This window comes from Ursus americanus, chromosome 14 (genome assembly GCF_024610735.1).
Source record: "Ursus americanus isolate L20-20 chromosome 14, mUrsAme1.1.p, whole genome shotgun sequence".
Taxonomy (NCBI): domain Eukaryota; kingdom Metazoa; phylum Chordata; class Mammalia; order Carnivora; family Ursidae; genus Ursus; species Ursus americanus.
In genome coordinates, this window is record NC_142140.1 from 44,092,638 (window position 1) to 44,146,122 (window position 53,485).

At 58.2% G+C, this 53,485-nt stretch overlaps 3 protein-coding genes across 7 annotated transcripts in view; all 3 read right to left on the reverse strand.

The window, feature by feature from the left end:
• Nucleotides 1–1,538: 1,538 nt before the first annotated feature.
• ARRDC2 (arrestin domain containing 2) lies at nucleotides 1,539–8,547 on the reverse strand. Of its 2 annotated transcripts, XM_045778455.2 has the most exons (9): nucleotides 8,148–8,547; nucleotides 5,233–5,516; nucleotides 5,086–5,152; nucleotides 4,719–4,866; nucleotides 3,882–3,984; nucleotides 3,537–3,793; nucleotides 3,260–3,422; nucleotides 2,834–2,991; nucleotides 1,539–2,608 (listed from the first exon to the last, which is right to left on the reverse strand). In XM_045778455.2, exons 1-9 carry the CDS (start codon nucleotides 8,411–8,413, stop codon nucleotides 2,555–2,557), a joined length of 1,500 nt encoding a protein of 499 aa, XP_045634411.2. In that variant the 5' UTR covers nucleotides 8,414–8,547; the 3' UTR covers nucleotides 1,539–2,554. The 2 variants fall into 2 exon arrangements, with proteins under 2 accessions (XP_045634411.2, XP_045634412.1); XM_045778456.2 differs by lacking the exon at nucleotides 5,233–5,516 and having other exon boundaries at nucleotides 8,155–8,543.
• Nucleotides 8,548–10,132: 1,585 nt separating this feature from the next.
• KCNN1 (potassium calcium-activated channel subfamily N member 1) lies at nucleotides 10,133–42,137 on the reverse strand. Of its 4 annotated transcripts, XM_045778452.2 has the most exons (10): nucleotides 42,116–42,137; nucleotides 40,234–40,348; nucleotides 29,648–30,136; nucleotides 28,806–28,901; nucleotides 25,573–25,991; nucleotides 22,503–22,644; nucleotides 19,059–19,169; nucleotides 18,350–18,477; nucleotides 13,114–13,183; nucleotides 10,133–10,739 (listed from the first exon to the last, which is right to left on the reverse strand). In XM_045778452.2, the coding sequence occupies exons 3-10, from the start codon at nucleotides 30,053–30,055 to the stop codon at nucleotides 10,485–10,487; spliced, it is 1,629 nt and encodes a 542-aa protein (XP_045634408.1). In that variant the 5' UTR covers nucleotides 30,056–30,136; nucleotides 40,234–40,348; nucleotides 42,116–42,137; the 3' UTR covers nucleotides 10,133–10,484. The 4 variants fall into 4 exon arrangements, 3 of the variants coding, with proteins under 3 accessions (XP_045634408.1, XP_087723290.1, XP_045634409.2); XM_087867164.1 differs by lacking the exons at nucleotides 40,234–40,348; nucleotides 42,116–42,137 and adding an exon at nucleotides 34,543–34,765; XM_045778453.2 differs by lacking the exons at nucleotides 40,234–40,348; nucleotides 42,116–42,137 and having other exon boundaries at nucleotides 29,648–31,172.
• Nucleotides 42,138–48,537: 6,400 nt separating this feature from the next.
• Nucleotides 48,538–53,485, reverse strand: part of CCDC124 (coiled-coil domain containing 124) — an 8,925-nt gene continuing 3,977 nt past the window's right edge. The window contains exons 2-5 of the mRNA XM_045778738.2: nucleotides 53,121–53,290; nucleotides 49,700–49,889; nucleotides 49,062–49,176; nucleotides 48,538–48,988 (exon numbers count right to left, since the gene is read on the reverse strand). Coding sequence (XP_045634694.1) covers nucleotides 48,781–48,988; nucleotides 49,062–49,176; nucleotides 49,700–49,889; nucleotides 53,121–53,279 — 672 coding nt within the window. The 5' untranslated portion in view covers nucleotides 53,280–53,290 and the 3' untranslated portion in view covers nucleotides 48,538–48,780. The remainder of the gene's footprint in view (nucleotides 48,989–49,061; nucleotides 49,177–49,699; nucleotides 49,890–53,120; nucleotides 53,291–53,485) is intronic.

The following is a 53,485-nucleotide window of genomic DNA, read 5'->3' on the forward strand; positions in this document are numbered from 1 at the left end:
CCTGCCGGGGGAAACCTTTTGTAAAACCGTACCCCCATCAGCTGTTGTGACAGACACCTTAGACTCTTCTCGGCTTGAGAACATGGATCCGGCAACTTACCCCTTCCTGAGGCTGCTATGTTGGGGGTCTGGGGTGACTGTGCTGTGTGGGTACATCTCCCCTCTGCTGGACCCAGAGGAACCCCCAATCTGACAGGCTCTGAACTTGATGCCAGGTCGGCTGCTCAGGGCAGATGCTGCTGGACAGGGAGGGCTAGGTAAACCCCAGGACCAGAAGCAAGTGGAAATCAGGACCCAAATTCAGACCAGGGATGGGAGGCAGTTGAGGCTGTGGCGGAGAGATGCCCCAGAGTCCCAGAGGAGGAAACTGGCGTAGAAGCAAGTGACTTGCCCTTGGTCACTCAGAGAGCTAAGCCTGAACCCAGACCTGCCAGTGTCCAACCCCGGGGCCCCCCATCCTCATCCCTGCCCCTTCGCCCTGCAAATGGTCATCCCAGACTGCCAGTTAATTTTCACTGCCTTGGGCAAACTGTGAGCCCAGCTAGAGCTATTAGATGGGGTTCTAACTTGGCCCCGCCCCAAGGAGGGTGGGGCCTCGAGTCTGGGGCGGGGCCTGAGTGCCGGCCCCGCAGGGAGGACCACCAGGGTCCATCAGTTTCACGCTTATCTGTGAAGCGTAGGGGTTCTGAGCGGCGACTCCGGACCCTGCACGGGTCACCTCACCCCGTTGGACTCACTTTCCCTACTTTCAACTCTGGAAGACACAATCTCCGTGCCGCCAGGGCTGCCTGAAAGCCCAGTGCGTACTCAACGATGCGTATCCTTGCATACCCATGTCCAGGGCAGCCCTATTCACAATCGCCAAAAGGTGGGAAAGACCCAAAAGTCTATCAAGGGGTGAAGGGACAATCAAAATGGGAGTCCATCCACACAACTGAATATTATTTGGCCATAAAAAGGAATGAAACATGACACAGGCTACCATGTGGATGAAACTTACCATGGAAATTTAAGCTGAGTCGGAAGCCAGACACAAACGAGGCCAAACAGAGTCTTATCCCATGTGTAGGAAACGTCTAGAACAGGCAAATCCACAGGTCAGTGGGTGCCAGGAGTGAGGGAGGGGGCGGGCAGTGACTTCTCCTGGGACCGGGCCTCCTCTGGGGTGATGGGGATGTCCTGGAGCTAGACGGACGTGACAGGTGCCCACACTGTCAATGCACTAAATGCCACCGAACTGAGCACTTTAAAACGGTTCATTTCACCAAATACGAACTGTGTCTTGAAAACAAAAGCCTTCTCCCATTCACGCTCTCAGCCTCCGCGACTATACTAGCGAAGGGGAAATGGGGTCCAGCTCCAACCTGAGCTCAGCCTCTCTATGTGTCCCTGGGCCTCAGTTTCTTCTTCTGGACAATGGGCCCCTCAACCCCTCCCCCCCTTGGCCTGGCACTCAATCCTGGAAATTCTGACCCAAGGTGGAGGTGAAAGCCACTGGGCTTCTTCAGCAGCTGTGGGAAATAAACCAATAAGCCCAGTCTCTTTCCCCATACTTTTATTTAAAAAAAACCCAAACAAACCAACAACTGTAAAAAAGAGAACAATTTAAAGCTTATCAGAAATGTTGAGTCCCAGGCGGGGGCCCTGCCCCAGCCGGGGCTGAGACTCTGCAAGCCGGGGGGCTGGTCCAGCTGCCCCCTCATACTTTGTCCCTCCCTCCCGGCAGGAGGTTTCCAGAGCTGCACTGGGCCTGCTGTTACCCCAGGCTGACCTCTGTCCCCAGGGCCTGGCTGAATATCCTGAACCCGGTTTCCAGGGTCATATAATACGCAGACAAGGTCTCATGTCTTGGAGTACTTGGAGGAGCCCCCAGGCAGTCCCAGCCTGGGCCAGCAATCTCTCTCTGGCTTTCAAAGGCTGGAGCACATGTCCCTGCTACCCACAGGTCCCACATAGCTTCAGTGACCCGCATCCTCAAATGCCCCATTCCTGGGCCCTCTTGCCTGCCAGACCTTGCCATGTGGCCTCAACGGAGGCACCTGCTCTCTGAGCCCCAGAGGGGGTGATCTCCAAACATCACTCAGCTCTGACCTTCTCCGACTTCTTCTTCCTCTTCGCTTGTCTGCCTCCTGAGCTGTCACTCGTATGCCAAGGCCTCAGCTAGAAGGCCCTTTGCTCCGGGAACCCTTCTCTGTTCCTGTTCAACTCTCCCAGCCGTGGGTCTCTTCCTCTGGGCCCACGAGACTGGAAGTATTTATGTCTGGCTATGTCTCCCAGACGAGAGGCTCCTACGCTTGTCCACGGGCCGGCATAGACCAACAGGATCCGACGATGGGCGTATGATGCCTTACGAGGACCGGTCCAGATAAATCAGATTCCATACTGGCTCTTCCTCTGTCCTGCGTGATGTCAGAAAGCCGGGCCCCACTCTGAGACTTGGGGTCCCCAGCTTCAATGCAGTCAGGTGGGTCGGCTCTTGACCCAGCTACTCCCCATATCCATGGCGGCCGGAAGCGTGTGTGCGACCTCATCCCTCGAGGTCTCCCCTAGCTGCTCAGCAGGTCATGCAGCGTGGCCTCATGGCCTCTGAGGGTGGGTTCGGATCCTCCTGAGAGAAAGAGTCCCATCCAGTCTCGGGGGGGCACCAGAGGCTCAGAAACACCCCTCCGCTGCCCTGCTTATCTCCAACTCCCACACTCAACTGGGGGGGGCAACGTGCGGAGCAGACTGGGGTACAAGGCGCGCTCAGGCCCCAAACTCATCTGAGTCCCACCCCCACCCGGGCTCCCAGGGTCTGGAGAGGCACTGGGGCTTCTCGGACCCCCAAGCTCACCTCAGAGTACAGGGGTGGTGGGCGGTAGCGGAATTCCTGGATATAGGCGAAGAAGGGCCCTTCGAGGCTCAGGTCAGTGTCTTGCAGTGGTGGGAAGGGGCTCTGCCCCACGGCTGCCACCTCCCCGTCTGCCACCACCTCTGAGTACTGGGGCGGGGCTGCAAGTGAGAGAGATGGGGTGGGTGAGGCTGACAGAGAAGGGGAGCCCCAGAATCGGGGACAATGGCCAGGAGCTGGCTTGCACCGATTCTGGGGTTGCCGGGCTGTGGGGCCTCAGGCTGAGATTCTGGGGGGAACCTGTGGCCGCCAGCATAATCACTACTGTGCCCTTTGACAGATGGGGGCACTGAGGCTGGGGGAGGGAGAGTCTGCCTAGCAGCTGCCTCTCTGCCCACCCAGCCCCCTTCAGCAGGATGGGGAGCTCACCCTCAGGCCGCTCTGGCAGGGCTCCCAGCCCCCAGTCCAGCAGGAAGCTGGTGTGGCTGCCCACGCTGGAGGAGCGGCTCCCGAAAGGGTGCAGGGGGATGGTGCCGATGACCAGCGGCAGCTCCAGGAGCAACTTGGATGTGCCAGGGATGTCCACGCAGACCTGGGGGAACGAGCCATGAGGGCGGGGGCCCAGGCAGCCTTGGGGGAACTCTAGTCTGGGGGACCGGCCAGATGCAGCCGCCCCTGCCCTCCTCGGACCAACGAGACACTCTACCTTGAGGGAGTAGTCCACGTGCAGCACCCGGCAGTGCAGGATAGAAGGACCCACAGGGGGGATCCGCAGCGCCCGGCCCTGCCACAGCGCCCGCCGCCCGGGGCCCACGGGCTCGCCCGCGAGACTGGCCACCACGGCTCGTTTCTGCTTGCGGGCACCTCGAGCCATGAAGGTCTGTGTCTGGACCACTGCTGCCCGAGGAAGCACGGGGCGCGTAGAGCCATTGTCAATCTCCGCGAAGACTGGGATGACCTCACCTGAGGTGGGGCATGGGGGGGCATCAGATTCCCCATCTGCAGCCCTGAGGCCAGCCCTCTTCCCCATCCGGCCCCGCCCGCCCGATACCTGGTGTGTAACCCTTTCGGTCGATTTTGGCGGAGAGGGAGACGAGACCACGGCTGCTGTACCAGGATCGGGCGACCTTCTCCAGAGCTCCGGCCTGAGGGGCCTGGTGGGATGGAGAAAAAGGATAGAAACGGGTCACTTTGTACGAACCACAGACCCCTGTGGAGCTTCCAGACCACCCCCAGCTGAGAGTGGGTTTGGGGCAGGGTTCCTGGTTTTTTTCTTTTTCTTTTTTTTAAGATTTTATTTATTTATGTGACAGAGAGACAGCCATCGAAAGAGGGACACAGCAGGGGAGTGAGAGAGGAAAAAGCAGGCTTCCGGTGGAGGAGCCCGATATGGGACTCGATCCCAGAACGCCGGGATCATGCCCTGAGCCGAAGGCAGACACTTAACGACTGCCGTACCCAGGCGCCCCAGGGGTCCTGGTTTTTTTCTTAACAACCAGGTAGTCTATAAAAACAAATCCACAGATGAAATCTATCTTATAAAAACGAAATGAACGAGCTAATTACTTAGCATGTAATTAGTCCTCAGAAACCCATTATTATCACAAGCCCTGGCTGTGCCCTGTTTCACAGATGAGGCCTTTGAGGCTCAGAGGGAGTGAGATACTCGCCCAGAGCCACATAGCAAATTGTGCAGGTGGGATCTGCACCCAGCTCCACTGGACTCCAAAAGCATTCCCATGCCTGCCTCCCTCCCTGCCAGGGCCCAGCTAGGATTCCCACTTTGTGCAGGAAGTGAAGGGGTGAGGAGCCAGTTGGGGTCACCCAGCAGCCAGGCCCCCACCAGCAAAGCTCTCTCAACCCACCTCCCCTGGGAGCTGCCACTCACCAGTAGGGCAGGCGTGTTGATGTCCACCGGCTCAATAACAGTAAATACCTTCCTTGCCCGGCGGGCAGGAACCCAGGGCCGGTGCAGGGTGGCCTTGATGCAGTACCGGACACTGCCATGCTTACCCTCGAATGAGGTCACCAGGGTCCTGCGGGGTGGAAGGAAGGTACTTCAAGGAGCAGAAAAACAGAGACACGCAGGTGGGGGGTGCTCCCAGAGACTTAGGAGAATGAGAGACAGAGACACGGAGGGAGCAGTCTTGGGGTCCAGAGGGCCCCCAGAAACTGAGCAATGGAGCCTTAAACCTGAAAGGAGATACAGGCTTAGGGACTCCCCTATAATCCCGCGCCCCAGATGCAGGACTTACGGAGGCAGCTGGAAGCTGAACGGGAACTCGTGGCGCCCCGGAGGCAGCGTCGTGGTCTCTCCCGTGTCTGCAGGTAGGAGCAAGAGGGGGAGGCTCAGCGGCCGCTCCGAGTTCCAGGAGCGCCGCGCTGGGGTAGCCGGCCCGTACCTGGCACGAGAAGAGTGGCACGGTGGCTCACGACCTCCACACGCTCGCTGTAGCTCTGCGTGTACGCGGTGCTCGAGCCCGCGCTGCGCGACTCGGTCCAGTGCACGTGGGCGCGGCCCCGCGCGCGCAGCTTCAGGGCGCCCACGCGCGCCGGGCCCGCCAGCTCCAGCTGCACCCGGCCGGCAACGGCCTGGCCGCCGCTGAAAACCGGCTCAACGCCCGCGCTTGCGCCATCCAGCTGCACCACGAACGCCTTCACCTTGTCGAACAGCATCGCGCCTGGGATGCGAACCCGCGACGCACAGACCCTGGCCTCGAACCCGCGACGCGGCGGCGCGAGGTGCGGAGGCTACAGCCTCAGAACGCGAACCTGCCCGGGGCGCGCAGGCGCACTTGCGGACCGGGTCAGAAATTCCTGTGCGCCCTGCGCCGGCGCTGCCTTTATACGGCGGGCGGGGCGGGGCGAAACGCGGGCCCCACCCCCAGAAAAGAATACGCCAATGGCGAGGCGAGGGCGTGGCTCCGCCCAGGCGTGGAACAAAATAACAAACTCTGCACCTGTCCTCTACTCTCGTGGACCCCAGCGTGCAACAAGCATCGCGGTCCACAGCCTGTCTCTCGCGGACCCCGGGGGTAAAGGGAGGGAAGCTTAGGGCCGGAGTTGGGCCCCGGGCTTGAGGTCACCCAGCAAGAACACTCTGCCACTAGGTTTACTCATCAACTGGCCACCACTTGCAGATCTGACTCGAGGCATGTCCAGCCCCGAGCGGGAAGGCTGTGGAATGGCCTGGCCACAATCGGGGCCTTGACAGCCTGGGACTAGACTGGCTGTCAGCTGCCCGCTCTGAGCGATGGGGGAAGGAGGAGGAAGTGGGTAGGGCCTCGCTCTGCTTGGGCACCTGCTGCCCGCCTCTTGCGATTCGAATCCCGCTGAGCTGGATGACCCCGGGCTAGAGATCACCTCTTGAGCCTAAGTTTCCACGTTCGTCGTTTGCAGAGCCAGAAGAAAACCGGCCCCGACCTCTGAGTATTGTGTGCATGAATCACGGTGTAGCCCATGCTCGGACACCCTCCCCCTCCAGAGAGCCTCGCTCCCAGGTCATCAACCCACTCCCCACATGTCGCCACTCGGTCACGCCTCAGCGCTTTGCCCAAGCTGTTCCCACCACCCGATGTTCCTGTCGCAACTTGATGTCCACCGGCTCAATAACAGTAAATACCTTCCCCAGCAAACTCCTACAAGCCTCCGAGGCGTAGCCCTTGGCCCGCTCCTGGCACCAGCAAACTCCTACAAGCCTCCGAGGCGTAGCCCTTGGCCCGCTCCTGGCACCCCTCCAGCCCCAGTTCCCTCACAGATAGAGCCAAGCGGAGGGGACGTCCTAGGAACCCCAGGGGCCAGGGCTGCGGTGTACCCTCTAAAAGGTATGACTCCTCTCTGGTCCTCAGTTTACTCAAAGAACCTCAAAGAGCGTTTCTGAGGGAAGGCATTCCTGGTCGCGGTCTGTAGGGCGCCGGCGCCCTCTGGTGGCAGAAACATGCGTAGCTGCTCGAACCCACTCCTGGAGGCCGCCTTTGAGGTGCCTTCAGATGGCCCTGGGAACCTCCTGAGGCCTCGGAACCCCCGGGGGGGGGTCATAACAGGGCATGGTCCCCTGCAGTCAGAGTGGCCACAGAAGCAGTGGGTCAGAGCAGCACCGAAGGGAGGAGCAGAGGCTGTAGACACAGCGATCAGCTTGGAAGGCTGCATGGAGGAGGGGACTCTGGGATTGAAATGAAAGGCTAGTACCTTCTCCCAGGGCCAAGTGGAGCCCTGCAGGCTGTAAGCCCAGGTGGGGGTGGAGGATGTGGTAAGTCCTTTTCACAGATGGGTCCCCAGAGGCCCAAAGGGCCTCACCTGAGGTTACACAGCAGTTCTGCAAGCTTCACCCCAGTGTCTTAATAAAGCAGCTGGTAGAGTGGGACCAGGGGTGTGACCAATTTCCCTTAAGTCTCAGGGGAAAGGAAGTGCCTCTGGGGCCTCTTCCTGTCCCGCCCTAGGGCCCTCTAGGCCTGGGTTTCCACAGCTAGTAAGGGGAGAGTCCCCACATCTGGGGCTGTTGGGCTAAGGCTGAAAGGCTGCGGGCAAAGGAGCTACTGTGTACGGCCCTGCCTCTGCCCGTTTTACAGAAGAGTATACTGAGGTCTGGCTTAGCGGAGGGGGTGGTAAGGCCACCCGGGGAGCCGACATCATCCACAGCAAACATAGCTCAGTGCTGAGGCACAGACTCACCCCTGGCCTGCTCCTGACCGGCTGTGGGGCCTGAGTGTGAGGGACTGAAGTTCAGAGCTGGGAGACCCCTGGGAGACAGCTGGGAGTCCTCTCTGCCTGATCTGACCCCACCCCAAGTCTCCTCCCTCTCGGGGATGCATACCTACCTGCAAATACCACCAGAACTCCCCACCCACGTTTGAATTCATTCCTGTGAGAGCTAGTGGTAAACTGAGGGGGGAGGCACTGGTAGAACGTGAGATGGGGGTCTTCTCTGGGAAATCAGGGACCCCAGGTCTGGAGTTAAAGGGGGATCCTTGGGTCCAGACAGGAGGATGTCCTGACTGTACCCAGGGGTTCTCCAGACTGGGGGGGGGGGGGGGAGAAATCACCGCCACAAAGCCTTTACGTGGAGGGCTTCCCGGCTCTGGAAAGGGGGGCGCCCAGACCCCAAGAGGGGTTCCTGGGAAAGAGGGTTTGGTTGGGGGGGTAGGTGGGTGTGTGGCCTGGCAAGAGGGTCCAGACCCTGGGGAGGAGGTCTCCACTTCTAAAAAAGAGTCGCCCGACCACACAGCCTCTAAGTCGAAACTCTCCAGGCACTGGAGAGGGGCGCCCAGACCCGGGGAGAGGGCCCCGGGGGATCCTGGCTGGGGAGCGCCGAGGGAGCGGCTCACCTCGGAGCAGCAGCTGCCGCCGCCGCAGGTACGTCTCGGCAGCCGCGTAGTCGCTGGATACCGCGCTGACGCCCACGCTTCGGCCCTCGAGCCAGTGCGTCGCCGCCCCGCCGCGTGCCGCCACCTCGAGCGCTCTCACCCGCAGCGGCGCCACCGCCTCCAGCAGCACCCGGCCGCACAGCCGCTCCCCGCCGCGGTACGCGCCGCCGGGGCCCCGGGCCAGCTCCAGCGCGAAGCTGCGCACGCTCCCGTAGCGCATGGCGCAGGCCGGGGCGCAGAGCTGGGAGGGCGCACCGCGGGGAGCCCGGCCCCGACCCCGGCCCGCCGCCAGCGGGCGCCCGGTGGGGCGTGTCTGCGGCCCTCCCGCGGCTCGGCGCCCTTCCTCGCGGCCCCGGGCGCCCCCGAGCGTCCTCCGGCCTCCGCCAACTCGGGCAGGCGCCCGGGGCTCCCGGCCGGCGCGTCGGCCGCCAACTTCCTGGTCCTCGGCGTCCGCCCCCGTGACGCGCCCGGGCCGCCGGGGACGTGCGGCCCGCGTGCCCGCGCTGTTGACTTTGCCACCACCACCACCCCCGCCAGCGCGGGGCGGGCCCTGTTTTTGTAGGGTCGGCGCTGTTGAGTCAGAGGCGGATGTGGCTGGCCTCGAGCGGAGCAGCCACCCGGCTATCTGGTGGTTTCATGTGTCCCCCACCCGGCACCTTTGGCCCCGGCACCGCCCCAGCCAACCCCTCTGGTCTCCTGGCTGTTCTCCACGCACACCAAGCTCGGGGCTTGCCTCTAGGTCTTTGCGCTGACGGCTCCCCCGCTAGGAACGCCCTTCCCCACATGGGCTCTCCCATCTCCCCATCCCCACCCCCATGCCCAAATGTCACTTCCTCAGAGTCCCCTAATCGTACTCTGGTCTTATTTCTTTCTGGTTCTGGTCGCTGTGTTTGTGATTGCTACATGGTTTTTTGTGCCTCCTCCTCCATCAGAGCAGGTGTCCCCCAAAGGTGGGCACTGTGCCCTGTTCTCCTCACCAGATCTTACAGATGGGAAAACTGAGGCCCTCATAGGGGGCAGCCTCTGCCTAGAAGCACCCAGCGGTGGCAGTCAGGACTCCCAACGCAGGTCTGGAGCCCGCTGGCACCTCCCCACTCTTCTCGGTCTTGCGCCCAAGTTATCTCCTGAGCCAGGTGGTTGATGGCTTTATCGGAGGCTGCCAGGGCCTGAGACTCTCAGCTGGGTCCAGACTAGCCTCCCCAGGAGCCAGGCTTCTATCTCTCTGCTGTGCCGAGCCCAGAGGCTGCCAAGGGCCTGCCATCCCTGCCTCACCCCAGCACACTGAGCCCAAGGCCTGGAGGGACCTTTCTGATTCTACTCGTGTCCAGAACCTGCCCCTCTAGCCTGCTCTAAGGCCGCTCTAACCCCGGAATCACACTATACCCTCCCTCAAGTCCAGGTTCTTCACTTCGGCCTACGGGCCTGAGTTTGAATCCTGCCTCCCCCCCAACCCCCAGCCCGTTCTGGAGCCCGAGGCAGGTGGCTCCACTTCTCTGACCCTCAGTGTCCCCATCCTACCCTGGCCAGGTTCTGATAAAGAAGTGTGGTAATTTACATTCTGTCCCCTGTATAGGGCAAGTGTTCGACACACGTGCAGCAAAGATTGAATGGTCCTCCTCACTCATGTCACATTCCCCACTGGACTGTGACCCATGGTCACACTGGGTGCTCCAGCAAAGTCGGCTGCTAGAAGGGGAAGGATGTCTCCCCGATCTATGGCCTCTTGCAGGCCAGGGCTGTCAATGCCGATTGGGACTGATGCTGATGTCCTCAGAAGGTGTATTCAAACTGAGCTCAGGCTTGGAGGGCTACCAGGCTGGAACAGTGATAGGACGGACTCAGCAAGGCCCCCCACATCCATTCTGGGCCCTGGAGTCAGGTGGCCACCTCCCATGTTGTGCTTATGAGGGTCCCATAGCCATGCAAAACAGGCAGCAACTGGGTGGGTCCTGCTTTATTCAGAACTGGCAAGGACCCCTCTCCTGGTTGCTCCATGCCCACCAGGGGCCTGGGGAGAGTCGGGGGGCCAGGGGACCAAAGGGAGCTCCTGGCTCCCCCCAGCTCCAATCAGGGAGGAAGCTGGTGGGTGGCCCACCCCTGCCCTCGCCTGCGGTCCGGCCCTGTCTCCTGCCCAGACAGTCTGGGTGGGGGAGGGCCCTGGTCCACTCAGCCCAACTCAGCTTCGGCTCCTTGAACTCCAAGAGGCGCCACTGTACAGGGCTTCCTGGATGGCGTGGAGGTGGCGGCCACACGATGGCCAAGATTGAGGGGTCTGGTGGTGGGCAGGGTTGTCACCCGCAGTCTGAAGGGGCCACGGGTGGCCACTGGCATGGGGGGCTCCGGGCTGCCTGGTCCAGGGGTCCGGGGCCAGGCCGGGGAGGCAGGGGTGGTGGGGGCGGGCGTATGGCTTGGGCGATGAGGCCGGGCAGGGCCTGCAGGGAGGCGCCCAGTGCATCCAGGCGGCTTTCAAGGGCAGCCAGGCGGGCCTCAAGCTCCTCGTGCTGGGCGTGCAGCTCGGACATGAGGTCGTACAGGACATTCTGGGTCTGCCAGAGATGGAGTGGGAGAGAAAGGAGAGGCCAAGTGAGAGAGAGGGATGCACAGACACAGAGAGAGATGGGTGACCAACCCCAGTTGGGTGAGAGCCCACTGAGAGGGACCCAAGTGGGAGACAACTGCGAGGACACCCCAACCCTACAGGTCTCTTGCTGTAGCCCACGGAATGGTAGGACAAGAGGCAAGAGGAGAGACAGGTCTTGAATGTCAGGCTAGGGGCCAGCAGGCCTGGGGAAGGTTGGGGGAGGTCCTGGGGTGGATGTGGCCAGAGCTGCCCTGAGGGGATGAACTGGCCACCAGGCACATGAAGCCAAAGGGTGATCTTGGGTGCTGCCTTCACCCAGGGGAACCACACCCTGCAGAGCTGCGGGGGGGAGGGGAGCAGGGTGTGGGCAGCAGGGGGTGGGCTGTGACCACTCCAAGGATCTGACCCAATCACAGACCGAGGAGCACAGCAGCCACAATTATGGTTGCAGTAGGCAACGGGATACCCCTACCACCTCGACTGCTCGCCACAACCCGGCAAGGAGGAGCCGGTTCTGCCACTGTCCAGATGGGCCCAGGAAGGGAAGGTGGGCCACTCAGACAGACCTGGGTGCAGTGCCACTCTTGCCACCAGGTGGCGATAGAACATCGTTCCTCATCTCTAATCTTGGGTTGATCAGACCCCCAGGCAGACAGTGGGTCACCACCCCGTGGCCTGAGATGGGAGGACGGATGCTGACGTGGGGAAAGAGCCCCCACCCACTTGCTCTATGGGAGGGGGACAGGACGTGGCACCTACTACAGCACCTTGCTGCATTCCAACCCCAGCCTCTCCCAGCCTCCATGCCCGAGCCTCAGTGGTGACATTCACCACGTCTTGTTACAGGCCCACCCACCCCAGCCCCAGGGCGAACACACACCTTGGGGCCCCTCTTACCCACAGTCCCCAGGGCCAGAGGGTAACATCTGGAGGCATCCAGCCTCTGATGATTTTTTTCTGGCCTCTCTTGAGGTTTAAATTCTTCAAAACTTAAAATACACCTTGTACTTTTGTCGGAGATACACAAATTAAATCCGCAATCTTGGGTAGGACCGCATTAAAGTTTAATGCTGGAAAACACTTTACCCTTGTTAAATTTTAAAAATTAGGAACCCGTATAATCCCATCCAATTAAAGCCTTACTTCAAAGCAGGCTTTGTTAAACGTACTCTGAGAGGGGCATACTACCGTGATTGCAAGGTTTAAATAACTTTGAAAAATTCAAACTTCAATTATCTATACTAATGGAAGGAAGAGCGATATGGATAATTCAAATTATAATAACTAGTCCCTGAGTTTTTCAAAGGCATTTCATATGTATTTCTAGCTATAATCTCATAGGACATCAAATTAGTTTGGCAAGAGTTCTGTATGCTCTTAGGATTATGTTCTTTCTACTACCAACTGAGTGATTTCTTTAGGGGTCTACAATGTGTCCCCCACCCATAATGTTTCTTTCCAAATTAAATTTATGTAGGTTAATATTATACTGCATTCTCTTGATAATGATGAAGAGAATGAGTCCAAAACGCTCTGGGTATAAGAAGGAGAATAGGACTTAACATCTTCCAAAGATAATATGAAATGAACCTCGGACTAATGAACTGATGAGGGGACAGAGCCAGGGAGCGGAGTTCACGCGTGAACTACTCACGAAAGGTCTGCCGCTGCTCCGAAGGGAGCTCCGAACAGTGTGACGGGTATTCTAAGAGCTAGCCGGACTGAAGTTGGGTCAACTGTCCCATCTTCTAGCGGATGAATAAAAAGTGGGAAATGGGGTCCGGCTTGATAATAAAACCAACAGATTCGTTTGTAACATCACCTGGTCTTGGAGAGCTCTTGCCACTGACTTTAATTTCCTGAGAGATGTTTAACGGCTGCACAAGTCAGCTTTCTGCTGATACTATCATTTGAATCTATGGCCAGAGCAAACGAAATTCGTTTTTCTCTGCAATTTTAGAGCCTGTCGGTAGATATGCCTAAAACGAAAGGACACTTCACCAGTTTAGCCCGCTCATTAGATATTCTGATGAAAGCTATTTTATTAGATACTATTTTTTTAATAAAAGAGCCGCCAAAGGTAAAAAGTGGTCTATGTGCAGGTAGATTGCTAGCGCCCCTCTTATATTTGGAACCTCCAGACCCTTGCAGACAGGGCCTGTGTGCCCCCGCGGCTGGTCCCCGTCTGCCTCGCATCCCTGGCCTGCGTCAGCAGTCTGTCGTACAGGCTGCACCACTGCTCCTCTCCTGGCAGGAGGTGGGCCCCCTCTTCTCCTGTAGGGGCCCGAGCAGCCTCTGCGGGCCTGAAGAGCTGCCCCACCCCACCCCGCCCTGCTCACCTTGGCCAGGTCGGCGAGAGTGTTGGCCTGGTCATTCAGCTTCCCCTGCTCAATCTTCACACTCCGGAGCCTGGGGGACAGGTGGGTGGGTGGGGTTGGGTGGAGGCTACAGGGGGAGTTGGGTCCTTCATGCACCCACCCCACCTGGGGTCGCCTTGTGGGACATGCAGAGGGGGGGATGGGGCAGAGTGAGGGTCAGGCCCCATGCGGCCTGTTCCCTCCCAGGACACATCGGGTGGCAGGGCCTGGGGGGTGGCTAAGCCACCTCCCCCAGTGTCCCCCTCTGGCCATGTCCACACGGCCTGATTCAGGATGTCCCCAGGGAACTTGGACTCCCCCAACCCCCACCGGCCCAGGTGAAGACTGCACAGGCCTGCAGGGTGGCTCCAAGCCCCGGCCATGGCCTGAGGTCAGGGGTCGCGCTCCACAAGCCACGCTGGGTGTGTGCCCTGCCCCACGACCACCACGCACCCCTCACCCCCCAGGAAGAGACTTACTTCTGAGCTCTGGCAGGACCCGGCAGAGCAGAGAGAAATCACAAGGCAATTTTAACCTCAGTGCAGCTGGGTGGCACGTGCCCAACCTGGCCCGCCTCCCGCCCGCACAACCCCAGGACCAGGCCGGGGGCCCCGGGTGGCTGGGGGGCTGCCGCCCTTGCTCTGGAAAGGGGCCCAGCCTCTGCGGGGGCCATGCCAACCCCTCAGGGAATCTCTTCTCCTCCCCTCCCTCCAGCAGCACCCCCCAGCAAATGCAGCTGCTTTCAGCCTGTGGTCCCGCTGAATCCCAGTCTGTGCCGGGCACCTGGCCCCAGAGGTGGCATTTAGTCCAGAGAACTACGCCCATGCTGTTTCCCAAGCTGGGTAACGAGGCTCAGAGAGGCAAAGCCAGTGCCCACCGGCCCTCCAGCAGGATTTGAACCCGGACCTGCCACTCAGCCTCCACACCTTGGCCTCCCAACAGCTGCCCATGGGTGGGGGTGGGGTGAGGAGTTGGCCACAGAGTGTCCTTGACCCTCATCTCCATCCCTGGTGTAGTGAGACCAGCCCAGGGAAACTGTTCCAGGCAGGACTCCTCTTCCCTGGTCCAAACTCAATCCCTGCGTGCCCACATGTGATAGTTGCTCGGGGAGGCCCCTCAGGGCCCACCTATGCTGGGTACTAGGACCCCTGAGAGGACCCAGCCCTCGGTCTAGAGAAACGGAGTGGGTACAAACACCCCCAGCCCTGGAGGTCTGAGGCTGCCTTGAGTGGCAGTTGAGGCCTGCCGAGCTCCAGGGTGACTTTCCCGGGGAAGGCAGTCTTGACCTCTTTGCAACTTCCATGTTATTTGTTGAACAGTGTCCCCCCAGAAAGATATATTGAAGTCCTACCCCCCAGTACCTCAGGATGTGACCTTATTGAAACAGGGTCTTTCTAGAGCTAACCAAGTTAAAATGAGGTCTTGGGGTAGGCCCGAATGCAATAGGACTGGTGTCCTTATAAAAAGGGGGAAATTTGGATGCAGACATACACAGAGGGAGGATGATGTAAAGACACAGGGGGAAGCCATGTGAAGACGGGGGACTACAGCGATATATCGAGAAGCCAAGGACAGCTGAGGCTGCCAGAAGCTAGGAAAGAGGCCTGGAACAGAGCTTCCCTGGTGCCTTCAGAGGGAAAATGGCCTTGCCAACTCTTCGGTTTTGGACTTCTGGCCTCTGGAACAGTGACAGCATAAATTCTGCTGTTTTGGGGCGCCAGGGTGGCTCAGTCGGTTAAGTGTCTCCCCTCGGCTCAGGTCGTGGGATCGAGCCCCGCATCAGGCTCCCTGCTCGGTGGGGAGTCTGCTTCTCCCTCTGCCTCTGCCCCTCCCCCTGCTTGCGTGCGCTCTCTCTGTCAAATAAATAAAATCTTTTAAAAAATAATAATTAAAAAAAATAAATTCTGTTGTTTTAAATCACCCAGGTTTTCGGCACTCTGTTACAGCATCCCTAGCAAATCCATATATTCTCCAAACCCATGCTGTGCTCCTCAATCCATCCTGAAACCATTTCTTCCTTTTCACTGGCTGCTCATACAGCACTCCCGTCATGGAGACTCCCCAGCTCAAGAACATGCCTTGGCTCCCTCGTGCCTGGATATCAGACCTCCAGTCTCCCTGGCGCCATGCTCATTCCTACCTTCCCACCATTGCCCAGACTGTGGACAATCCTCGATATGCCTGGCTACCTTTTGGTTTCATAACCAAATCCCATACACATCTCAGGCCCTAGTTCAAACTTCTTTCATTTCATCAGCTTTACAAGACATCTTGGGTTTTTGTTTTTGTTTTTGTTTTTTTGGCTGGGAAGGGAGTAGGTATAGGGGGACCTAAAGACAAGTAAGGGGCACCTGGCTGGCTCAGTCGGGGGAGTGTGCAACTCTTAATCTTGGGGTTGTGAGTTCGAGCCCCATGTTGGGAGTAGAGATGACTTAAAAATAAAACCTTAAAATACATAAATAAATAGATGGATAGATAAATCAATAAATAAGAGTGGGACAGTCCCACCCCAGGACAAAGGGACACAGGTAACTCCCAGAGCAGGTGCCTCCTTCCACAGACCTGGCTCTCCTCAATTCCCATCCTCCCATTTCCCCCCAACAATGTTCTGGAACATTCCTTGGGGCAAAGTCCAGGGCAGGGCCGTGTCTGTGTCCCCTGTGCCTGGCATAGCAGCTGGCATAGGAAATGCTGGTACGATAACCAAATGAACATATCGAGGGCAGTAATGACAATGTTGCTAGTTTCCATGTTTAGAAAATACCGTATGGCAGGTAGGTATAGTTGAGCCCCCAACTGTGTTCGATCCATATGTCATCCCTGGAGGAAAGGCACATTAATTACCACCGTCTCCACTTTAGAGATAAGAAAACGAAGCTTGGAATAGCATAATCCCTTGCCCAGGCCCCACAGTTAAGTGGCAGACAGCAGACTGGGACCCAGTGATCGGGTCTCTGTCCTCAAGGGTCTTGGGGTCTTGTGAGGAGGTAGGACTAAGACCTGGACACAGTGAGGTTAAGGGTGGCACCAGCTCCTCTCCCTGCTTTTCATATGATGGTGGGAGCAGAGGCAGGAGCAGGGTTTGGGGGGCCGTGTGTTACCAGGGACCATGCCGGGCATTCCTGCCTATCATCCCATTTAGATCCCCCTGCAGTCTTGCGAAGCAGAGACTGTTATCATTCGAAACCAATCCAATTACAACAGTAAACACAATAAATGTAAATGAATTAAACTCTCTAGCTAAGAGACGGTTAAGAGCCCCAGGAAACTCTGGGGGCAATGGATCTGTTTTTTGTCTTGACTGTGGTAATCGTTTCACGGATATGTACATATGTTAACACTGACCAGACTGTCCACTTTAAATAGGTACAGCTGACTATATGTCAATTATACCTCAGTAAAGCTGTTTTTAGAAAAGAGGCAAAGATTATTAAACAGGATTAGAAAGTTGAAGTCCAGCCAGCTCAGCTTCCTCTCCTGTGGCCTGGTCTCCTGATGGTCACACTCCTTTACCTTCTGGCACCCCAGAAGCTGGGCTGCCCTGGCCACACCCTAAGCTCCCCTCCAGCCCAAATGCCCTATTCCACCACTCACACCAAGGTTCTCCATGCTGCCTCTTGTCTCTTCCCCACGGCTGAATCAGCTGCCTTCCTGCTGTACTAGTTCAGACTCTAACACTATTCACTTCACTTCGTGACTCACTGGTCCCTGTGTCTGGCCTGGGAGCTCTTGGGGCAGGGAGCCGTCTGATTCTCTTAGGGGAGCCCAGTTGTGAATAAGTTTTCCCATAAAGTGAGAGATGGGAATCCATGGACTCATTCTGAGAAGTGCCTAAATGTTTTTTTTACTATTTTAAGTCAGGTACCACATGACTCAATTGTAAATACAAACTGAGTGCCACTGCACTGGATTTGGAGTTGTTTAAATTCTAGACCGGGTGCTGTCCCATACCTCCTTTTTCTTTTTTTTTTTTTTAAGATTTTATTTATTTATTTATTTGACAGAGAGAGAGAGAGAGAGAGAGAGCAAGAGCACAAGCAAGGAGAGGGGAAGGCAGAGGGAGAGGGAGAAGCAGGCTCCCCATTGAGCAGGGAGCCCGATGTGGGACTCAGTCCCAGGACCCTGGGATCATGACCTGAGCCTAAGGCAGACGCTCAACCGACTGAGCCACCAGGTGCCCCACATGATATTTCTAGTGGACAGTGATTGGCATATTCGAGCCTGGCCCAGCCCAACTCTGGCCAGCTGCCTGTTTGGGAAAATAAAGTTTTGTTAGAGCATGGTCCCCCCATTCCTCTCTGCTGCATTCCTGCTGTAACAGCAGAATAGGGTAGTTGCGACAGACTATCTGGTCCACAAAGCCTCGAGTATTTACTCTCTGGCCCTTATAGGAAAAGTTTGCCAACTCCGGCTGCACACTGGACTCATCAGAGGAGCATAAACTTAAGCCTAGGGTGCATCCCGGACTCAACTATAACTGGTGTTGGGTGTGGCCTGTAGGATTTTTAAAGCCCTGTGGGTGTTTCCAGTGAGCAGCCAAGCACGAGAACTACTTGATTAAAAAATTCTCAGGACAAAGGAACAACAGAGAAAATCAAGTAATTTCTAATTACCCCACATGATCACATAGATCAGGACACAAAGTGAATTCTGAGCTTCCTGGCAGCCACAGCAAAAAACGGAAATTGGTTAATATCTAAAAGGTAAAATAATTTTGGCTATTCTGGAGAATAAAATATGCTTCTTGCCATTTACGTTGGGTGGGTTGTCTGACTTTTTTTTTTTTTTTTAAGATTTTATTTATTAATTTGAGAGACAGAGAGAGAACACAAGCGGGGGAAGGACAGAGGGACAAGCAGACTCCCCACTGAGCGGGGGCACAACGCGGGGCTCGATCCAAGACCCTGAGATCGTGACCTGAGCTGAAAGCAGACGCTTAACCAACTGAGCCAGCCAGGCGCCCCTGGGTTGCCTGACTTAACAAACGTGATTGCCCTTGACAAGTGTTGGGCCCATCACCTGCCTCCTTCTGACCATCCAACCATCCCACTCAGCACAGAGGCTGCAAGCCCCAGCCAACTGACCACCCGGAGTGTGAGGGGCCATGACGATGCCACACTGAGCTGTCTGGCCTGGCTCATAGCCTCCTCCCAAGGACCACAGCTGCCTCTGCACCAGGTGGACACAGAAACGTGAGTGGGAAAGGTGCTGGACTTACTGATGGATGGCTTGGAGGAACTTACGCTGGTGTTTCCGAACCCGGGCGTGGTCTGGCTTCTTCACCAGCCTGGTATGTTTGTAGATGAGCCACGTCTCCCTGAGAACGTTAGCAGCGGCATTTTTTACCTGGGGCCAGAAAAAGAACAATTCCTCAAGGTAGGCACAAAACTGTAGGTTTCTGGAAACTTCCAGAAACTGCCAGAAACTCTTAGAAACTCCTGGAAATGCCCCTCTGGGGTCCTGGACCTGTAAGGTGAGGTCATGTTTTTACATCCACATCTGTGCTCTATGGGGGGGGTGTACTTCATTTATATCATTCAGCATGGGCCAGAACGTTTCTATACACCTTGCAAATGTTAAATCAGTGAATCTGCACTTGCTGATCTCCCTCACTTTATACACGGGGAAACTGAGGCACAAAGAGGTCAGTCAGACAGCTTATAGATTGTGTCTGGCTGCCTAGCCCCAAAATGCCTGCCTCTTGTTGTGTGGCTCAGGGTGTGGTGATGACTGGGCACGTAGGTGGACACCCGGGGCCACCACCGTGTCTCCACGCGTGGCTCATGAACAATTTGCACGAACAGCAGAGCACGAGGCAGTGCAGTGACCTGTGGGCATGTGGACACGCCCGCTGTGTACAGAGGCAAGGTGGAGAGGGTCTGCCCTTGATGACTGGGAGAGGAAGTGGCTGTGACGAACGTCTTTACCCGCTTGGTGAGCTGAGTGTCCATCATGAAGTTGTGCACGTGTTTCTCTGCCTTGGTGAGCTCCAGCTTCCGGGCCACCACGGCCACCACGAGCGCTGTACAGCCGGCCCCCTGGATGCGGAGGATGGGCAACATATCAGTGTCCTGCCTCATGTAGGTCCCAGGCCACAGGCAGGACACCCTCCCTCCTCCAGGAAGCCTGCCCTGATTCCACCTTTGCCTTTACCCTCCAAGCCCACAGTGTTGGCAGATCCCCCGTTGAGCTCACTGACACCCAGCCCCACCTGCTTACTATCAGTTGAATGTCTTATTTGATCCCCAAGAGCCCTGGGGGGTAAGACCACTCATCCCTGCTGGGCAGAGGGGGAAACTGAGGCTCAGAGATAAGAAAGGGAGAAGAAAAGGAAGGATCTGCAGGTAAATTCCGTGCCGAAGACCATGGAGGAGGAAGAACTTGGAAGCATTTCCTTCAAGGCTTTGGGGTCTGAGTGCTGGGGACAGAGACCCAGCGGACATGTCTTTCTACACTCCCGGTCAGCAGGCAGGGTGAGAAGGCAGTGTGAGGAAAGGGTCAAGCTGGCTGCCTGCGGGGGGCATTTGCAGGTAGGAAGAAGCAAAGTGGAGGTTCCAGGAGGTGGGGAAGTGGAGAGGAGGATGCCTCCCCCATGCTGGCCTCCCTGCTTGATGCAACCACATTCCCCAGGATGCCCTAAACGGCAGCCAGACCTTCTGGCTACTGAAAGAGGTCAGAGAGGACTCGCTCGTCTACTGGGGAGCAGCCTAGGAGAGAGAGAAGGACAGTAATGAGGACCTGAGAGAGAGAAGAGGGTTGACAGGTAGGGTGGGGCAGGAAAAAGTAACACGGTGGGACGGGGAGGGTCTGCCACCAAGAAGCAGGGGCCAGGGAACCTGGAACACGCAAGAGGTGTCATCAGCCCCAGAAGTGCTCAAGGCAGGTGGCAGGAACGGGCAAGGCCAGGTGGTCCCCGCCTGCCCTGAAATCTGTTCCTGGTGCCTTCCCTGCCAGCTGCTTCCTCCTGAGGCTGCTACTTCTAAGAGGAAAGGAGGGAGAGGCTGGGCTCGGCCCTGCGGCTCGGGGGGGCGGGGGCCCGGGCTGTCGTTCAGTTTTTCTTAGGGATGGAAGGAAACACTTATGGGGAAGGGTGGGCAAGGGCCAGGGACACCATTGGACGGTCCTGGGCGGGTCCAGATGCCCACATGCCCCACCAGGGTGGGATGGGCACAAGGTCACCCTCTGAGAAAACCCTATCATGGGCTCCTGGGGTCCATTCTTTTTTTTTTTTTTTTTTTTAAGATTTTATTTATTTATTTGACAGAGAGAGACAGCCAGCGAGAGAGGGAACACAAGCAGAGGGAGTGGGAGAGGAAGAAGCAGGCTCCCAGCAGAGGAGCCTGATGTGGGGCTCGATCCCGGAACGCCAGGATCACGCCCTGAGCCAAAGGCAGACGCTTAACCGCTGTGCCACCCAGGCGCCCCCCTCTGGGGTCCATTCTTGGAAAAAGCCCTGTCCACTGGGGCAAAGCAACATGCTGGAAACCTCCACGTGGGAAAAGGACATCTGGTAGCTCCACACAACAGCACGGAAACCATGTCCAGCCAAAGACGCTGGACTCAGAGGGACCACACTGGGATGCCCTAAAGTTCACGTACAGGCAAATGCATGGTTGCTGAGATACTGGGAGGGGCAGTGACCAGGAGGGCACACAGTTGGGCAAGGATGGAAGAGGAGAGAGCTAAAGGAAGAGCTCAGGACCGAAGCACCTGGGTGGCTCTGTCGGTTAAGAAACTGACTCTCGATTTCACCTCAGGTCATGATCTCGCGGTCCTGGGATCAAGCCCCGGGTCGGGCTCTGCACTCAGTGCGGAGTCTGCTTGTCCTTCTCCCTCTGCTCCTCTCCCTGCTCGTGCTCTCTCTTTCTCTCAAAGAAAGAAAGAAGAGCTCGAGACCGACCCAAGCATGACGGCTCACGGGTGCGCCAGGAGTGAGGGCAGCAAGCAAGCTGCGGGCCACACACACAGAACTCATTTTCTGGAAGGAGCCAGGTCTCACAGAATGGAACTCAGCTTTTCCATTTTGTCTTGGGCTTTCTGGGTTTGACCTAACCTTACCCAAGTACTTTTCTTGGTTGTTTGCAAAGTTCATTTGCTTGTCCTGGGGGTTGGGCTGTGGTCGATCTTTAGTCTTTTCCCCTCCCCCCTCTTGTTGCAAAACAACAAGCAACTCGGCGTGATGCCTTTTCCCAAGAGAGGGGCCGTGTCAGCTTGGCCATGAGAAGGGAGGCCCCGGTGGGGGCAGGAAAAGAACATGGACCCCCGGCTTATGCCCAAATAGCTTAGAGGGGACGAGGGGTGAAGAGAGGACAGAGCCACGGGACTCGGGAGATAATGACAAGTGAGCACGGTCTACAAGCCAAGAAACAGGATGGGGCAAGCCCTTGCAAGACAGCGCTCCCATCTGCAGGAGGAAAGGACACTGTTGTGGGGATGGGGGTTTGGTCTTCACAAGACCAAATGCATCTCTCTGTGTGGAGATAAGGAAGGATACACTCCAAGGAGTGGCCTGGGGTTGCACCTGGGGGTGGGATCAGGTGGGCTTCTTTGGCCTACTGGTGTTCACTGATTTTCACAAATAAACATGTTATTAACTGGGGGTTGGGGAGAGGAGTAGGGGACCCTACACCCAACAATTCATATTCCAAGACACGGAAAAGCATTTGTGAAGGAGGTGGAAGTTTGTAGAAAGAAGGTTCCAGAAGGAGGGATGAGCAGGACAACTGATGGAATCAGGGAAAGATCATGCCCGATGTCAGAGGTTGCCCACACCCACAGAGGGCCATGAGAAGCCTTTGGGGAAGATGGGGTGCTGCCGGAGTCCACTGAGTCACGTGAGACAATCTTCACACCATGGGGGCTCAGTGGGGTGCTTGGGATACCCCAATAGTCAAGCAACGATGGGGAATCGGGCTGTGATGGCACAACCCAGAGGGTGTTGACTGGGTGTTCGCCATTCACGGTTCTGGGCATTTCACATAAAGGAAGACTGGAACCTTACCAGGAGCAGAAGTGGGTACTGGTGACGGCTGGGGAAACTGAGGCATGGAAGCATCAAGCCCCTAGCCCTGGATCTAAGGGCTGGGAATTAATAAGCAGGTTGCAGAGAATAAAGTGCAAAGAAAACTGTGCGAAGAGTGGACCACAGCATCTAGCCCTGTGGGCACATAAGAGCTACACACCTAGGGCTGGAAGGAGCCAAGAAGAGATGCCCCCAGGAAGCCCAAGGGTGCAAATTCTGAGTCATGGCAGAGGTAAGGAGGAGGTGGGTGAAAGGGCAGGATGACACAAGGAGGAACTCTGATGCATTATAGCTGGCAAGGGGGTGATCTCCCCACCAGCAGGGGGTATGCAAGGGCCCTCGCCCTTACCATGATGCCAGTGAGCAGGCACACGCCCTTCCCGCAGTAGGTGTGGGGCACCATGTCACCATAGCCGATGGAGAGGAAGGTGATGGAGATGAGCCACATGGCCCCCAAAAAGTTGCTGGTTACTTCCTGCTTGTCGTGGTACCTGAGGGGAGCCGGGGAGGCCCAGTCAGTCCACACTGGTCTCTCTGCCGTCATCATACCCCGGGACAGGCAGCACCAGGACACCAGGGCCCTGGGTCCACCCGGCCATGGGGGGACCTTGACTGTAAGGAGCTAATCACTCTGAGGGCTCAAAGTAATAAAGGCACCATTTCGGGGCAGGGAGAGGGGGGTGGTTAGCATCCTCCCGAGGGTACCAGGGGGCAGAGGGCACCCACACTCTCCTCCCAGCATCCCTTCCAACCTTCTCCCTTCACCTACTCCCTGAGCTACTGCCCAGGACGTGTGCTCTCCCCGGCCCCGGTTATGGGACACAGCGGGCCAAGTGAGGGTACGTCCACGCGTGTCCACACGTGTGCACACGACCCCTCCCAAAGACAGACACACAGACAGACGCAGACACAGGTGGCTACGGGCACCAGAAGCGGCAGGGAGTGGAGGTGAGGATTCAGGTCAGACACTGGGAAGAATTCCCCAGCCAGCAAGGCCCCATGGAGGGAAGAGGACCACTGGGGGACCCAGGAGGCTGGAGGACGGCAGTATTGCAGGACTTGGGAGGAAAAGGGAAGTCATTTTGTTCAGGGCAGCACCAACTGGCCCAATCCGGGCCTGGGGTTTGCTTGGGAGTGAAGAAGGAGGAGGCAGTCTGACACTGTGGGGAGGCCTGGGGCTAACCTTTTGGTATGGGGGGGGCGGCGGGCCCCAAGGGACATGGTTTTGTCCCCGGTCATAGCCAACCCTGTGAATCTGGTCACGGGGCTACAAACAAGTTCTACCTATGGTCAACCCAGGCTGGGGGTCTGCGGGGACAGCTCAAGGGTTCTGCTTTAGCCCAGCCCCCAGCCTGCGAAGCCCCTCCAGCTCAGGGAGCCCTTTCCAGGTGACCCACTCCTTCCCAGGCCTCAGGCCCTCTCAGGAGGTTCAAGGTTAGAGGCCAACTGAGGTGGCACAGAAGGGGTGGGCCCTCTTCTGTGGGCAGAGGCAGGACAGGGGAGGCTGGTGGGGAGGGCTGCTCTAGGCAGAGTGGAGTCAGGGGCTTGAGGGCGAGGTGACAGAGGCCCCAAAAGGGGGATGGGAGGACTGGAGACCTTCCCAGCAGGTCTGGTGTTTGGAAGTCCCTGCCCACCCCTGGGGGCCGGACGTCACTCCAGGCCCCTCTGCCTGGGCTGCCAGTATGCTTGCTGAGTGAGGGGGACCTGGGACTGAACCCCATCTTTCATTGAGGCACCTGAGCCCCAAGTTACCTTGGCCTCCACCTCTGGGTAGACCAGCACCCCACACCCAGGGGACAAGAGGAGAGGGAGGCCCTCCAGCAGTGGGCGGGGGAGCCTCGGGCCTGGCTGGAGCTGTGGTGGGGGCACAGGACCACCCAGGACTGCCTAGGACCAGGGAGTGAGGGGGCATGCGGGAGGCAGGGTGGGGGTGGGACAGAGCCGCAGGGGCGGAGCGAGGCAGGCGAGGGGGCTTCAAGCAGCATCATAGGGCTCAGAATTTAGGATTGGCTGCCCCCCGGTCCTGCCCCGTTCCCTGCCCCAACCTGGGGACCCCTGCAATGACCCAGACTGTACCTCAAGGATGCCTGATGAGGGGTGCCCCTCTCTCACTCCCCAGACCACAATCCTGACCCTGCCCTGACAGGGTGGGGGATGGGCTGTGGGTACTGGCATGGTGGTACATCAGGGGTCCAAGGAGACCCTGGCAGGTCCCGAGACAGTAGACCTCGCTGACAAGAGCTGGGCCCTCACCTCCACAAGCCCCACGTCAGGCTGAGGCAGGGGCCATGGAGGGGGGCTTAAAGGGGTGAAGACTGGGGTCCTGGGGGGCAGGTCCAGCCCAAGGACTCCCCAGGAAGCCCAGTCCCAGCACCACGTGCCACAGACCCCTCCAGGGCCTTCCCCAGCAAAGCATGAGGTAGGAAAGGCTCCTTCCCAGGCAAGGCACCCCCACGCCCTGAGAGGCCCAGTGGGGACCCTCCCTTTCCTGAAGCACCCTGTGGGTCTCCGGAGCCAACCAGGAATCAGGCCTCAGGAATGTCCCTTTGCCCCAGAGCCTCCGTTTCCTCATCTGTAAACTGGGTTGAAGGCCTGCACCTTCCTGGGCTGTTCAGAACAAACTCCGGGGAAGGGGGAGCTACTAAAGGCTGGGCCAGTTTTTATGTACCCCAGATCCACTCAACTCTTGGGAGGTGATGTCCCAGTCCCCCAAGGTCAGCTGTCCAAACAAAATCCTCCCCAACCTTGGACACAAGGACCTCCAGGATGCCCAGTGGACGCGGCCTGAGAGCAGCCCGCCTGCCCCTGCTGTCCTCAGCCCGACTCCAAACTTGCCTGCCCCGGCCCTGCTGGGACTCTGGGCTGGTCCCGGCCACCCCGCCTCACCTCCCTGAGCCCTCCCCTTGCGGCAGCTAATCTTAAATTCCTGGCGGGCAGGACAGCAGCAGCTCTGTGCACACAGCTCGGCCAAGGGTAGGACTCACATGTTTTCCCTACAGTCCGTTGGGGCGGGCAGAGGGGAGAAGGAGAGCAGGTTAAACTGGGGGGAGGGAGGCGGAAACAGGCAGATGGGGGCCATCCTGCTCCTGCTGCCTCCACGGCCCTGGGCCAGAGGTCAGAGGTTGGCTGCTGGCAGTGGAGGAGCGGGGAGACAGAGGAGCACAAGACCCCCCTCCCCGGGGGAGAGGGCCAGTGTCCCAGAGGGGTGTGGGTTGGGGTAGGGGCTGGGTACGCCAGGCTGGAGTCCCGGGGATGAGGGGGCTGCACTGGAGGGGTAGTCACTGAGGCCGGGAAGGGGGACGGGGCGGGGTTGGGTATCCCGGGGGTGGGGGGGGGGAGTGTGATGGCCAGGGGAGCCCTGGGGCTCTGGAGCCGCGGGTGCACGCGGTGGTGGCCAGGGCCGGGGCTGGGGGGCGCACCTCTCACAGACTCGCACGGTCCAGGCGGCGATGATCCAGGACGAGATGCTGAAGACGAGCAGCACGGTGCCCGGGCAGATGGTCATGAGCGTCTTCATGACGAAGCGCGTGTTGAAGGTGATCTTGTTGAGGGCGCCGATGCTGCGGCTCGAAGCGTCTGTGAAGATCTTGCTGTGCAGCAGCATAACGCGGCCCAGCAGGTAGAGGCGCAGGAACATGGGCACAGACAGCAGCACGTCCACGTCGGCCTCGGCCGCCGACGGCGCGTACGTGAAGGCCAGGCGCGCCGTCCACGTGAAGCGGTAGTGGCCGGGCACCGGGTGGATGGCGCACACGGCCAGCTCCAGCGAGATGAGGAAGACGCGCTCGCACGTCATGGCGATGCGCCAGTCGTCGGCGCCGTTGTCCACCATGAACAGCTGCGGGGGGCGGGCGGGCGGTGGTGGGGCTCGCGCCGGAGCCGGTGCCCCCGCGATGAGACCCCCAGCCCAAGACACCCTCCCCCACCCCGCCCCCGTTTGGCTTTTACAACAGGGCCTCGGATGCCACACTCCCTGGTTCGCGGGGTTAGCCACGATTCCAATGAAATGCGGGACAGTCGTTCCCGACAAAGACAACACAGGGTTACCAAAGATCCAGCAAGCTCACTCCCAGGTATGTACGCAAGAGAGATGAAAACAGCCATTGGAACAAATCCGTGTACCCGAACAATTGCGGAAAGCCGAAACAACCCAAGTGTTGGTCTGTGAATGAATGGATTACCCAAATGGGGTCCTTCCATAGGTCTGGGGGCACCTGGATGGCTTGGATGGTTAAGTGTCTGATTCTTGATCTCGGGGTCGTGAGATCGAGCCCTGTGTCAGGCTCTGTGCTAGATGCGGGGTCTGCTTGAGATTCTCTCTCTTCCTTTCCCTCTGCCCCCTTCCCCGCTCTCTCTCAAATGAATAAATCTTTTTTTAAAAAAAGGGGAGGGGTGCCTGGGTGGCTCAGTCGGTTAAGTGCTGGCCTTCAGCTCAGGTCATGATCCTGGGGTAATGGGATCAAGCCCCACGTGAGGCTCCCTGCTCAGCCGGAGTCTGCTTCTCCCTCTGTCCCTCCCCCATCTCCTGCTCTCTCAACTAAATGAATAAAATCTTTAAAAAAAGGGGGGGGGGATGAGCTCTGATACTTGCTACAACATGGAAGAACCATGAAAACATGTTGAATTGAAGGCAGTCACAAAAGGTCACCACCCAGAGCCGAGGGGGCAACGAGGCCAACCCAGTGGGTTCACAAGCTGGAGCACTGAGCCTGAGGATTATTCTCGAGCAAACCTGAAATTTGCCTTGCTAGCCCTTTGACTCGCTTGGCACCTGACACCTTTTCTTCTTTCAGATTTCTCTCTTTAGGAACAGGAATGTCTATCCTATGCCTGTCCCAGCTCTATATTTTGGGAGACAATGACTTGTCGGGCTCTCACCTGGAGAGGAAGAGCACCCTCGTCTTACCCGTCACTGACACCTAAGTGAGGCTTGGAACCTGGAGTTGGTGCTGGGAGGGAGGAAGACTCTGCGGACTGTTGGGATGTGGTGAATGCACTTTGCACAGGAGGAGGAAAGGAACCTGGGGAATGGGCCGGCGGGTGGAGAGTTCTAGACTGACTTGCATCCCCTCAAACTTCGTCAGTGGAAGCCCTAACTCCCATTGTGACTGTATTTGGAGAGAGGGCCTTTAAAGAATTAAGGTTAAATGAGGTCATCAGGGAGGGTCCCTGACCCTACAGGACTGGTGTCCTCATAAGAAGAGGGCCACACCACGGATGTGCACACACGGAGAAAGCCGTGAGGACACAGGCAGAAGGCAGCTGCCTACAAGCCTAGCAGAGGGGCCTCAGCAGAAAGTGACCCTGCCAGCACCTGACCTTGGACTTCTAGCTGCCAGCACTTTGAGCGAATGTTTCTGTTGTTTAAGCCCCTCGGCTGTGGTGTCTGTTGTGGCCGTCTGAGCACACGTGCACCGTGCTTCATTTTTTTGTTTTTGTTTTAAAGATTTTATTTATTTGAGAGAGAGACAGCGAGAGAGCGAGAGAGCGAGCAAGCGAGTGTGCACACCCATGAGCAGGGGGCGGGGCAGAGGGGGGTGGAGGGGGAAAGAATCTCAAGCTCACTCGGTGCTGAGCAGAGCACAGGGCCCAATTCGGGCTCAGTCTCACGACCCTGAGATCATAATCTGAGCTGAAACCAAGAGTCAGATGCTTAACCGACTGAGCCAGGGGCCCCAGGGCTTCGTTTTTTAATGGTTGAATCCTACTCCATTGCACGGACATATGACGTTTGGTTTATCCACCCACCAGCTGATTTGGGTTGTGTCTGCTGTTCGGTTGTTGTGAATGGGGCTGCTATGTACACATGTGTACAAGTTCCGTGTGGATGTAGGTTTTCATTTCTCTTGGATGCTGTGGAATCGCTGGGTCGTATGGTACCTCCAGGATTCACTGTATGAGGAACGGACCGTTGTCTCCAGCTGCTATGCCTTCAGAACTGCTTCTTTCCAGCTCACGTATCACTGTCCCCTCCACTGCCCCCAGCCACGTCCAGGGCCCCTCCTATGCGCCAGACCCTGGGTGTCCCCAGGGATGTCTGTGGGTGGTGCAGCCCAGGCAGGATTTTCCTACACCCGTCACCCACCAGACCATGGCTCCTTGAAGTCAGAGGTCAGAGGCCAGAGGCCAGACTCTGACACCCTTTGGCATCCCCAGGCCCTGGTGCCAGCCCCAGGTGACCTCTGCCCAACGTGCCCTGAGTTGGGCTCTCTGGGGCGCCCCGAGGTTTCGATTAACTCCTGAAATAGGAGAACAAACTCCCTGACATGGAATAAATCTTTCAAATGCAGGGTCTGATTGAATAGGAATAGAAGCCTGGTGTTACAAACACGGGTTTTCAAGGCTGCCAAACCTTGGAAGACCCCAGGGCTCGGAAGATAACTTACGAGTGTGAGACCCCAGCTCACCTCTGGCTCCCTCACTGTTCTCTCTCTCTTTTTTTTTTTTCCCAAATAATCAATGAAAAGTAAAACATAGGCATTCCAAAGAAATTTAAATCTAAAGGCTGTGTCTTCAGAGGTCTTTTTTTCTTTTTTCTAAAAAGAGGCTATTGGTCCTTTTATGTTTTAGGGGGCTGGGGTCCCGGGTGACTGGTGTAGGGGGGTCTCTGGGGCATGGGGAGGGGAGCTGCCCGGGCCAGCTGGGCACTGACCTGGATCTCCCGGGCGTGGTAGAGCACGACCAGGCCCAGCAGGATGACCGTAGAGAGGCTGATGAGGCATTTGAGTGCAAATGAGTAGAGGGACTCCTGGGCAGAGAGAGAGAGAGAGAGCAGAAGGCAGGAGGGCAGGATGTTGGGGGGTGGGTGGCCCTCCTGACCCCCCTACCTGGGATCTTCACTCAGGAAGCCATGTTCCCGTCCTTACTCCTTAGGCCTGGGGTGACAGCAAGGCTGGCCTATACTTCAGAGTTTAGAAGGCCTGGCTTAAAGGCCTAGCATGTGGCTAATTATGAGGCCTGGCCTCATGTAGGCACAGGACTTCACAGTTTATAAGGCCTAGCCTCATCCCCTTCACTGTTTCATAGTTTACAGGCTGATATGCCCTGATCACTCTCTGTCCTCATCCACCCTTGGCCAGCACGAGGGGATGGACAGCCAGGCTCATAACCCAGCCCAACCACTCTCAGGAGAAGCTCCTTCCCGGCTATGTGGCCCAGGCCTTCTCTGGGGCTCTCCTGTCCTGGGACTGGCCCGGGGGACAGCCCTCGTCCCCAACCTTAAGCCACGGTGTGGCCCCTTGGTTCAGGGCAGAAGGAATGGGCTGGAGCCTAGCTCCCCCACATGCAGCCTGCCTGCTGCCCCAGGAGGTGGGCACAGTGGGTGGCCCAGTATCCCCCCCCCAACCCCGCCTCTAGGGCCCCCCCACCCAGCATCCTCCACCTGCTTCTTCTGCGGCCAATGTGGTCCCTGACCCTGTGCCCAAGGGGCAGTGGGGGAGCCAGGTGGGCCCAGAGGGGCCTCCCCGGGGTGCCGTGGGGAAGGGCCGTGCCTACCTTGGTGTAGACCCCCCAGGACAGCTCGGTCTCGGTCACCATCACAACAATGCCGAACATGCCGAAGATGAGGGCGTAGTCGCTGAGGCGCTTCCGCTTCTCAAAGAGCGCCCGCCGGTGGCCCAGGCGGTGGCCCACGTTCGGGGTCTTCCCTGAGTCCCTCCTCCTGCCTGCCTCATCCTCTTCATCGTCTTCCTCCTCTTCCTGGTCCTGCGGCTGCCCGTGGGGACTGCCTGGTGAGGGCCGGGCTGGCTCACTCTTGGCCACCACCACCTGGAGGCTTGGGCCATGTGGGGGCTGGGGGGGGTGGCCGGCCTCGGGCTCCGAAGGGTCTCTGCCCAGGGCACCCAGCCCACTGCCCAGCGGCCGCCCCCCACAGCCATTGTGGCTGTGGCTGTGGCTGTTCATGACTATGTGGGTGCCGGGGTTGGGCTCGCTGTAGGCCGCCCGGGGCCCAGCATGGCTCAGAGACTGGGCTCCTGCGCTGACCTGAGGGGCATAAGGGACACAGTCATGGCAGGGCCTTGCCAACTGACCAGAGGGCCAGGAACCACTGCCACCACCGCAGGACAGTTTGAGGCTCAGGAAGCCAGGAACCGAGCGTGGCTGACACGAGGGTTGGCCATCCCAAGTCGGCCTACATTCCTCCCCTGCTCGAAAAGCTCCCAAGGCTCCCCAGTGCCGTTGCATAAAAACCAGATTCCTCACTGTGGCCCTGAGGTCCTCTGTGGTCTGGCTCCTACCCACCTCAACCTTCTCCTTCTCCCAGGAGTTATTCCCTTCCAGCCACATAAGCATCCCCATCACCAGATCCGGACAAACCTGGTCCTGCCTGGGGCCTTTGCACCTCCTGTGCCCTCTGCCTGGAACACCCTCTTACCAGAACTTTGCCCACTGATTCTCTGTCTCCGGGTACCCAGAACAATGCCTAGCACACAGCTGCCACTCAGTAAATACTTCTGAACGTCTGGAGATGGGATCTGCCAGCAGGTTAGCCTGGGAGGGCCAGAGGCCGTGCAAGTGTATGATCAGGAGGTGGTTCCAATCCCGGCTTGATTCCTTCTGACCTTCAGGCTCTTGGACAAGTTAATCTCACCCTACTGAGCCTCCAGTTCCTCCCCTAGAGCTGTCCAAAAGCCTGAACACGCATCAGTGTGGGGGACGTTAGGACCACGGCTGTGGCTACAGGGACCCCCAGCTCCCTCCTGCCTGGGTTGAAGGAGTTCTGTGATCTCCAAAGAGATTCCACGACCAATGTGACAACCCAGTATTCAGCTCTAAGATCCCAGAATTGATTCTGCAGGGCCTTGTGAGATGTGCTCAGCCTGGCCCTGTGACCTCAGGTCAGCCTCAGTTTCCCCACCAGGCTACCAAGGAGCAGACTGATTACCCTGATATCCTTGGATTCTGCCCTTGCATGGGGCAGTGTCCTCTGGCATCATGTTCGAGAGCGAGGACCCTGATGACAGTGGCACATATATGATGAGGCTGCCTGGAGTCTCTCCTCCGGGGTCACAACTTGCTAGACCCTCCCCTGCGCCCCCAACCCCACCATGTCCCCCTCCCACAAGCTGACATTTAGTGAACATCTGCTATATGCCAGACTCTGTCTTTCCCTCAAATTTTCTCCTCCATCCTCACAATGTACCTAGGAAGGGGGTCCTGGAATTTGGCCAGTGTTATAGATAGGGAAACTGAGGCACCATGCTATGAAGGGGCCATCTCCTTACAGGACAGATTCTAGATTGGGCTGCCTCATGAGATTCCCCCAACAAGTGCTGTGAAAAGGCCAGACTGGCATGCACTGCAGGCCCCTTATGTACTAGGCTCAGGAGGGAGGGCTGTGCGTACAGATAGGAGCCTCCCCAGCCCAAAAACCACACTCTATGGGTGACAGACACGGAAACTGTCACACCCAGACAGGCCAAGACAAGCCACGCTACCAGGCAGGGCACAGGCCACCTTGGCCAGCAATCCACTGCGTGCACCACAGGACCACCTGTGCCCCTTATCTGGCACCCCCCAGACAGCATCTGACCCACTCACGACATGTCCCCAGATGCTGGTGCCAGCACACAGTAGGAGGACAAGAAACGTTCCTTCCACGGCAGAGTGACCTCATGAGTATCAGAACGTGTCCCTTCCCTCGCCACTCCCAGCCATTACATCAACCAGGCAGTGGCCACCTGCGGCCTGATGGTTCCGTTGATAAGGCCTGGCCTCGCACAGGTCCAACGCTTCACGATTTACACCGGCTGGTCTCCTGCAGGCCCAGTACTTCATAGTTTATAGCTGACCTTGGCCCTGATCTCTCTCTCCAGCTTCACAAACACTCAGGTGCCACTCTCCCCCTGGGCTAGGGCCCCTGCTTGCCACCCGGAGGGCCAACAGCTGCTAGGCGGGCGTGAGAGCTTGTCACCGGGACACACTCAGCAATCCCAGACCCTGCTCTCACCCAGGAGACAAGGAAACCCCAGGCACCACTCCTACCAACTCTCCGGAGAGTGCAGAAGGTCCTCACCCGGGGCTCAGGGGCACAGGCAGGAGAGGCGAGTGGCCTGGCAGACAGCGCTGGGAGGGGGTGGGGGTGCTGCAAACGACCTTCCGAAACGCACTGATGAAGATGCAATTTGGGGATGTGACTCAGCCGCCCGACGCACAGGCCAAATTCAGCCGTGTGTCCGCCATGTTCCTCCTTGCCTGGCAGCCTCGTCCTAAGGTGCCCTGAGGAGGGAGGGGTTGCGGGGATGGGTACAGGTGGCCTCTGGGAGGGAGAGAGGTGGGGGAGGGGGGCTTCCCGGAGCCCATGATGTTAATGCATACCTAGTGCTTACTGTGGGCTTCACTGAGCTCTTTATCAGAATTATCACATTTAATCCCCGTTGCCACTCAGTGAGGCAGGTGGCATTCCTGCTCCCATTTTACAGATGGGAGACAAGGCTCAGAGAGGTTTAGCACCTTGCCCAAGTCACAAAGTCAGGAAGAGCAAGAACTAAGATGGTGCCATCTGTGGGGTGGTGGATGGCAGGATCTGCCATGTTCCTTCCTGACAAGCCACCATCTGGGAAGGGAACCAGCCTGGCCCTGCCCTTGAGGGGCCACAGAGCTCGGGATACAGGCATGGTGGGTGTCTGACCCTTCCCGTGACCTCAGAGGACACAGAAGGACAGAGTGGCCTGCCTGCAATTTCATAGAAGGGGGGAATCTGGGTGGGACCAGAGGGCCCAAGGGACAAGAGACCCCACACCTTCCCAGGTCTGCCTTCCTCTCCCCCACTGCAACTGGGCCTAAAGCTGGGGTCCCTGGGCCCCTCAGAAGTTCCAAAAGAACCAGGAGCCCCTCTGAAACTCTGGCCAAGCTTTGGATATCTTTGGAAGGGTGTATTTTTCTGGGTGAAGGCCGTGGGTTCGTCAATGAGTTCTAAAAGGTTAGAAACACCCTGTGGGCTACATCTGGTTTTGAGGGTCCCTGGAATTGCCAAAACTGCCTAACGTGTCTGGAGCATGAGACCTCTGTTCACTGAAGGCTGGGATGGGAGGATGGGCTGAGCCCCCACTTTCACACCATCCCAAGAGACACTGTGGGAAGCTTGTGAGCCACACAGGGCAGGGGGCACCCAGGAGGACTCCTGAGGAGTGGGAGGAGGTAGGCAGGTGGTAGGGAACAGGGCAGCTGGCTCCTCCAAGGTTTCCCACCCAACAGAAATATAAACTGGCCAGACCCCAAAGGTCCTCGACTGAGCCCTTTCACAAATGACGAGTTGGTACAGTGGCTGCCTGAGAGGGACCCTTGGGCGTCCTAGCTGGGATGAAGTCACTGCCCTCTCCTCAGCTGCCTCTTCAGTAAAGGGATGACTCTGTGCCCCCCGCAGCAGGTCGACGGCCAGGATGGAAGTGAGATCTCACATGGAAAATGCTTAGCGTGCGGCCATGGGTACCCCCGTGGTGGTGCTGCTGCCCGATGCCACACTGTCCTTCAGAGCTGGACAAGGTGCCTCCTGTCTGTCAGTCTCCAAGGCAGAGCCCCCTTGGGGTGAAATGCCCACCCTAACACTCCTAGGAACCATGGCCAGAGCAGCACATGGCAGAACCTTCCAGGATGTGTGAGCAAGCTGTGGGGCATGCGTCCCTGTGGAGGATGGGTAAGGATCTCAAGACACGCCACCCACCAGCACTCTTCTGGCCCTAGTTCTGCAAGGTGGACAGGGTCCACCTGCACTCCCACCCCTGAGCTGCCCAGGAGTGTGTACAGTAAGGCACAGACTGCCCAATTCCCTTGGGCGCCCCCCCCATCACCACCAGTCAGGAACCTGCCAGCAGTCGGCAGGGTGCAATTAGCTTGCCCTGCCCTCCCCATGGCTGCCTCCAACAGTGCCCTCCACTCTGACCCATCTCCATCAGCATCTCCCATCTGGCCCCCAGCCTCCAGCACTCACATCTGCAGCCCTGTCCTCCAGGTCTGCCAAGGCAGTGCCCTGTGTGGGGTACCCCAACCTCTGTCCAGGGACAGCTGGGAGACCCGGCTCCCTGGCCCCTGCAGCGGCGACCCTGACAGCAGTATCTAGGGGCCAGGGGTGAGGGTCTCCTCTCTCCCATTCCCAAGTCAGTCCCAGGTCACTGCCTTCACCCCAAGAGCTCCCCCCACTGCCTCTATGGAGTTTGGAGACTCACTGCTCTACCCCCGCCAAAGTGAACCCAGTACCTTCCCCCTCCGGAATGGGGGGTCTGTGAACCTCCACTCACTCAGGCAGTGCACATACACACATTCCTTCCCTCTCTGTGTCCCCTGGGTTCCAGACCCCACGGAGACCCCCTGTCTTGGCCCCTGTCCCGAACCGCGTCCCCCTCCGGGACGTGCCTCTCTCCTTGGGCGCTCCCGTCAGTCCCACCCCGTACCTGCAAGGCTCGGCTCCCACGGGCAGAAGAGGCTGCAGGGGAGAGGGTCCCGCGCGGCCGCAGACCCTCGCGTGGGGGCCGGGGCCGGGGCCGCGGCCGGGGCGGGCAGCAGACGGCGGGCGCGGGGCCGGGACGCGGCTGGGCCGGGGGCGGCGGCGGGTGCATACCCCGCCGCCCTGTCCACGGGCCCGGCCGGGGGCGAGCGCCCGCCCGGGCCGGGAGAGGAGGGGGCGGCGCGACGCGGGCGGAGCCGCCGATTGGTCGAGCCCGGATTGGCACCGCCCCCGGCGACCCCGCAAGCCCCACCTACATTTAAAGATCCCACATTCCCGGGAGCCCCCTTCAGCCCCCAGCGCTCAGCTGGTCCTCAAACTCGCTCTCTGGCTGGACGCAATGGAGGGGACCTTACTTAGCGAAGCGACAACTCCCGCCCCTGACAACTCTCGGTAACTCCTAGCTACCCCCTTTCCAAAATCGAGTCCCCAAACTCCAGGCATCCCTCAACCCCTCAAATACACGCATTTGCTGAGGGGATAACTTTGCAAAGCGACTGGACACCTCCCTCCTGAGATGACCTCCTCAGATGTCCTGCTTGCAGTCTATTGCTGAGTGCAGGGTACCTAGGACCCCGACTTGCGGGCTTCTAGGAGTTGAGGGGGGTCCTGCTAGGGCCATGGGTCCAAGGCCATCTTCTTTGAGACTTAGCACCCCCCCCCATTTCTAACCCTTACCACCAATATCAGGATGACAGGCCAGCAGAAGCCTGCTTTGGGGGTGTCCAAAACCACGTTCCTTTCTCCTGGCACAGAGGGTGTCCTTGGGCAACTCATTCATTCAACTTAATAATGGCTGGAAGGGGCCTTGGGGATGGGGAGGGGGGGAGCTCTTTCCTCCTCCTCCCCCAGGCTGCCAAACTACCTAGGCCTTACCCTGTCCCTGCCTGGCTGGGGGTGACTGAGTGCAGCTCTGCCCCCCACCCCCCCATCTCTCTCCCAGTCCCCCACTGTTTTCTTCCCAGCTCGGAGCTTGGGACAGGGTTGGGAACATCTGATTGCTCGTCACTGCCTGTAGGCGGCTGATTTGTTTCCTCTGTGGTGTCCGGAAAATAGCTGGACTGAATGAGGATGAGCGGATGGCTGCCTGGGCAGGGGGTGGTCTCATGGGCTCCTGATGAGGTTGTGCAGGGCCAGTGATGGCCTGGGGTCGGCGGACGAGACTTCTGTTTCTCATCCCAGCCTGTTAGGGACACCCTGAAGAAGGCCTGGCTGTGGTGGCCATGGAGGCCTGGGGACCACTCATGCCCTGCCATGTCTGCAGGGGTGCCAGGATGGGAGACCCTTAAATGGATGCACTCGCAGCCATGCCTTCTGTAATTCCCATCCACCCATCCACTCACCAGCCCCCCACCCCAGGCCTGCCCAGGCTGCTGGGGGCTCTTTCTAAAGCACGGTCGTGCTGGAACCACCCACACCTCCCTCGGGACCTGGCACAGATCCTTGTACTGCATTCAGGGCCCCAGCCCCTGCCAACTTGAGCCTGCCCCTGTACAGATCCCTGCCCCACAAGAAGCATTCACACCGTGCCCACGGGCTGACTCCAGCCCGCGCCGGCTTCTGTGGAGTGCCCACAGCCTCGGATGCTTTTTGAGTTCAAGTGCAATATGTAAATGTCCAGATATTCACAAAAGCATGGGCCACAGACCCTGGAGGCTCCTCCAGGCCCTCCTGCAGGCTCTGCACCCATCTTCTCTCTCTGGAAAGATCCCTCTTTCCCCTTTGGGCTCATCATCCCTAAGAGATCAGGGACCCCCTTCAAGGGGCTAAACTTCGGATGGTTAACCTGGTGAATGACCACCGTCCACCCAAGTTTGCCCTCCTGCCTACTTGAACCTCGCCCCTCGGAGAAAAGGCTGGCAGAGGTGGACAAGGGTCAGGGGTGGACAGACGTGGGGCTGTGGTGGGCATTGCCCAAGATTTCATTGCAGACCGAGCCTCTTATCAGCCCATGGTTGGCTGGAAGAGATGAGAAGGGCCTACAAATGAACTTGTTGGTTGGGATGCTGCCAGTGAGACTCACACTCCCAGGAAAGGCCTAAACAACAGGCAGGCGATAGGGCAGTGGCTGAACAGGGAGCCCCTCTTCCAGAGGCCTGAGGGCTAGGCCACAAGTCCAGGGCAGCAGCCAAGGGTCCAGGTGCCAGAGACCTGGGAGAGCCTCACAGGGCCTGAGGGACCCATAGGTTGCCTGAGTAGGGATGGACTGGCCACCTACCCCCTACCTGCAGCTGTACCTTCGCAGAAATCTCAGACCCAACTGGGGCCTAACAGATGGCTGCCCAGGAGGTTGGACCCTGAGTCCCGCGTGAGAGTGGAGATGGCAGGGTGGGGAATATAGTCACTCATTCATTCATTCATGTAGCCACCGAGCCCCCTTTCTGAGTTTGGTGCTGGGAATGCAGAGTCTGAGATACAAACTTGTCCTTCTTGGAGCTGAATTTCTAGAACTCTGGGAACAACCCTCTCCCAACAAAAGGACCAGCAGGAATTCTAGATACACAAGTATTAGAAAGCAATCCGATGAAGTTGAGAAAGATAGGAACAGAGGGGGAGACCTTGGGGCAGTCATGGGAGGCCTCCCAGAAGGGGCAACATTCAAAAGGGGCCAAGGAGCCAGTCCCAGAAGAGTCAGAAGGGGGCACCGGGTGGAGGCACTGCAAGGATCAAGACACTGCAGTGGGACCCAGGAGGGCATGTTTGAGGATGAGAAGGGAGACCGGTGTGGCCAGAGGGAAGGGGCAAAGGGGAAGGGCCGAGTCAGAGGCTGGCAGGGGTCCCACCTGCAGAGATGTGTGTGTGAGGACTCTGAGCAGGGTGCAAGTCATGGAGGGTTAAGCCCCCTAGGGTTCTGTGACTAGTAGGGGCAGGAAGGGGAACAGGAAGGCCCCAGGAAGCTGGGGCAGGTGTCTCAGAGGGTTTGTTCCTGGGCTTTCTAGGATTCAGGGATTAGAGAAGCGTCCCTCATTCTATCAGTGTTTATTGAGCACCTCCTGTATACAAGAGATAAGCCTGAAGTGGAGATAGCGAGGTGCAGAAGACACACGGAATCCCCCAAACTCATGTTTTCAGCAGGCAAGATGAGATCTTGAGTCAATACATACATAGAACTGGCCCCTGCAGATGGTCCACAGGGGAAATGAGACCAGGGAGTGGGGGGAAGGGGCTTTGCCTGCCAGCCCCTCAGTCCCTGCTCTGACAGAGGTGGGAGCCTGGGGGTGACAGGCAGGCAGGGAAGCAGCTCTACCATCAGCACAGAATCCCCGCAAAGCAGCCGAGGCCTGGAAGCCCTTTCCCCTGCCTGCCCCCGCCCATCCCTCCCCCCCATCTCCCCCCTTTCACACCCACCAGGGGACCTCCCCTGGGGCTGTCCTGTCCCTATAGCCGGCAGGGCTTCCCTGTTCCAGACACCAGCGTCCCCTCCCTTCTCACACTCAGGCTGGAAGGCTCCAAACTAACGCTTCCTTTCTGGCCACGCCCACATCCAGTGGGACCCCAGGCCTGTCCATCCTTGCCCCTGAATTCACCCAGGATGCCCCAGTGTCCGCATCCCTTGCAGCCCCTGCTGCAGCAAAGGCCCTGGGGGCAAAGGCATGACTGAGCACAGTGTCCCGCTGTCTGGTCCTACACGCTGTCTGGTCCTACTCGTTTGATGAGTCTCCCCACCCAAATTCCAGTCCACCCAGGACCTCAGAACATGACCTTATTTGGAAACAGGGTCTTTGCAGAGAGCGTTTGATGAAAATGTGGTCCTACTAGATTAGGGTGGGCCTTAACCCAATGACCTGGGGTCCTCTTAAGAAGGCCACGTGAAGACAGATGCGGAGACTGGAGCAATGTGGCCAGAAGCCACGGGACTCCTGGACCCCCAGGAAGGGGAAGAGCCAAAAAGAAGATCCTGCCCTGGAGCCTCTGGAGGGGACCCGGCCCTGCCCGCACGTGGATTTCAGGCTCTGGCCTCCAGAACTGTGAGAAGACATGTCTGTTGTTTTAAGGTTGCGGGCCTTTGTGACTGCACCCCTGGAAAGTCATGCAGTGGTCACAGACAAGGGTCCCTCCCTCGCTGAGCCTCAGTTCCCTCAGCAGGGCAGTGGGGGCCCTCTGAGGGCAGTGAGAGGGGCTAGGGAGCTAATCCTCCCTCAAATGTGCTAGATACACACGTGCTCACTGGATGCTCTGAGTTGCTGTGGGCCTGATCAGGACCTGAATGGTTCAAGCGCCTTCCTGGCTTCTCTGGCTCCAGTCCAGTCTCTGCCAGCCCGCCCCCCTCCCCCCCAGGGATCTTTCCTTGCTAAAATCTCATCACGTTGCTTCTAATTCCGATTGCTCCGTGGCTCCCCGTGGCCCTCATGCCATCCGTACAATTAGACCCCCAGCACGACTCCAGTGGGACACCAGCAAAGGCCTACTTGCCCTTCTAAATGTAGCTCAAAGAGCAAGAACACCTCTTCCAGGATGCTTTCCCAGGTTTCCCAGAGCATGACAAATCGCTTCCTCCCCGTGGTTCCTCAGCGTTGGGCAGAAACCTGGCCACACACAGTCCCTCCTCCATGCCCACCCAGTCCCAGAACCTGCCCATTTCTCTCCATTCCTGACTCCACGCCATCCTGGCCCAGCCAGCTCTACCCAGTTGCCTCCTGGGCTCCCCTCTGGCCTTCTGCCACTTCCGCTCCTGCCCCAACAGTCCCTGCTCTCCACAATAGTTACAGAGACTTTTGAAAATTGTTGATCAGACCATCATGTCTCCCCTGCTCACATACCCTCCATGGCTCCCCAGTGCTCTGCAGTCCACTCCTTTACCTCAGCCCCTACATACAGAGCCCTCTGTCTTCATCTTCCTCCTCTCTCCCCCTTGCTCTTTTTGTTCCAGTTAGAGCAGCCTCCTCACTGTTCCGCAAACATGTCAAACTCATCTCTGCCTCAGGACCCTTGCACATGCTGTTCCCACTGCCTGGTATGCTGTTCTCCCAGCTCCCACCTGGCAGGCTCCTCCTCCTCCAGGTAGCAGCTCATGGTCACCTCCCTGGAGAGGCCCCTCTGCCCCAGGCGTTCTCTAACACATCACTGTGTTTTATTTTCCTCCCAGTATGTCTCACAAGGGCTGATCTGAGCCTGCCTCAGTCCCTGCTGTGTCGCCAGCACCCAGCCCAGGGCACATAGTACCTGCTCAGTGTTTGTTGACTGATTACATGACCATACATATCTAGAACCGTTGCCTCCATTCTCCCCACACCCCCACCAGCGGCTCACCCCTGACCCTGGATATCAGCCAATGTTTGCAGGCGAAAGAAAGAGAAAAGGAGCTACTCCCTAAAAGTGTTTCAGGGAGTAAGACCACAGAATCTGGGTGGTGGAGGCTATAGGGGTGGGGGACCTTCCAACCTGGGGCAATGCTCCCCTCCTGGCTGTGTGACACAGCGCAGGTTACCCAGCCTCTCTGAGCAGGTTCCCCACCACCAGTGATTGGAGAAAATGGACAGTCACTCTCTGGGGGCTCTAGAAGGCATAGCTGTTTTGTTGTTATATTTTGTTTGTATGACGTCAAAGGTTGGCACTTTTTTCTTAAGTCACCAATTTTTCTACCCAGCTCCTGGGCCACCTCTACTCCCAAACAATAGCCGAATCTGGATTCACTCACCCTGATGTGCAGGGGTCTCCCTGAAGAGCCACCACCAAAGGGCGTGTCCCCTTCGGTCCTGCTGGATTATCACCTGGCTGGCAAGGGGCTGAGCTGCCTTTCCTCTCCTCTTGACCTGCAAGGGCCAGATATGGGGTGTGGGGTAAAGACAGGGCCCCAGCAGGGTGGGGTGCAGATAGCCCCCAGTCTGCAACAGTCTTTAGAGTAGATCTGTCTTCTGACTAGCTGAAATACCGTATAAGTTTTAAGGAAGCTTAAGATCAGTGGTGTTGTCTGTCCAGTGGGGCCGTGTTTCTGGGCTCAGGCCCCTCGATGAGCCCCTGCTGATACCTCTACCCCATATCAAACACCCTCCCTGGAAGCCCCACTTCCTTCCACAGGACACTGCACACTAAAGGCTCTATCTGCCTTTCCCTATGCTGTTCCCTGTCCTGCCCCCACATCTCCCCCCTCCCCCATTCATTCATCACAGGGCGATCTAGGTGTGTGAGGCTGGGACAGGCTGGTGTGAAGGAGATAGGGATCCCTGACTTGACCAGCTGCGTTCTTGGCCACCTCCAAATCCTCACCTGGTCTGTAGTTGCCCTGGGGTCTGTAACACCCTCAAGGAATTCACTCAGTACCAGGCTGCTGCCAGAGCCCCTCGGTACCCAAGCTCCACCCTGGAGGAGGGGGCCAAAGAGGACGCAGAGCAGCCCCATGGCAGAGAGGGCTAAGGGAGCTCAACCCCAGAATGGGACTGAAGGGGAAACAGTCTCAAGTGGATGTCCCAGTCGCCCTTCCTCTTGCTGGGGGTCTGGAGTGGGGTGAATGGCCCCCTGGACAGCTCAGGGGCTGCCTGTTCTGCTGGGGGGGGGGGCTCGGATCTGACTCTAGCCCTGGGAGAACAGGGCAATTGTCCAAGGTCACCCAGTGGGTTGGTGTGTCAGAGTGGAGATTACTCTATCAGCTCTGGAAGTACCCCTTGCCCTCCCTCCCCATCTCCCCCTCATCAGCCAGACTACTTTTGAGGTCTAGGGCAGCCTGAGGAGTCTGGGGGAAGAGGGTCTAGGAGGGACAAGAGACCTGGGAACCCGGAGGGAGCCAGGTGAGGGGCTTATCCACTCAGTCCCGTCTGGGCCTCCAGAAGGGTGGAGAGACTTGGAGAGAGTATGGAACCCCCACCCCCCAGTTCCAGACAGGGCCCTGAAGCCCCACCCTGACAGTTAAACGCAGGGAGCAGAGGACCCTAGAGCTGACACCACCAGCCGAGTTCTGGGGTTAGTGAGTCCGCCACAAGCACAGCTCTGCCTCTGTCCAGCTGGGTGACCTTGGCTAAGTGCTAACCCTCTCTGGCCTCAGCCCCTTTCCCAGTCAATGGGGTGGGGGCGGGGAGGTGGAGCTTATGGAAGAGAGCAGAACAAGAGCTCCCACGCACAGTAGGCTGGCAGGTGGGGGGGTTCCCTTCCACTCTGCAGTGGGCCAGCCGGGGGAATCCCCACCACACTCAGTGGGAGGTGGGAAGGACTGAGGGGCAGGGAAGGGGAAGGGAGCAATGGAACGGGTCCCCCCCCCATGACCCCTCCCCCCCTGCAAGCGCCGGAGGGTCCCCTTGTCTCCACCTTCACCTCTGTGGGAGGACATCTCCGCATTTCAAATTCCCGGAGTGGTAGCCCTCTCCTCATAGGGGTATGCAGGGGGCGTCTGGAGTGACTCGGGGCTTCGAGTTGGGCGGGGAGGGGGGGATGGAAGGGGTTTCCCTCCCTCCCGCATCTCCCCCTTTGAATTCCCAAAGTCGGGGCAAACCCTGACCAAAACGCCCACCAAGGAAAAGGGGAGTGCCGCTGGGACCTCCGCCCTGTAAACCGCCCCCCGCCCCAATGACCCACTACTGCCTACTCACCGGCCAGAGACGGCCGCCGCCGCCGGAGCCCCAGCGCCTGGCCCGAGCGCGAAGACAAGTGCTCGGCCGGGCAAGGGCGTGTGAGCCGGGAGGGTGTGCGCGCGCCGCCGCAGAACTGACCCCCTCCCCGCCGACCTGGGCCCCGCCCCGCCTCCCGGGGAGGGGCGCCTACCCCGCGGAGCGAGAGAGGCGGACTGCGGCGGCCACCGGGCGACCCCCTCTCCCACAACGCTTCTCCGGAAAGGGTGGGGAGGGAATCCCCCTCCCCGCAGGGGTGTAACAGCCAATCCCAACGAACGCTCAAAGAGCTGGGAGGACCCTCTGCCGCTCTTGGCCCACGTCGTTCATGTTACAGATGGGGAAACTGAGACCCAGAGATGGGGAGCCCCTGGCCAGGGCCCAGCGCCCCAGCAGCATAGAAATGCGGCTGCCCGCCTCTCTCTGGGGGTCACTCTCCGGCGTCCGGGGAAGGAATGGAGCCAGGGCAAGAAAGGAAGGCAATTAAGCCCCCAACCTTGAGCGGGCAGTGGAGCCTGGGAGGTCCAGGGGGAACCCGGAGGCTTCAGGCAGCTGGTGACGTTGCTGGGGCTAGAAGGTCCCAGTGAGGGAGGGGTACGCGGGGTGGCCACACAACAAACCACGGAAAACTTCTCTAATGTCATTGTTGGGCTATGACGCCCCCCCTCTCCGCGCACGATTCGGGGACCCCGCTGAATATGAACAGCGGGGGCCTGGGCAGCGAGATTGTGAAGGTCACTCGGCCAAATTATAAGAATGCGGCTCCGGGGTTTGGGTCACTAGGGGATGGCGGAGTGGGCGCTGCGCAGGGCTCAGCCCCTCCTGCGACCTTGGCCCTGCTCAAGCCCTTCTCTGAGCCGATTTCTTTCTTGCGACTGGACAGCATCCACTTCTGGGGTCCCTCCAGCTCTCAAAGGTCTTTGGGGCTGCCGGCTACATTTTGCTCTTCTCCTCCAGCTCACCCCCAGGAGGAGTGGTGCTCTCCCAGACCACCGAATTCTCCCTCACCGCCCCCTGCACCCCGCAGCCCCACCCGCCCAGTCTCTGAACCCCCACCCACCTTCTGCCTTGGCCTGGGATGAGGGGGTTTCCTCTGGGAGCCAGGAGACTTCCACGAGCCTCCATCCTTTTTTTGTTGTTGTTTTTTTCCCCCTCTTTTCTTCCATTCATTCTAAAAATAGCCCTCCCTCTCCAACCCTCCCCCCCCCCCCCGCCGCCCGGAGCGTCTCCTGAAAGGTAATGCATTCCCCGGGTGGGGTCCCCGAGGCCGGGATTCCGCGGCGCGGGCGGGGCTGGAGGATGCGGACGGCGGGGGAATGGGGTGGGGGGCGATTGGGAGCGCATCCCCCTCCTTCCCATTGTGTGTGAGATGCTCTCAGAAGGAGCCGCCAGCATGACCGTGCCCGTGTGTGGAGGGAAAGAGAACAAAGGGGCGGGGGACCTCTAGGGTACGGATTGTGGAGGCAGAGAGAGGGAGGGCTGGGGGAACCGCGGGGACTCGACCGAAGAGGAGTCTCACCCAGTACCTCTGTGGGGATGACTCTCCACCCATGGGGGGAGTCTGAGGTCCAGTAGCTTGGTCGGACACAGGGTGGGAGAGTCAAGAGCCAGCAGTTACAGGGCGGCTTCATGGAGGGAGGGGGAGTGCCCCTCCCTTGAACCCAGACAACTGCCCTGTGGCGCCCCCAGAATGCCCCACCCAGTCTTGCTGCTGCTCTTGTCCACTGTCTCCCCAGTCCCTTCTCCATGACGCAGTTGCAGAATTCCATCCTCAGCTATGTGACTGATCATGACCCTGTCCACATAACTAGCACCCTCCTCCTTGAAGCTAGAGAAGGACCTGATTCTCCCCCTCCAAGTCCCGAGTGGTCTGGCTCCCATCCCCTTTTGTCCCAGCACTAGGGCTATTTCCCTAGACCACACACCACACTCTGGCCACACTCAGCCTCTGTCTTCATCTGTCCAGCCTCAGGGCCTTTGCATCTGCTGTTCCTTCTGCCAGGATCACCCTTCCCTCACCCCCTATTGTCTTTCAGAGCCTGGTCTGAGGTCATCTCCTGCTCTGGGCACATCCCTCCTGTTTACGATCTTCAATTCCTAGCTCCTAGCGTGCTCTGTTACTTATTCACCTTCTGCCTGAATGTGCTCCCCAGCCCCAGCAACTTAGGCCTGGCTGGTGAGAGGAGGGGCCAACTCTGACCCAGCACCACCCCAGGAGCTAGCCAGCTCCAAACAGACAGATGGCACCATTGCCCCGCTAACCACCCTGGAAAGCACCCCTAGGACATGGCACAAAAGATCCAGCACCTGCTTCTGCAGGGGCGTCGCCTTCCACAGTGAAACTAAAAACACAGGTGCCCAGATGTTGCCTAACCCCACCCCGGGGATGGCTTAGCCCGTTTCCAGAATAACATGCTGCGAGAAAAATGGCCCACAGGGACCGAGTTCTGGGCCTGTTAAGCAGAAGCCAGTACGGAGGTGTGTCTGTTCAGATGGCAAATAAGTATGAAGAGCAAAGACAAGAACTGCAGGGAGGGGGAGGCACTAGGGGCAGCCCTGGGCTTGGGCCCTGGGGAGGGGATGACCTTTCCTTTGTTATTAGCTTTTCCATCATGTTTCCTTACACTTTTTGAAACCAAAGGGGAGGATAAAAGGAAAATTGCTTTGTTGGAGGGTACAAAAGCTCAGAGAGGGTATGTGCCCCCATGGGACAGAAAACGCAGCTGTCCGCTGTGTTGGGAAATCAAACACCTACCCCCCAATACTTGCCTCCATAAATTTACCCTGAAATGTTTGAGCACCTACTATAAATTTATGTGCCCAGAGGTTGAGGGTGAGTTCTGAGGGGGTGGGGATTCTTGTGGTCCTGAGAGTTCAGAGCCCTGGGGGTTCTGGGAAAAGGTGATGGCTAGGATGAGCAAGAACATGTAGCCTCAGCAGGGCCAGGCCCACAGCCTAGGGTTTGCAGGGGCTTGTGGGGGTTGAAGGAGACAGAAAGCCCCTGAAGATGGGTGAGTGCCTTTTCTTTGCACATTTCACTGCCTCGCCAGGACTTGACCTCAGGCTGGTGTTCAAGGCCAGAAGGGTGGGAGATGGCATGGGAAGTGGGGGGACCCAGCATGCAGGGATATGCGGAATCAGGGAGGGAAGAGACAAAGGCATCATCCGAAGGAGGTTTCAGAAAGCCTCAAAGGACAGGCAGGGGGTGGGGCACTAAGAGGGGGGTGCCCAATCAAGATTAGGTCTGCCAAATAAAATACAGGGCACGGAATGGGACATACTTATAAAAATAAAAATTATTCATTGTTTATCTGAAAGTCAAGTTAAACTGGGCGACCTGTAGTTTTCTTTTCTAAATCTGAAACCCTAGGCCCAGATCTTCTGGCCAAGCAAACCTGGGTTTGCTGGAGGAGGAGGAGGAGGGGCCCTATGGGTGCCCGTCCTCTCCCCTCCCATCCCCCCCCCGTCCCCCCACGTGTTCCCTTCCTAGGCTTTTCTTTGTCCCCCACACGTTGTCCACGTCCCTTAACTGCTCAAGTTTCCCCCCTCCCCTCCTCGCTCTTCCTTTGTTGTTTCCCTCCTTCCATACACTCCCTCATTACCCCATCCCCTGACTCCTCCTCCTCATGCACCCCTCTCCCCATCTTCCCCAGCCCTTTGCCTTTTCCCCACCTTCTCTGGTACCCACCCGTCCTCCTCGTCCCTTCACCATCCTCCCCTCCTCCAAAGTCCCTCTCTCCGCGATAACCTCCTCCCCGGACACCCACCCACTCCTCTCCTCCGCGAACCGCCCCCCTCCCCACCGCCGGTCCCCGGGGCGCACGAGGGGGAACCCCGGCCACCGGCGCCGAGCTCCACGCAGGCGCAGAGCCGCCCGGCTTCCCTGAGGCCGCCGCCCCCCTCGCTGCGGCCCGCGCGCCCCGTTGCCAAGGCGACGGCAAGGACCGGAGCGGGAACCTCCGGAAGACCCCGCTCTCCCTCCCTCCCCCGCCACCTCCTCAGCAAACCCCACTCTGGTTTGAGCCGGTTTCCCCACCCCGCCCCCAGTGCGCACTGCGGCGTGCGAGGATTCCCTTGCCCACAGGGCGGGAGGTCGGGCAGCGATCGACGCATGCGCGGCGGGAGAGGCTTTCCTTCCCCGCGTAGCGCTCGACGGGAAAGCCCTAGCGCGTCAAGCGAGCATCCCCGCGCAGGCGCAGTGTGAGCCCGGCGTCCCCACGGCCCCGCCCGGTCGTCCCGGCAACGCGCGCGGGGAGGGCTGGGAGAGCACGGAACTCCCGTCTCACGCCCCCTCCCGCGCACAGCAGCCGAGCCGGGGATTCCCTGTTGCCCGCGCGCAAGCGCGGGCCTGGGATTCCGCGGAGGCGGGGCCGGAGAAAGAAGGGGCTTTTCCCTGAAAGGGAGCAAAGGTTATTACCTTAGTCCTTTTGTCTGAGGGCCGAAGGAGGTCCTCTCAGCTCCTGTCTTGAGTTTTACCTCCTCTCTGGTCCACCGGCTGTAACTCTGCAGGTCCCCAGGAGAGCTTGCCACACGCAGCTCCGATACCCTTCCTACGCTGCTCACACACCCGCGGTGGCTCCCCATCGCCCTGGGCTGAATTCTCATTCCTCAGCCTGGTGTCGGAGGCCCTGCACGCCCAGCTGACATCTTCCTTCTAGTTAATCACCGTTAGTCCCCAGCCCTCCCTAATTCCCGGCCACAAAGACCTGAGTGTGGCCATGCAGGAGGCTCCTTTGCCAAGCCTTTCTTCAGGAGATGTCTTCCCCCGGCACGTCTCGTTGATTCTCCAGATAGCCTGGGGTTAGACACTGTTTTAGTCCCATTTTACGTAAGAGGAAACTGAGGCTTAGGCCCATTAAGGCCCTGGCCTAAGACCCCAAAGGTAGAAGGCAGAAGCCAGCCTCTATTTGTGGGGAGACATCTGGGCTCCTCCACCCCTTATTTAGCTGACACCTTCAACCCCCATTCCAGATCCCACTGCTGCCCCTGCTGGCTCCCCCAGAGCCCTGGGTGCTTTCTTGGGTATGTGACACAGGCAGGTGACTTCGTTTTCCCATCTGTAAAGGGGATAAATATCTCATGGGACTGTCCCCAGGGTTCAGTGAAACATTACCACGTGCTAGGCTAGGGCCCAGCATCCAGGTGATGGTTCTCATAGGTGGTCTAGTCCCGGATCAGTGGTCATCTTCCCCCTCCTGACTACCCCCCTCCATGTTTCTTGGTGGCCTTCTGCCTTACTTCCCTAACCCCCATAGGGTTTTCTGGGGTACTTCCTAGGTTCCTCACATGCCTTCCGGTTGATGTCTTAGAGGTGGCTTCAGGATCTCCAAACTAAGCCAGTTCTCCATATATGTTGGTTAGTTTTATGCCAGCTACCATCATTTCAGGCACCTTCCATTCTGCATTTTAGCTGAACCCAATTATTAATGGCACTCCTCCCTTGAACAGGAGAGTTGTGACCTCCAGGTCTTTGCATAGGTGGTTCCTTCAACCTTTTCTGTCCCTGTCTGTGTAGAGAATTCCTATGCATCTTCAAGGCCCTCCCTCCATGAAACTGTCATGGCGCCCTCTGGCCCAGCTCTGACACCACACAGTTGGGGGAAATGGGGACTAGAGGCCACAAGGGCAGCCTTGTGGGTGCAGGGATGGTATTGCTTGGGTGGAAGCCACAGCAGTGACCTGGTAAATACTTAGACCCTGCCTAACACATATGGGCCCATCTGGCTGCTACCATCCACCATCCCTTTCTGCCAACTCTCCAAAGCCAACTAAGTTCTAGGAACCCAGAACCACATGCAGATCTCACCCAGCCCTTCCCCAACATACGGCCTCTGATGGGACACTTACTCCTACCTAGATCCACCTGCGCGCTCCAGCCTCCAGGCCCTTGCTGCCTCTGCGATGGAATCTGACTCATCTCCCACTCAGGCCCGCTCTGAAGAAATCCTCCACTGGGAAGCCTGCCCAGGACTTGACCCAGATGCCTCCCATGTTGGAATAACACCAGAACAGCCAGCATTTCCTGACCCCCAAGCATAGTATGTGACCTGGCTGCTGACTCTGAACCAGCATCTCAAGATGCTAACTACATCACCTCCAGTTTGCCTCTGGTTTTGCCCTGAAGTGCTCTGTGACCCGGAGCCAGTGCCTCAACCTCTCCGAGCAGTCCTCTTGCAGCAGCCCAGCAAGGCTTCCGGGGGTGGTGGTGCAGGTCCCTTCATGGACAAGTGGCCCAGCCAGGTGGGGATGCCATAGGAGCCAGGCACAGGTCTCAGTTGGCTTGCTGCGACAGGAGGGCAGCTGGGGGCCCTAATCTTCTCTGGCTGTGACCCTTGCATTCCCCCGCATTCCGGCCCTCCTCTCCCACCACCCACCTGCCGCCCACAGAGACTTCAAGTGCACACTCTGCCTCACCGACTGCCTTTATTGGGCATCAGCCCCAGGGCTCCGCGGGCGCAGGAAGGGGGTGGTGGGCGTCACTCGAAGCAGGGACTCTCCAGCAGGAGACGCGGCCAATGATACCACATAACCCCCAGGACACTTGCCTCAGCCCTGGACCTCTCTGTAACGCACGTAGCTGACCCAGCAGGAGGGCGTGTGACGTCACGACCCTGACCGCCTGTGGGGCGGCTCCCCCAGTTCTGGGCTCACTTGGGGGCATTGAAGGGCACGGCCCGCTGGTTCATGGGGTTGTCTGGCGACCGCAGCCACTCCTTCTTGAGCAGCTGCTTCAGCTGCGACAGCCGCATGTTCGGGTTTTCTTGCTTGAGCCGCGGCAGCTGCGCCTCCTCGAAGGCGGTGAAGGCCGCCCGCATTCGGCGCTCTGGGTGCCGGTCCGCAGCCTCTTCTGCCACGCTAGGGGAGGACGGTGGCGTTAGGGGGCGGGTCCACGGCGGCCCCGCCCCCACGCTCAAGCCCCGCCCGTTACCTGAGCGCCGCGATGGCATCCTCAATGGTGCGTGCTTCCACGCTGCCCTCCTCCAGCACCCGGCGGTTCACATTCTCCTCCAGCGGCACCTCCAAGTGGCTCTTAGCTTTCTCGGCTGAGGGTGGGAGGCAGCCAGGTGACAGAGACATACACAAAGACAGAGAGAGATAAGCAGGGATGCAGAGTTCCAGAGAGATGACAGACAAGCAGCGGGGGAAGAGAGGGGAGAGAAGAGGCAGGCAGGCAATGAAGGAAGGGGGAGCCCTCTTGCCCTCCCAGCTCTCAACCCCCTGCCCAGGCCACGCTGCCCTCCTGACTTCCCTGCAACTGGACATACAGGAGGCACCCCACTCATGGCTGCTGTCTCCCCGGCCTCAAGGCACCTCATTAATGCCCTGGGGACCCCATGCGGCACAAGCCCAGGTCAGGTGCAGAGCAAGTAAACACAGGCGTGTGTGTGCCCATGCTCTCTGTGCTCAAAGCCAGGCCTGCCGGGCCGCTGCCCACCCATGCTTCACCACACAGCCCAGGCGGCTTCTCTGGGAATGAAGAAGGGGCTCTAGACTCAGCCAAGGTCAGCCCCACAGCCTGTCCTTTACTGGGTGAAAAGGCAGCTCCAGAGTGGGCCACAGCCCCACCTGGGTCTGGGGCTTCTTTGTGCTGGTGGTCTCGGCGAAGTGTCTCTTCAATCTGGGCCCGGGTGACCTTGCTGGGCGCAGCCACGCGGGGAACCTTGCCCCCCTTGAGCTTGGAGTCTTCCTCCTCCAGCAGGCGCTGCGTCTCCTTCTTGCGCTCCAGCTGCTCCAGGCGCCGCTTCTCCTTCTCCTCCTGGGGGGAGGGGGTGATCAGGAGTGAACCCCACCACTGGCACAGGTGGACTGAGGCCCTGCTTCGTGCTAGACCCCGTGCTAGGCACAGGGGACACCGCTGGGACACCATGGGACTACCTGAGGGCTCCCAGACTGTATGACTGGCAACAACAGGGAACCCTGGCCACGGCAGGTGGGTGGGTGGCTCCTGAAGGGAAAGTGACACCTAGGCTGGAGGAGGAGCCAGCCAGGAGGAGAGCTGGAGGACAGGGGAGTCCTTAGTGGTGGGAATGCAGGTGCGCAGGCCACGAAGTAGGAGCCTCCTAGAGGCTGGTGTGGCTGGAGCAGGGAGGGGAAAATGTGGAAGGACAAGCGGTGGGGAGGGGTTTGTATTGGATTCCAAAGGCAACAGGAGCCAGGGAGGGTCTGAACACATTTGTGGGCTGGAGGAGGGGTTCTGCCCTTAGGGGCAGTGTCCCCAGCCAAGTGTCACAAGGGACTGGTCCCACCTTTGCTCTCCAGGGAGACCCTGATGCCATCTGGCCTACAGGACTTGCCCTTGGCCGCTACCCCTCCACCATTCTAGGGGTTAGAGCCATGTTCTGGTTCATTTATAATGCAGGGCAGCCATAGGTGTGGAACATTCTGTCACCTCCCACCCACACCCACACAGGGCCCTGCAGCCCAGGCACCCCCACTTGCCTACCCTCTGCCTACAACTCTGCCATCTGACTCCCATGCCTTGAGGATGGTCCCCACTCCTTCAGTGCCCTCTGTGATACTACTGTAGTGGGACTAAGTGTCCCAGAAGACGATTCCATGTGCCTGAGGAGACCCCCTGGGCCTCTGACCTCTACCTTGCCTGCCCAGCAGGAAAGTAGGGGAGAGGTTAAAGGTTAAGGGCTCCCACACTTGTAATCAGGCACCTCAGGCAGGGCCACTGCGCCCTGATCCTCAGTTTAATCACCAATCAGAGGTAATGTCCTCCCAAGGCCCCCTGACCCCCGAATGGTGTTCATTCAGCCCTGCCTTGGCCTCGGCACTGGCTGCTCTCTCCTGGTGCACCAATGCAGCTTCCTTCCCTGGCTAAGTCTGGCTCCTCCTGAGCTCCTGGCTCCCTATCGGGCCCCTCCACCCCCTGGCTTTTTCCTGTGTTCCACAAATCCCTGCTTCTCGTCTTCTGACTATGTGGTTTGTCCTGGAGGCAGGCCCTGGCCTGGGTTTTGAACAGCTGCCTTCTGGCCCCAGGCCCAGTATCCAGTAGGTGCTTAGTAAAAGTATGCTGAATGAATGCATGCATTCCAAAAGGCTCTAATAACTCAGGAAAGACATGCGGCTTGTGCCCATTAGTCTCCAGGGACATGGGACTGAGGAGGGAACATGAGCATTTATACTCTGACATTCAGCAAAATTTTTTTGAAAGAGTCACTTGCAGTTTTTAAGAAAGAGCAATTAGCAATTGGCAGTATCTGGTGATGGGAGATGATAAGTCCGCCTCGCAGAATATTCCAGAGCCATAAGAAACGAGTCTCATAAATAATTGACATGGAACCCAGACAGTCAGGTGCTCATCGCCGAGTTGCTCAATATGAAACAAGTGGAGATGAAATGCTGACTTCCAGGTGGGGCGATGAATTACAGCCCCATCCATGGCTAATGCCTGGGGGCCAGGAGAAATACGGCTGTGGGACCCTATTTAGCTCAGGACATGGGCTTTGGGGTAGGACATCGGATGAGAAAGGTCTTCGGTGTCATGTGGGGGAGGAGGGGTGTTATTTTTTAGTATTTTGGAGTGAGCATGGATTTGCTTTTTTCTTTTTTTAAAAGATTTTATCTTTTCTTCCTTTTTTTTTTTTTTTTTTTTTTAAGTAGGCTCCATGTCCAGCATGGAGCTCAATACAGGACTTGAACTCACAACCCTGAGACCAAGACCTGGGCTGAAATCAAGAGTTGGAGGCTTTAAAGGTTTTATTTTAGGGGCGCCTGGGTGGCTCAGTTGGTTAAGCATCTGCCTTTGGCTGAGATCATGATCCTGGGGTCCTGGGATTGAGCCCCGTGTCAGGTTCCCTGCTCAGTTGGGAGCCTGCTTCTCCCTCTCCTTCTCCCCCTGCTTGTGCTCCCTCTCTCTGTCAAATAAATAAAATTTATTTATTTTATATAAATTGTATTTATTTGTTTGAGAGAGAAAGCATGCGTGCACAAGCAGGCGGAGGGGGCAGAGGGAGAAACAGACTCCCCACTGAGCAGAGCTCGATCTCTTCTCTGCCTCTCCAGCTTTTCTCTCTGGATAGTGGCTATTTGGCAGACATTGTTTTTTCTTTTGGATTTTCAACTTTCCTATATTGTCAAAATACTGATAGTCAAAAAGCAAATTTAAAGACCTCCATGGACCCAATGTAGCACAGGGCATGGGGAGGGAACCAGTGGGCAATATCCAATTAAAAACGAGGCAGGATCCAGTCCCGCACACAGACAATGGGAAAAACTCACAGAAGTGACCGGCGCACATCTTACCCCTATTTTTTACCATTATTACCAGTCTGGGCAGGAACCTCTGACCAGCCCAGGGGACCAGGAGCGACAGCTATAAATGGGTGTCTGGCGCCACCTAATGGGCCCAGCAAGTTAGTACGAGCCCTGATCCACTCCCCAGACACCAATTAAGTACCCACTGTGTGCATGACCCTGGGGCCCATTAAGGGACAGATGGCCACCCCTGCACTCTTCTGTGTTTTTATACACACCTGGAAGAGCCAGCGAGCCCTGGGACCAGCAGGGTGGATACGGGGGACCTATTACAGCAGTTCCCAGCCTTGGCACTGCTGACATCTGGGGCTGGCTCATTCTTTACTATGGGGCAGAATGCCTGGCCCCCACCCACAGGTGCCAGTAGCACCTTCCACCCACTGGCTGTGACATCCAAAACGTCTCCAGATGTGCCAAGTGTCTGCTGAGTGCAGAATCACTCCACAGTGAGAAGTGCCAGTTGAGCCCCACCCTGACATTACATGAAGGAGGGAAGTAAGCCCACACACGGTAGTGGCTGCCTTGCCATTCCCTACACATGCCAAGTCCTGGCTACCCCAGGGCCTTTGCACGAGCCTCCGCCTCCACCTCCCTTCTTTCCCTTGCTCCATGTCCAGTGCCTCCTCACCCTTCAAGCCAAAGCCCCAGGGGCCTCCTGCCACCTTCTACCACGTTTCCATGTTGCAACCTTAGCCACAGGTGCGGGAGCCTGGAAGCCACCCACCTTGCGCTGTTCCTTCCTCATGACGTGTTTGTCCTCATCCTTCCAGTAGGCATCCTCCAGCTCCTTCTGCTTCCTGGCATCAGCTGCTGCCTTGGCCTCAGCCCTCCGTGCCCGGGCCGCTGCCGACTTGGTGTTCTCACCCTGGAACTTCTTGGGCATCCCTCAGCAGGCTGCGGGAGGAGGGCAGGGACCAGTGAGTGGGGGACAGCCACCCTCGGTACCCCCAGACTCACACCTGCAGTCAGGATCCCCTTGGAGCCTCGATGGCCTTGTCTGGAAAATGAGGGCTTCAGACTTCGTGATCTCCTTTTTAAAAAAATTTATTGAGGTGAAACGCACACAACAAAAAAATGAACCCTTTTAAA

What these genes read in the sequence shown, in the direction of transcription:
- ARRDC2 (XM_045778455.2), bottom strand. Translation starts at nt 8,413, where the DNA reads ATGCGCTACGGGAGCGTGCGCAGCTTCGCGCTGGAGCTGGCCCGGGGC. An exon ending in TGCCACTCTTCTCGTGCCAG is followed by an intron (nt 5,153 to 5,232) that starts GTACGGGCCGGC and finishes TCCTACCTGCAG; the next exon opens with ACACGGGAGAGACCACGACG. An exon ending in ACGTGGACTACTCCCTCAAG is followed by an intron (nt 3,423 to 3,536) that starts GTAGAGTGTCTC and finishes TCGTTCCCCCAG; the next exon opens with GTCTGCGTGGACATCCCTGG.
- KCNN1 (XM_045778453.2), bottom strand. Translation starts at nt 30,451, where the DNA reads ATGGGGATGCTTATGTGGCTGGAAGGGAATAACTCCTGGGAGAAGGAG. An exon ending in ACCGTGCGAGTCTGTGAGAG is followed by an intron (nt 22,645 to 25,572) that starts GTGCGCCCCCCA and finishes GGCTCCCCTCAG; the next exon opens with GTACCACGACAAGCAGGAAG. An exon ending in TTCCTCCAAGCCATCCATCA is followed by an intron (nt 13,184 to 18,349) that starts GTAAGTCCAGCA and finishes CCTGTCCCCCAG; the next exon opens with GCTCCGGAGTGTGAAGATTG.